Source organism: Elaeis guineensis, chromosome 14, assembly GCF_000442705.2.
Source record: "Elaeis guineensis isolate ETL-2024a chromosome 14, EG11, whole genome shotgun sequence".
Taxonomy (NCBI): Eukaryota; Viridiplantae; Streptophyta; class Magnoliopsida; order Arecales; family Arecaceae; genus Elaeis; species Elaeis guineensis.
Genome location: NC_026006.2, coordinates 45,979,197 through 46,051,285, shown reverse-complemented (window position 1 = coordinate 46,051,285; position 72,089 = coordinate 45,979,197). Strand labels below are relative to the sequence as shown.

Here is a 72,089-nt window from a genome sequence, read left to right as displayed (position 1 = left end):
TCTAACTTGAGATTTTTTTGAAATTCTTTTTGTAAATATTTAAATAGTAAAAAATGTTATCAAATAAAAAATATGTAATTAGTGTTATATTACAGGTAATTCGAAATAATTAGTATTTTGTTATACCTGCAGAAATGAGTAAGAAGAAAGATCCAGAGCGTGACATCGGTTGGGATCATGGCGAGATGCTCTCGGCTCGACATCATTGGAGATGCAAATGGTGCAACACAGAGTTCAAGGGAGGAGGGGTGACTAGGTTGAAGCAGCATCTGGCTGGTGGTTATCCTGATGTGTCTGTGTCAAAAATATCCGCAAGAGGTCCGACAATTGATGAAAAAGTATTTTGCTGATTCGAAAGCAGCGAAGGAAAGGACAAAGTAGAAAAAGACCGAAGTAGACCGTCGAGCTGCAGAGCCATCTTCCTATCACTCTAAAGAGTCAGAGGAGGCTTCTGCTCCAGATGATGAGGAGGCACAGATTGAGGCTGCCATTCAGACGAGCTTGACGGATCAGTACCAGCAGGAGGAGATGGCCCGGTACAGAGCGATTCGGACCATCATGCTACGAATCAGGATCTATATCAGCGACTGGTAGGGGAGAATTCGAGTTAGGGAGGACTACCTCAGTTAGAGAGTGATGGTAGAGGGAGCAGACGCAGCATGTCTTCTTTGTTGGGAGCTTTTGACAGTAGGAGGTCCTCCAGAGATATTCTAGTAGGAGCCAGCATTCAGGATTTGGATCCACATGCTTTGCCCAGCAAGGATTCAAAGTAGCAGAGAATTGACAGTATGCTGAAAAAAGATAAGAAGAAGGATATGTGGCGAGCTATTGGATCATAGTTTAATTTCAGTCATATTCCAGCAAATGCAGCAGCCATTCCTTACTACCGATCTGCTATTTCAGCCATAGAGGCTGCCGGCCAGAATGTAGATCCTTCAGGACCTAAGGACATCTATGGTCAGCTTCTTGACAGCATTAAAGATGATCTGCAGAGATGGATTGCTTCTTACAAAAATAAATGGCTTACAGTCTAACAGTGATGTGTGATGGTTGGACAGGTCCTACTAGGCGGAGCATCATTAATTTTTTGACATACAGATGGAAAAATATTTTTTCACAAATCAATCGATACTTCAGATAAGATGCACGATGCCACATATATCTTTGGTCTGATGGAGGAGGTGATTGATTCAGTGGGTGAATAGCATGTCCTGCAGGTCATCACAGATAACGGACCACAATATAAGGCTGTCGGAGAGTTGCTGATGGAGTAGCGACCGCAGATATACTGGACCCTATGTGCTGCACATTGCATTGATCTTATATTGATGGATATCGAAAAGATTCGCAGGGTGCAGTAGGTAGTGGAGATTGTCCAGACCATTACTAGATTCATCTACAACCACACATGGGTTCTTTCATTGATGCGGACGTATATTGGGGGAGAGATCTTACGATCGGGTATCACACGGTTTGCTACCAACTACATAGCACTTGATAGTCTTCTTCAGAAGAAAACAGTCCTACGTCAGATGTTTGTCAGTGCCGAGTGGCAGGAGAGGATATGCGAGGGCCGGCACTGATGGAAGTCATATGGAGAACTTGGTGACGAGTCAGTCATTTTGGCAGCGGGCTGAAAAGATAGTGAAGGCTATCAAGCCTTTATATGAGGTGCTTCGCACCGTGGACAGCGAGAGATACCCCCAGATGGGCTTCTTATATTACATGATGGAGAGGGCAAAGAACAGATCAGTGAGAATGATCCCAAGCATGCTCAAGAATTCATTAACATTATTGAGCGCCGTTGGGACTATCAGATGGGCAGAGATTTGCATCTAGCTGGTAAGTTTGGATTCAAGAATGTTTTAAAATATTTTTTCGAAGTATGAAAATAAATTTGTGCTTAATCAGTCTTGAAATTTATCTACAGCTTATTACTTGAATCCGAGATTTCAGTATACTATTCCAGAGATAGATATGGATAGCGAGCTTCTTGCTGCTCTTCGCAATGTCATATATAAGATGGTGTCCGATTCAGAAATTGCGTCGTTATGTCTGCAAGAGGTATGCTAGTTTAAAACAGATGTAATTATTCAACTGAATTCGATTTGATATATTTATAAATAATAAATATATTGTTTCAGACGAAACAGTTTAGAGAGGGATCAGACAGTTTTGGAGTCCCATCAGCTGTCGTAAGCAAAAAGCAGATGAATCCAGGTAAATTACATATCAATAATGAGCAATGTAGATTGATATGTAATTTTACTTCATAATATCATCAAATTTGATATGTAATTTTGCTTTTGTAGCTGAATGGTGGATTCATTTTGGAACGTCAGCAGAAAATTTGAGACATATGGCTGTTCGTATTCTTTTTCAGACGGTCTCTGCTAGTGGCTGTGAACGTAATTGATCCACTTTCGCCTTTATCCACAGGAAACAGAGAAATCGTCTGATACAAAAATGTCTTGACGATCTTGTATATGTTCACTACAATCTGAGGTTGAGGCTAAAATGTATTCAGGAAGAAGTTCAGTTGAAGTACACTGATCCGACGTTGGATGATTATGCCGACGAGGATGACGATCCAATCATCGAATGGCTTGCAGGTCAGCAGCAGGAGCCAGAGCTTGATGAGCCAGGATCCTCTCCACGACCAGCCAGTGTGGTGGCGAGGGAGATCAGGGTGGATCCAGGGCAATGGACAGAAAAAACTATTCCACATAGGGTTCCAGTTGATCAGCCAGTCTGAGGGGACACAAAGGACTCATTCATCACATTACTCGCTATCCGATACATCTTCCCAGAGATTCGAGCGACAGATGTATAGACGATCCTCCCGACAGCTAGCAAGAAGGCATCCATCCTCCCAATCACAGAAAACTCAGTCACAGAGGGGCATAAAGGGGGAAAGGAAAAGTCAGTTTACGTGCACCACTCTCGAGAGTACAGGAGCTATCTGGTTCAGATACGGACACCAGGGAGAGTGATGATGATACCGGTAGTAGTAGCCATGGATCTGATGATCAGGGAGGAACTGGAGGACAGGAGACTATCGTTTATGAGACAGCCACAGGGTGATATTCGATTCACCGGTGAGTCTCAGTTTACGCATGTCACACAGGATAGGGATCATGGTGGACGAGTCGGTAGAGATCGTGGGGAGCCGATTTCATATAAACGACGGGCTCCTAGAGCTCGTCCAGCACATAATGCAGCTGCGGACGATCTTGCACGTGGAGTAGGGTCCATGGATGTATCTGGATCATCCTCGCATTATGGATCCTATTATCCACAGTCACCTTATGATCCATATGCATATGGTGCATCCGAGGCATCATCTTCTAGTGGTTACTATCCTATGCAGCCTGGAGCATCTTACGGATCAGATTTTGCTACTGGCATATTTGGATGGGCTCCTCCACAGTCGTACCATCTCGAGGACACTTCTCAGAGTCAGAATTTTAGCGAGAGATCTGAGATGTCTTGCAATTCAGAGAGGATGCCTTATGGGATGATGAATATTCGAGAGTACGGTGCAGTTTGGCTAGAGGGTTGGACTGATGTTCCTTCAGACTGTTAATGATCCAGACATCTATGAGCGTCACAGACAGGGTTCGCCGTACGGCCCGATACGAGGCGTACCGAGCCGGACTGGTACTTTACTGATCCGATTCGGACTTTTTTTCGAAAAACTCCCCGAACCGCATCGAACCACTCGGTTCGGTCCGGCTCGTTTCCATACTGCCCAAAATCGGACGATATGGATCGGTTCGGTATGGTTCGGTGTGAACCGAACTGTGTCGACATGTCCATATGAATAAAGTGGGGAGGGGAGTGGGATCGGAGATTTTTTAAATCATTGAGCCTGTTTAGAGTTCTCTGAGAAGTCTCAGAGAACTCCCGAGGATCCGAAGCTTATGAAGGTCTCAACGAAACCGTTGAGACCTTCGAAAAATTAGAAAAAAAAAATTTCGTCAAATTGTAGGAGTGGTTCGAGGAGAGGCTGATCTTTGGTCGGAGGTAAGATAATGTGTTATTTTCTTAGTAAATATTTTTTTTTATTTTTATTGTTAAAAATAGGATAAAAATGAGAAAGAATGAAAATAAGAGAAAATCATGCCAAAATCTTATGATTTTGGGATGATTTAATTATATGTGATAGATCTTTGGAAGATCTATACGATGACACCAAAATTATTAATTTTCGTTAATTATATATTTTTTAAATATTTTTAAATATTTATTTATTTAAAAATTAAAAAAAATTAAATTTTAGGAAAAAAATCAGAGTTTGGAAATCATGTTTAGAATGATTCAAGCTACTTAAATCTAATTTCAAATTTCAACCTAATCAGTATTTGGGAGTTCTCTGAGACTTCTTAGAGAACTCTATACAGGCTCAATAATTTAAAAGGTCTCCGACCCCATCCCCCTCCCCCCTTCCCCCTCCTCACTTTATGCATATGGGTATGTCGGCACGGTTCGGTTTACGCCGAACCAGACCGAACCGATCCATATCGTCCGGTTTTGGGCAGTATGGAAACGAACCAGACCAAATCGAGCGGTTCGGTGCGATTCGGAGAGTTTTTCGAAAAAAAGATCCGAACCGAACCGATAAAGTATCGGTCCGGCTCGGTACGCCTCGTACCGGGCGATTCGGCCCGGTACGGCTAACCTTGTCTGTGACGCTCGTAGATGTCTGGATCACTAACATAGTTTGAAGGGACATCAGTCCAACCCTCTAGCCAAGCTGCATCGTACTCTCGAATATTCATCATCTCATAAGGCATCCTCTCTGGATTGTAAGACATCTCAGACCTCTCGCTAAAATTTTGACTCTGAGAAGTATCCTCAAGATGGTACGATTGTGGAGGAGCCCATCCAAATATGCCAGTAGCAAAATCTGATCCGTAAGATGCTCCAGGCTGCATAGGATAGTAACCACTAGAAGATGCCTCGGATGCACCATATGCATATGGATCATAAGGTGACTGTGGATAATAGGATCCATAATGCGAGGATGATCCAGATACATCCATGGATCCTACTCCACGTGCAAGATCGTCCGCAGCTGCATCATGTGCTGGACGAGCTCTAGTCCGTCGTCTATATGAAATAGGCTCCCCACGTCTCTACTGACTCGTCCACCATGATCTCTATCCTGTGTGACTTGCGTAAATTGACTCACCGGTGAATCGAATATCATCCTGTGGCTGTCTCATAAACGATGGTTTTCTGTCCTCCAGTTTCTCCCTGATCATCAGATCCATGGCTTCTACTACCAGTATCATCATCACTCTCCCTGGTGTCCGTATCTGAACCAGATAGCTCCTGTACTCTCGAGAGTGGTGCACGTACAACTATCTTTTTCTTTCCCCCCTTGTGCCTCTCTGTGATTGAGTTTCCTGTGATTGGGAGGATGGATGTCTTCTTGCTGGCTGTCGGGAGGATCATCTATACATCTGTCGCTCGAATCTCTGGAAAGATATATCGGATAGCGAGTCATGTGATGAATGAGTCCCTTGTGTCCTCTTAGACTGTGGCTGATCAGCTGGAACCCTATGTGGAATATTTTTTTCTGCCCATTGCCCTGGATCCACCCTGATCTCCCTCGCCACCACACTGGCTAATCGTGGAGGGGATCCTGGCTCATCAAGCTCTGGCTCTTGCTGCTGACCTGCAAGCCATCCGATGATCGGATCGTCATCCTCGTCGGCATAATCATCCAGCATCGGATCAGTGTACTTTAACTGAACTTCCTCCTAAATACATTTTAGCCTCAACCTCAGATTGTAGTGAACGTATACAAGATCGTCGAGGCATTTTTGTGTCAGACGATTTTTCTGTTTGCTGTGGATAAAGGCGAAAGTGGACCAATTACGCCCACAGCCACTAGCAGAGACCGTCTGAGAAAGAATACGAACAGTTATATGTCTCAATTTTTTGCTGACATTCCAAAATGAATCCACCATTCAGCTACAAAAGCAAAATTACATATCAAATTTGATGATATTATTAAGCAAAATTACATATCAATCTACATTGCTCATTATTGATATGTAATTTACCTGGATTCATCTATTTTTTGCTTATGACAGCTGATGGGACTCCAAAACTGTCTGATCCCTCTCTAAACTGTTTCATCTGAAATAAAATATATTTATTATTTATAAATATATCAGATCGAATTTAGTTGAATAATTATATCTGTTTTAATCTAGCATACCTCTTGCAGACACAACGACGCGATTTTTGGATCGGGCACCATCTTATATATGACATTGCGAAGCGCAGCAAGAAGTTCGCTATCCATATCTATCTCCGGAATAGTATACTGAAATCTCGGATTCAAGTAATAAGCTGCAGATAAATTTCAAGACTGATTAAGCATAATTTTATTTTCATGCTTCGAAAAAATATTTTAAAATATTCTTGATTCCAAACTTACCAGCTAGATGCAAATCTCTGTCCATCCGATAGTCCCAACGGCGCTCAATAATGTTAATGAATTCTTGAGCATGCTTGGGATCATTCTCACTGATCTGTTTCTTTGCCCTCTCCATCATGTAATATAGGAAGCCCATCTGGGGTATCTCTCGCTGTCCACGGCATGAAGCACCTCATATAAAGGCTTGATAGCCTTCACTATCTTTTCAGCCCGCTGCCAAAATGACTGACTCGTCACCAAGTTCTCCACATGACTTCCATCAGTGCCGGCCCTCGCATATCTGCTCTCCTGCTGCTCGACACTGACAAACATCTGACGTAGGGCTGTTTTCTTCTGAAGAAGACTATCAAGTGCTATGTAGTTGGTAGCAAATCGTGTGATACCCGATCGTAAGATCTCTCCCCCAGTATACGTCCGCATCAATGAAAGAACCCATGTGTGGTTGTAGATGAATCTAGTAATGGTCTGGGCAATCTCCACTACCTGCTGCACCCTACGAACTTTCCGATATCCATCAATATAAGATCAATGCAATGTGCAGCACATGGGGTCCAGTATATCTGCGGTCGCTGCTTCATCAGCAACTCCCCGGCAGTCTTATATTGTGGTCTGTTATCTGTGATAACCTGCACGACATGCTGCTCACCCACTGAATCAATCACCTCCTCTATCAGACCAAGGATATATGTGGCATCGTGCATCTTATCTGAAGCATCGATTGATTTGTGAAATAATATTTTTCCATCACAGTATGTCAAAAAATTAATGATGCTCCGCCTAGTAGGACCTGTCCAACCATCACACATCACTGTTAGACCGTATGTAGGCCATTTATTTTTGTAAGAAGCAATCCATCTCTGCAGATCCTCCTTATTGCTGTCAAGAAGCTGACCATAGATGTCCTTAGGTCCTGGAAGATCTACACCTTGGCCGGCAGCCTCTATGGCTGAAATAGCAGATCGGTAGTAAGGACTGGCTGCTGCATTTGCTGGAATATGGCTGAAATGAAATCATGATCCAATAGCTCGTCACATATCTTTCTTCTTATCTTTTTTCAGCATACTGTCAATTCTCTGCTGCTTTGAATCCTCGTTGGGCAAAGCATGTGGATCCAAATTTTGAATGCTGGCTTCTGCTGGAATATCTCTAGAGGACCTCTTCCTACTGTCAAAAGCTCCCAATAAAGAAGACATGCTGCGTCTGCTCCCTCTACCACCAGGCTCTCTGACTGAGGTAGTTTTCAACTCGAATTCTCCCCTACCAGTCGCTGATCCAGATCTTGATTTGTAGCATGATGGTCCGAATCGCTCTCTGTACTGGGTCATCTCCTCCTGCTGGTACTGATCCGCCAAGCTCGCCTGAATGACAGCCTCAATCTGTGCCTTATCATCTGGAGCAGAAGCCTCCTCTGACTTTCTAGAGTGATAAGGTGGCTCTGCAGCTCGACGGTCTACTTCGGTCTTTTTCTGCTTTGTCCTTTCTTTCACTGCTTTCGAATCAGTAAAGTGCTTTTTCATCAATTATCGGACCTCTTGCGGATATTTCCGATATATGGACACATCAGGATAACCACCAGTCAGATGCTGCTTCAACCTAGTCACCCCTCCTTTGAACTTTGTGTTGCACCATTCGCATCTCCAATGATGCCGAGTCGAGAGCATCTCGCCATGATCCCAACTGATGTCACGCTCTGAATCTTTTTTCTTACTCATTTCTGCAGGTATAACAAAATACTAATTATTTCGAATTACCTGTAATATAACACTAATTACATATATTTTTTATTTGATAATATTTTTTACTATTTAAATATTTACAAAAAGAATTTCAAAAAAATCTCAAGTTAGATTCAAATATTTCAATTGTTTTGAATCATTCTAAACATTATTCTCAATTTCAAAACTAACACTAATTTTTTTTTAATTTTTTAATAATTTTTATATAAATAAATATATACTATAAAATAGCTGATTAATTAAAGTGAACGAACGTCATGCTCTAAATTTTTTTCTTATAAATATATGCAAGTACAACAAAACACGATAGTTTAACGATAATTATATATAATTTTAAAATAATTTTAATAATTATTTTAAAACTTATAAATTCAAAATAAATATGTTATATGCTTCAAATATTAACTAAAATATAACACTATTTTTATATATTTTTTATTTTATAATTAAATTTTTTAATCTAAATAATTAAAAAAATAATTTTTTAATTTCAGATATTTGAAAAAAAATTTGAAATTAGATTTAAGTAGCTTGAATCATTCTAAACATGATTTCCAAACTCTGATTTTTTTTCCTAAAATTTAATTTTTTTAATTTTTAAATAAAAAATATTTAAAAATATTTAAAAAATATATAATTAACGAAAATTAACAATTTTGATGTCATCGTGTAGATCTTCCAAAGATCTATCACATATAATTAAATCATCCCAAAATCACAAGATTTTGGCATGATTTTATCTTATTTTCATTCTTTCTCGTTCTTATCCTATTTTTAACAAAAAAAAAAAAAAAATATTTACTAAGAAAATAACACATTATCTTACCTCCGGCCAAAGATCAGCCTCTCCTCGAACCACTCCTATAATTTGACGGAGTTTTTTTTTTTTTTCTAATTTTTCGGAGGTCTCAATGGTTTCGTTGAGACCTTCATAAGCTTCGGGTCCTCAGGAGTTCTCTGAGACTTCTCAGAGAACTCTAAACAGGCTCAATGATTTAAAAGGTCTCCGACCCCACCCCCCTCCCCCCTCCCCCCTCCCCACTTTATGCATATGGGCATGTTGGCACGGTTCAGTTCACGTCGAATCGGATCGAACCGATCCATACCATCCGGTTTTGGACGGTATGGAAAGGAACCGGACCGAACCGAGCGGTTCGGTGCGGTTCGGGGAGTTTTTTGAAAAAAAGGTCCGAACCGGACTGGTAAAGTACCGGTCCGGCTCGATACGCCTCGTACCGGGCGGTTCGGCCCGGTACGGCGAACCCTGGTACCCTTTAAAAGGATGTCAACTTGATCTTCTGTGGTCACTAACTTGCATAATTTCATTTCTAGCAGTTGTAGTAGCACGAGCATCTTGGGATTGTTTTAATTTTTCTAATATGTGGATGAAAATTCTATGGATGACATGTATATATGTTGCTGTATGCAACAAATTGCTCTTTAAGATGCATAAGTTGTATGACTGAAAAAAGATGCATGCTGTTCAGACACATGGTTGGTATATTGTCTTGTTTCATAATGGGAAAATGCTTATGTAATTTGTGACATCAGAATTTCATCTTTTGGGATTTAGAATTTAGAGGGTGGACCTTGGCACAGTGATAAGGAAACAGCCTCTCCATGCTCCACTGTGACCCAAATGTCACGGGTTTGAAATAAGGAAACAGCCTTTCTGCATGTGGGGGTAAGGCTGTGTACATCTGGCCCTCCCCAAATCCCATAGTGTTGGGACCGTTGTGCATTAGGTTGCACATTTTTTGGAATTTAGCATTTAAAACAGTTCTGAATTCCACTAAGGTTGTGGTCAAGCTTCATGTTACAGAAGCTAAATAATGTATGAATGAAAAAGTAGCTTCAGATCTATTTATCCTGTATCCTGTACTTAAATTAAAAAGGCATATTTACAATTTTCAGTTTTATAAGTAAACTACTTGGTTGCTAATAACTGTGTACACCCCTTACAAGTCCGATCTCTCTCTCTCTCTCTCTCTCTCTCTCCCCCCCCCCTTCTCCTCTCGCTAAAGGGTGTTGTGATCCTGTGTTGTCTTTTTTAAACTATTTTTAGGTGCTAACATAAAAATAATCCTGGTGCTTATGTTCATCTTTAAATATGGTTTGCCAATGTTGCTGAACTGGAAAAAGAAATTAATGCCAATAGTTATTTTAATCATAGGTACTTTTTGCATGAAAAATTTTAATTCCCTTTCTTAGAACATTAATATAATGACTTTCTTGCAAATGATTGGAGTTTTGTGTGTGTTTTATCTGTGTAGAATGAGGGGTTTATATTTTATGTCTAGGTTTATTAGGAGTTTTGTTTGAAAAACATTGCTGTGGATGTGAAAGAGTTCTAACGGATTCCAAACTAGTTGCATGTGCCTAAGTTAGAAGTGTATGTTCATATTTAAGTTAACAATTCTCAGTGTATTTGTGTTTTAGGAGATCCATCACTACCACCAGTGCCACCATTACCCCTTTAACTGCTGCTACAAATCTACCACCACCACCACCACCACCACCACCTCTACGGCTGAACCACCAATGCAACAGCCGATGCTGCTGCTACTACCGCTAGTCACGATCACCACCATCTTGACTGCCAGTACCACCAGTCATGAGTCATGACAAGTTGACAACCACTTTTCCCACCATCAATACCCCTATTTCACCGACACTGTCGAAGCTACTTTTGTCACAACTCTAACCCCTACAATATGCACCCACGACCACCACCACCAACACAGCTGCCAATACCATGACAACCTCATGTGTTGTTACTGCTGCCATCACCGCATTCACTACCTGCCATCATTGCCACCTTCATCACCGCCACTACCTTTCCCACGATCAGTGCCATTGCCATCACTGCTAGTCTTTGGTGCCACAACAGCCCTTTCTGGTGCTAGTAGCACCGCCTCCAAATGTGTTTCATGGCATATTTGACATTGCTTAAGAAAGCACTTTTACAGCTTATGCAAATACACTGGTGGAGCAGAAAAGGAGAACAAAAAGTTTTTGTGTTATTTTCTAATGCTTAATAAATTGTGTGCCACATTAAAGCAAAAATCAAAACGTCACTTGTCAGAGACACATGAAAAGCTAAATTTTGGGCTTATGTTTATATGGAGCATCTACCTTTTTTCTTTTTTTCAAGTGAAAGTAATGAATTTGTCTCTATTTAAGAGCGGACATATTGGATGTAGAAATGGATCAGGTAGCCTGTATTATAATTGGATCCAATCCAAATCCAGAACATTATTGTATGAGTCATGTGCTGATTCTTGATTTAAACCAAATTTATAAAAAGTTAGATTCATTCAAGAATCCCAAAGTTAGATCTATAACTGTTGAGTCAGATAGACTTAAGAATTGTTTCCATGTTATTTGTAAACACGAAACAGATATTTCTCTTCAAAGCACTTCTTCTGAAGTGTTTCATGAAGAATCCTTTTGAAAAGCAAAAGCAATGCTGCACATGCCTTTATATTTTTTTTCTGATTTAAGAAAAAAGCGGCTGTGGTTATGGAACATGTTTCTGCTTTCAAAAGATTAGAAACAAAGTTAAAAGAATTATAAACATGTATAAGAAACAAAAACAGAAGATTTGCGGAAATGCCAAACGCAAGATTGGCAAATTTGTGTCATTATAAGTCAACCATAATGGTAACTATAGATATTTCTTTTGCAGTATAATACCATCTGCTAGAATCTTCATCTGTCATTTTGATTTTTAATCACCATTCTTCTATATAATGAGGTTATATTATAATATTATAAGTGAGCTATTATTTTCTTTCTTAGTCTTATCATCCTATATGTGTTGCTTATTTGTGACCTTATTTCCAGGGACAGAGGACAGACCTGGATGCAGCAGTAAGTTCACGAGCAATCACCGACTCTGCTTCAGTCATCTCTAATATGAAATGTGCTCTACAGCTTATTAGTGAAAGGGTCATGCATTCAACTGAGTGGAAACGATTAATGGGTCAAATACTGCATGCACTGCTTTCAGAAAAAGGTACAGATCCCAGTGTGCTCTTATGCATACTTGATGCAATAAAGGTTTGGATTGAGGATGACTATAGGCATGCTTCATCTGGTGCTTCAAGTGCTGCTCTTACTCAGAAGGAGATAGTATCCTATATGCAGAAGCTGTCTTTAGTTGAGAGGAAGAACTTCTCCCCTGCAGCACTAGAAGAATGGGATGAGAAATTTTTACAACTTCTTTATGGGCTCTGTGCGGATTCAAGCAAGTAAGCAATAACTGACATTTACTGATGTGAGTCTTTTCAGGATGATTTTCTTTTGTCTGACAATTTTGATGGTTGGCAGATATCCTCTACCGCTTCGTCAAGAAGTGTTCCAAAAGGTAGAAAGGCAATTCATGCTTGGATTAAGAGCAAAAGATCCAGAAGTTAGACAACGGTTTTTCTTGCTTTATCATGAGTCCCTTGGGAAAACGCTGTACACAAGACTCCAATTCATCATCCAAATTCAAGACTGGGAAGCTGTAGGCGATGTTTTCTGGCTGAAACAGGGCCTTGACCTTCTATTGGCTGTCTTAGTGGAGAATGAACCAATCATGCTTGCCCCAAATTCTGCACGCGTACCACCACTAATGGCATCAGGGTCCTTTCCGGACCATCCTGTACTACAGCAGCAGGTATCTGATGCACCAGATTGTTGTGATGGTGTTTCCATCACATTTGATGCCCTTGTGGCTAGACATGCCCAATTTTTGACTGAGATGAGCAAACTTCAGGTCAGTTTGCTTTCATGGCGGCATGAAATTTTTATCCTTTTATTCAGCATTTTTAGGGTATAATTTTGCACTTTATCATTTCTATCTTGCAGGTGCAAGATCTTGTGATTCCCCTAAGGGAACTAGCCTATGCGGATGCTAATGTGGCATATCATATGTGGGTGTTAGTCTTCCCAATCGTCTGGGTTACTTTACATAAAGAAGAACAAGTTGCACTTGCCAAGCCAATGATATCTCTTTTGTCAAAGGATTACCACAAAAAACAGCAGGGTAGCAGACCTAATGTTGTCCAAGCACTTCTTGAAGGGCTTCATTTGAGCCACCCTCAACCTCGGATGCCAAGTGAGCTCATTAAATATATTGGGAAGACTTACAATGCTTGGCACATTTCACTAGCTCTGCTAGAGAGTCATGTCATGTTGCTTATGAATGAAGCAAAATGTTCTGAATCACTAGCTGAGCTCTATCGACTTCTCAATGAAGAAGACATGAGGTGTGGATTGTGGAAGAGAAGGTCAATTACTGCAGAAACAAGAGCTGGACTATCACTTGTTCAGCATGGTTACTGGCAGCGTGCTCAAAGCCTCTTTTATCAAGCGATGATCAAGGCAACACAGGGTACTTATAACAACACAGTTCCAAAGGCTGAAATGTGTCTTTGGGAAGAACAGTGGCTTCATTGTGCTAGCCAGTTAAGTCAGTGGGATGTCCTGGCAGATTTTGGCAAGAGTGTAGAGAATTATGAAATTCTTCTTGACTGTCTTTGGAAGGTTCCTGATTGGTCTTATTTGAAGGACAATGTAATTCCAAAGGCTCAGGTAGAGGACACACCAAAGTTGCGTTTGGTGCAAGCGTTCTCCGCTCTTCATGATAGGAATGCTAATGGTGTTGGGGAAGCTGAAAACAATGTGGCCAAAGGTGTTGAACTTGCATTAGAACATTGGTGGCAACTGCCTGAGATGTCCGTCCAGTCTCGAACACCACTTTTACAGCAGTTCCAACAAGTAGTCGAGGTACAAGAATCTGCAAGAATACTTGTGGACATTGCAAATGGAAACAAGCAACCTTCAGGGAATTCAGGTACCAATGGTCATAACATGTTTGCAGAACTCAAGGATATCCTTGAGACGTGGAGACTACGGACTCCAAATGAATGGGATAATATGTCTGTCTGGTATGATCTACTCCAGTGGAGGAATGAGATGTACAATGTTGTGATAGACGCATTTAAGGACTTTGCTCAAACCAACCCCCAACTTCATCATCTTGGCTATCGAGACAAAGCTTGGAATGTGAATAAGCTTGCTCACATAGCCCGTAAGCAAGGCCTTTACGATGTTTGTGTAACAATACTTGACAAGATGTATGGCCATTCTACCATGGAAGTGCAGGTGATAGTTTTATATAAGAATTCTTATTTTTCTTTTGCATTTTTCAGCTTCTCAAAGATTTGATGTGAGAACGAACTTGTTGACCATCTACTTGCAGGAAGCATTCGTGAAGATAAGAGAACAAGCAAAAGCTTATCTGGAAATGAAAGGAGAACTGACCAGTGGCCTTAATCTGACAAACAACACTAATCTTGAATATTTTCCTGTAAAACATAAAGCAGAAATATTTCGTCTCAAAGGTGACTTCTTACTTAAGATGAATGACTGTGAGAATGCCAATCTTCAATATTCGAATGCCATAAACCTTTTCAAACATTTGCCCAAGGGATGGATAAGTTGGGGAAACTATTGTGATATGGTAATTGTCACATTCTTTCCTTTAAGCATTAATCATCTGCACATATTGGAAGAAAATCATCTTAATGTTTATGGGCTTTTTTGCAGATTTATAAAGAAACACATGAGGATCTATGGTTAGAATATGCTGTGAGCTGCTTCTTTCAAGGGATCAAGTATGGTGTTTCGAACTCCAGGAGCCATCTAGCTCGAGTTCTTTATCATCTTAGCTTTGATACGCCAAATGAAACTGTGGGAAGAACATTGGTGAAATATCTGGACCAGTTGCCTCATTGGGTTTGGCTTCCTTGGATACCACAGCTACTGCTCTCCCTGCAAAGAAGAGAAGCACCACACTGCAAGCTAGTTTTATTGAAAATTGCCCAAGTATATCCACAGGTATATAACATTTCAAGGATATCATGGTCAGGTAGAAGTAGCATTTGTTATGTCTATTAATTTTCTTTCATGCACCTAAAACATTGGAAAATATTGTGCAGGCTTTGTATTACTGGCTTCGTACGTATCTAATGGAACGCCGTGATGTTGCTAATAAATCTGAACTTGGTAGAAATATAGCATTGGCTCAGCAGCGCATGCAACAAGCTGTTTCAGGGAATACTGCTGGTTCCTATAATTTGTCTGATGGAAATGCAAGAGGCCCCAGTCATGTTGGAAGTACATCAGAAAGTCAGGTCCATCAAGGCTCCCAGTCAGGTGGTGTTGGTGGTTCCCACGATGGGACAAATTCTCAAGGACAGGAACCTGAAAGGTCCTCAACAATTGAAGGGGGTGTAAGTACTGGACATGACCAACCTCCACAAAGTTCAACTGTCACAGAAGGCGGCCAGATTGGATTAAGGCGTAATGCTGGGCTTGGTTGGCTAGCATCTGCTGCTAGTGCATTTGATGCTGCAAAGGAGATAATGGAGGCTCTTAGGAACAAACATCCTAATTTGGCTAGTGAACTTGAGGTAAGAAATAACATAGCAAGTGTCTTGTCTTGTTTCCTTTTGATTTTGTTTCAGTCATTAGCCTAACATTCCTTGCACCTCCTGGTTTTGTCTGAGCGGGTAGTTTCAAATCTTTGGGAATGCCAATAGAATAATGTTTTATCCTCTTATCAACATGTCTAGCTTCAAAATAATTTTTAGTAGTTTGCTCTAAGGATTCAGATCCTAGTGAGACGTTTCGTAGGACACTGGGGCGGGGTACCATTCCATGTGTCGGGATAGGGCCGTCCTGTTAGCATCCCAGTGTCTTGATTGGGATGCCTTGGGACATCCTTTGTCCTAAGTGTCGTGACGGGGTGGGATGGTGGCGCATAACATTCCATGGAAAAATTGGGACAGTCTCGTCCCATGGGATTTAAAACTTTGGTTTGTTCTTTTTGCCATTAAAAGTCCGTATGGCATCAACCTTCTATTATTTTAAATTTGGGCATGGGACTGATATTTACCATGTTATGCTGCCAGTGATTTTTGGTTGCTGTGACTATTTTAGCTAGCAATGTTTTTGTAAAATACCTTATAGGTGACTATTTTCATAATGTTGGATGTATTATTTCAGAAAGCAAGATAATAAATGAAGACATTACCAGAAAAAAATTAAAAGAGGTGACTGGAAAGAAAAATGTACTTCTAACAATGGGCTCTTTCACTTTCCGAGGAAGGTAGGATGTACAAAATTCTTTCAAATCTTTGCAGGGCATAACTTGAATGTGTTTGCTCATATGCGGGTCACATCACAAGATTCGGTAGTTTCATAAAAATGAGATGCCTTTGCATCAGTTTTGCTTGGTTCAGAGATGTTGAAGATAAAGAAGGATGATTGAGGGGTAAATAACTTCAACAACATAAGTGGTACAAGGAAATGCCTCTCATCTGTGAAACCATTGAAAATGTGCTTACATAGCGATACTGACAATTTTGTCTTGTTTATTGCCAACATTATTTAGGAATATCAATGTCCATTCAGATTTTCATTCTTTTTCTTTTCCATCTTATCTTCACACAACTGTTTTTAGCAAAGAAGCATCATCATTCAACCCCATATTTCCAGAACTCTTGCTACTTGTAGCAGGAGTTTGTTTCATGCAGAAGTGGCCCGGGATCAACACTTGGAGGGCTTTACTGATAACTTATAATTCTTGTTAGTGTAGTCCAGAAGTATGACGTTTCACGTTATACCCAAATTTATCCTGTCTGTTTTAAATGGAGAAAGCACATCAAGAGTGTTTTGAAGTGCAAAACGTACTGGTTTTAAATGTAAGAAATGCAGTCATTTGTTGGCTGATTAGAACATGTTCCAAAAAATGGCTTTTAGTAACTGGATGAGAAGTATAGCTAACAAATTGTCATGATTTTGATATGCGGTTATTCACTGAGCCAGGCAGGTTTGGAGGACTACTTGTCAATACTTGTTTTTCTTTCCTAATAATTCATGGCCTTCTGATTTTTTTTTTTCTCCAGGTTTTACTATCTGAAATTGGATCAAGATTTGTTACTCTTCCTGAAGAGCGACTTTTGGCTGTGGTTAATGCATTGCTGCATCGTTGCTACAAATATCCAACAGCCACTACAGGCGAGGTTCCCCCATCTTTGAAAAAGGAACTCTCGGGTGTTTGCAGAGCTTGCTTTTCAGCAGATGCTGTAAACAAGCATGTTGATTTTGTACGAGAATATAAACATGACTTTGAGCGTGCTCTTGACCCAGAGAGCACAGCAACTTTTCCAGCCACTCTCGCTGAATTGACAGAACGGTTGAAGCACTGGAAAAATGTTCTCCAGAGCAATGTCGAAGATAGATTTCCTGCTGTCTTAAAACTTGAAGAAGAGAGTAAAGTGTTGCGTGATTTTCATGTTGTTGATGTGGAAGTTCCAGGGCAGTATTTCACTGACCAGGTTGGTTTGAACTTGCTATAATCAGCACTAATATTCAGCTTTTTGTTGGTCATTCTTGTTGTGAGTTGAAAATTTAAAATACTATCTGTTTGTGTTTTAAAGGTGCATTAATTCAAGTTGCAATTTGTTTCTCCAGGAAGTGGCACCCGATCATACAATAAAGTTGGACAGAGTTGGATCCGATATTCCAATTGTGCGGAGGCATGGTAGCAGTTTCCGGCGTCTGACCCTCATAGGTTCGGATGGTTCCCAACGCCATTTCATTGTCCAAACGTCATTGACTCCGAATGCTAGGAGTGATGAACGTATGCTTCAACTCTTCCGTGTACTCAACAAAATGTTTGATAAGCACAAGGAATCAAGGAGGCGCCATCTATCTATCCATACTCCGATAATAATACCTGTTTGGTCACAGGTGCCTTTCCACTTCATGTTTATTATCACAGTCAACATTCCATCTCTTTTTTTCTATATATTCTTTTTTTTTTAGGAATTATGTTATAAAAGTGACTGTAATTTTTCAGGTACGAATGGTGGAGGATGACTTGATGTATAGCACATTTCTTGAGGTCTATGAGATCAATTGTGCACGGCACAATCGAGAAGCCGATATGCCCATCACCCTTTTCAAGGAACAACTCAATCAAGCCATCTCAGGACAGGTCTCACCTGAAGCTGTACTGGAACTGCGTCTGCAGGCATATAATGAAATAACCAAAAACGTGGTTAATGACAACATTTTCTCCCAGTACATGTACAAGACTCTCCCAAGTGGGAACCATCTCTGGACTTTCAAGAAACAATTTGCCATCCATCTTGCACTTTCCTGTTTCATGTCATACATGTTGCAGATTGGGGGCAGGTCCCCAAATAAGATTCTTTTTGCTAAGAACACAGGGAAGATATTCCAAACTGATTTTCATCCAGGTATTTTTTTTTTTTTTGAATAAAAAAATCATGCAAATGATTGGTACTTGTACACCTCTCTCTAAAGGCTTATTGCTTTAATTTTTCATGCAGCTTATGATGCCAATGGAATGATTGAGTTTAATGAACCAGTTCCCTTTAGGCTGACTCGGAACATGCAAGCTTTCTTCTCCCATTTTGGTGTGGAAGGTCTTATTGTATCTGCCATGTGTGCTGCTGCACAGTCTATAATTTCACCCAAAGTGAGTTTTTATGTCCACTTGAATAATTGTTGGATAGCAATGAAAGTTGGAAATTAATGCAATCTGGTCCATTAAGTAAAATTAGTATCATGGTACAGAAACTAAACACAGAGCATGGATTATTTTCCCCAATTTTAACTTTCCCAACCATTTTTTATTCCTCTCATTAACTTTCCCCATATTTTTTTTTTATTCCTCTCAATAACTTTATTTAAAGGGATTGCACTCTCCCCAGAATTCAGTAGCTACATGCAACTTTCCTGTAACTAGAGATCACTCAGATGTCAATGGTGCATTCATCTAAGTGATAAATGAAATGTCGGTCCAGTTAGGAAGTGGTAAGTGATACAGAAATTCTACTTCAATACTAGCTAATGCTGCCTGCTTTTTTTTTGGTTTCAAAATTGATTATTGACTATTATTTTTTTTTTCCCCCTACCGGCATATTCTTGTTCTAGTATTTCATCTAGTGACTTGGAACTAGGACAATCCAAAGTTTGTAGGGGAGACTTAAGTTATTTTTTTCATGAAAATAAAATACTCAAGATTGACTCACCTAATGGAAAAGAATAAAAGCACGAAAGTTAAAAATCATAGTTAAATGGTAAGTTCTGGAATGTTGGGTTATGTATGTCATTTTCCATATCAGACATGTTAATTGGTTAATGGTTCTTTTGTCTATTAAATTGCCCTGCCACAATATGTCTCAAGTGCGTGTATTTGTTTTTTCCAGCAAAGCCAGCACATATGGCATCATCTAGCCATGTTCTTTCGAGATGAGCTGCTATCTTGGTCGTGGAGGAGGCCACTTGGGAATCCTTCAGCACCTGTAGTTGGTGGGGTCAATCCTATGGACTTTCAGCAGAAGGTGACAACTAATGTCGATCATGTCATAGGACGTATTAGAGGAATAGCTCCACAGAATTTCTCAGAAGAGGTAAGCATTTTTATGCCCTAAATTGCTACATTTATTACATTTCAGAGTATTTACAATTGCACAGTAGGAACTGGATTGCCACATAGGCGCCCTATGAAAAGATCAAATATCAGGAATTCTAATCTATGCAAGAGAACAAAGATTCTAGCTAATCAATCCTAACTGGCAAGAGGAAGTCGAAATTGAATGTTGATGGACTTAGTCCCCCAATGGCTGAAATGGTTCAGGGTTTAGGATTTCTTGGAAGAGGGTGCCATCATGCCATAGGTTGTACTGTAGGGATAGCCCCAGTGTTTCTCAGAAGAGGTAAGCATTTTGATTACATTTGAGAATATTTGTAATTGCTTCGTAGGAACTGGATTACCTTATAGGTGCCTTCTGAAATCATTAAATATACAAAAATTCTACATCAAAAGGTAAAATATAAGGGTTCTAATTTATACAACATGGAATAGAGATTCCAGCTAATCAATCCGAAGTTTCCTGCAAGTGGCAGTGGATTGGAGTTCGAACGCTGATGGACCTAGTCCCCTAATACCTGCTAGTAGAGTATGGTTTTCTTAGATGAAATTTGAAGACCTTGATTTTGATTCTGTGAACGGTTCATTGAGTTATATTGTTGTCTGCACACACTCTGCAGCATTTGAACTGTATCTGTACAAGGTTCTTATGCATCATGACATTGGGATTCACTTTTGCTAATTAATTAAAAAAAAATCCTTATAGCTCAACGGGTTTTCTGGTTTTGTTGATTCCATAAAAATCTTGTGTTGTGATCGAGTTTGGCTGAATGAAGCAGCTTGTGAATGTGCCACCATGATCAGCTTTTATTCCTTCCACTTTCAGCAACGACTGATATGATTCATTTTTCAGGAGGAGAACACCACTGACCCCCCGCAGTCAGTACAACGAGGTGTGACGGATCTGGTTGAAGCAGCCTTGGCCCCCAGGAGCTTGTGCATGATGGATCCAACATGGCACCCCTGGTTCTAGCTGTACGGAGTTCTTGAAAGAAAGAAATCTTGGCAGTGCCGTTGATCGGCAGGAGAGCAATGCTTTTCTGTATTGTACGTGAAATGAGTAGGCTAGTGAGTTATATTATCCAGGTTAATTTAAAATATGGTTGTGTTGCTGTCCCTTGCCATGTCTTCCGTTTCCTTGTAATGTTCGTAATTGCACATCATCTGTAAAATCAACATGATGAATATATATATATAATTATATAATAACAACTAAACAACACCTTACCCACCTCAAAATTGTCTACATCCTCCTCCAAAATAAATAGATGAATAGTGTAAATTAGATTCTCTGCTCTTGTTCTTTTTGTTTGTTAATAAGCTTCCATCGCTGCCTTGGGGCACTGGGAGCAGATGGCAGGGTCTTGTGCTTGCCGGCCCTGAGTGGGCCGGGGGCATCGGCTGGTGGGGATCGCCGCCTCGGCGGGCTGATCTCCACTTCAGTCAAATAGTTGTGCTGTGAAAACAGCAGCAGCATTCCTGGCCCCCCGCCACCCCCAGCAAATCAATTTTTATTCAATACGAGTGCCCATCGCTGGTTATGACACAAATCCACCACTGGGTCCCCATCTCCGGCTTCCTGCGCGCCTGCAAAGCGAGGAGGTCTACAGGATTTAGAATTGCCAATGTTTTCTCTGGAATGGAAAAATACAGAAACTGATGGTAAGTACAGAAGAAATAGGCTGCTAATGCAGCCGATGGCGGCAACGTGTTGTTCCATCATGCTGCTTGCTCTTCTTCTGGACGACGATGGGGGGGGGGGGGGAATGGGGGCTGGGGATTTTTGTTGGCTTTTTGGTGGAATAGGGTGAGAGAGTGGAAGGTGGGGAAGATCTGCTTGTTTATTATGATTTTGGCTGGGAGAAAGAAGGCGAGTACTTTTATCACTCATTTAAAAAATAAATCAGTCATTTAAAAAATAAATCAGATGTACGTTTGGTTCGTGATCAGAATCAAAATGAAATAATTTTTTATATATTTGATTTGTGATCGAAATTAAAATTAAAAATGAAATAGAAAGGGAGAATAGGATTTGGAGAGATTGGGGCATTTACATTCTTTTCCAGAAGAATGGCATGAGATTCTGCCGGAATGGAAGTCACATCAGTGCCCTCGTCTAGAACACCTATGTAATATCACATGGGGATGTGCTCATATGGTTTGGTCCACTCTATTCTTTATGCATGAGTGACATGCACATGAACGAGGTGTCGAAATCAAAACATGAGGTAACGGGAATGGGATGGGATTCAAAGGGTTGATGTGCATCATCAGATATAAGAGTATCATCACCATTGTTTTTCTTTTTATTTACGAAAATTTTGATCATTGCCACAGTGAAGACAAAGTTTTTACTATTTTTGGTTTTTGGTTTCTTTCCTGACACGGGAGCTTTAAGAGAAGTTGAGTCACTTGAGGGTATGTTTGATCGCAAAGAAATATATGAAAAAATTTGAAAAAAAAAAAAAAGCATTTTCTATAATGAGAAAGCTATCCCAAAAATTAGTTATAAACGTTGCCAGTTATTAGTTGCCTCGTGAAAGAAACAAATGGAGAATTAGATTATCAAGAAAAATAATATTTTAAATATTTTTTTTTGTATGCAAACATATAACTTCCGTTGGTATTGATATGTCAACATATAACCTCCACTGTTATTGATATATCAATATATAACTCCATTGGTAGGATATTGATATACCAGTGCATAATCTTCAGTGCGTCTCTACTGGCAGGATATCGATACACCAATGCATAAATTTTACTAGCGGGGTATTGATATACCAGCATACAATCTCTCTTGATAAGGTATCGATATAGCAACGCATAATCATCACTAGTAGGGTATCAATATATCCGTGCACAACTCTCACTAAAGTATCAATGTACCAGTGCATAACCCTGACTAAAATGTATTAGTACATAATCCCCACTTATAAGATTTTGATACATAGGTTGTGAGTTAAAATGTATCTCGATTCAAATCTCTTTTTTCATAAATCAATTTCATATTTCAATTGAACCACGTGGAATCAAAATCAATTGATCATAATTCTATAACAAGATCAATACATTCAATAATGCATCAACAATATCCTATATAAGATAAATTCGATAAATAAATATCATGCTTCATATTTTTAAATCACAAATAATATGACTCAAAATTCAATGATGTAGATACTATATATTTTGTTGATAAATCTAGAAAATGGTCACATTACTTACACTTCAATAAATCTAAATAATTTCTAAAAATTCTTTCAAAATTTTTAGTTAATAGGTCATATTACTGCTTGACATTTTCTTGTTAAGATGACTATACCTGTCACGCCCCCGATCCGAGATTGTGAATCGAGGGTCATGGCAATCACCGCATACTCATACAAAACTCTTCCCATAAGCATGCAAGGCATCTTATTATATTATCCTAAAACAACAGCGGAATAATTAGTCAATAATTTAAATCCAAAATATAACGACCTAAATTTTTTCTTTAATGTCTCAATAAATTCAACAATGATTCATAGTCCTTACATCAAATTTAATAAGACTTTCAACCGAAAATAAAAGTATAAAAATTCTGCTGCTGATCACTCTTCCATTCATATCTTGTATCATCTTAATTCCTCAACATCTATAAAAATAGTAAAATAAGAGGTAATGAGCCAGACAGCCCAGTAAGCAATGATCACTTCTCAATAGATTTCATCAGGCATTTAAGTAAATAATCATTTATAGAAAATAAACATATAGAGTTCATCAATTCGAAATCAATTTCAATTATGCAACATAATTCATGCCAAATTCATTTCTTTTTCGAAAATTCATGTTTCTTTCGAGATTTCAATTTCTTTCGTTCTTAAATTCTTTTCGTCAACTATGAGCTATGATCACATTTTTCCTGTGGCAGGATCATAACACCGCGTATCTTCTTGCGGTGAGCTGCGAATCATCTGGCAGCAAAGTCCTTCAGAACCGCTGGTCTCTCTGGCGATTTGTCGCTGGTCTCGCTGGCAACGTAAACCCTCAGGACAAATCAATTGTCAATGTATATGCCCCAATTGGTAGGGTCCTTTACATAGTCAGGTTGTCAATTTATAATGTTTCTTATATCATAATTCTTCATAAATCATATTTCATATTCTAATTTCGATAATAAAACATATGATCATGTAGTATCGAAATCAATCAATATAATGCATCATGGAATCAATATGTTCAATCATGCTTCATCATAACATTTCAAATAAGATATTTTCATAACAAAATACCATTCATCCAATTCATGCATCGTTTCACAGATCATGTCAGAAAAATATATTATAATTTGTCGATAAATCTAGAAAAAATGAAACATTACTTACCTCGAATGCATTCCAATAAATCTACATAATTATATAAATTTTCTTTCAAAAAATTTTGTTCGTAGATCATATCGCGATATCCCATGATCAAACATCCACAATCCTATACAGAATCAATTTCAATAATTAGAAAGAATACGAATACCATATTTCAACGGTTTAGATTGGGTCCGATCATCTAATTTCATCTAATCAAAATCTAATTAGGACCTAAACGATCCAAAGTTTGACTATCAGATCAAATCGGATTCGAAGTGATAGGACCGAGGTTTCTTCATCGATTTCATAAAATCAAGTGGAGAGAGAAAATCAGAGGAGAGAGAATTCATGAGGTACAATTCGAATTGATCAGGTGACACATCCAACATTACGATTGGTCCAATAGTTTGATTGGTGAAATCAACATGATTAAATCAAGTCATGGCTAGATCGGGATCATGGATGATCAAATCTAAAGATTCATGGTCTGATCAAGGTGGGTGCCAGTATGCTGTTTGACAATCATGGATCAGGGTTCTTCATTAGAATCAGATCAGGACTATTAAATAAAATTTCTTCATTCACTAACCTTTTTAGAGAGAGAATCAATCAAGAGAGAGAATATTTTAGAGAGAGAAAATTCTAGAGAGAGAAAAATCATCTTGAATTCTTCAGACAATATGATTCAACAAATCCGATCGATCAGCTCAAATCATGCTAAAATTATCATATGGATAATTCAATAAAATCATGGAAAATAGAATCTTAAAAATACTTGATCTAATCAAAGTGGGTGTTGGTGTACCGTCCGATGATCACAGATCAAAAATTTATCATTATGATCATTTAAATTCATCATCATTCTTCTCAAAATTTTAAAAATCTTAAGAGAGAGAAATAACCTAGAAGGAAGATTTCAGAGAGAGAAAGTCTAATTCTAGAGAGAGAAAATACTAGTTCAGGCTGAAGAAAGAGAGGGAAGAGGGAGAAACTCTCTTTCTCATATTTTATTATTTATATCAATATTTATTAATTAATTTATTTTATTTTTTTTCTTTTTTTCTTTCTTTTTTTTTCTTTTTCTTCACGAAAGAGAGAGGAGAGAAAATCCTATTTATTATTATTATTTATTATTATTTTAATTTTCTTCTTCTTTTATTTTTTTTTCCTTTTCCTTTTCTTTTTTTTTCTTTTCTTTTCCTTCAACTTTTCTTTTTCTTTTCTTTTTCTTTTCCTTCTTCTTCTTCTTTTTCTTTTCTTCTTCTCGGGCTTGCTTTGACCGAAACAGGGGATCTTAAATCCCCTCATTGGAGTTCCGACCGGCGGCGCAGCCGGCGTGGGGCAGCTGTCGGCAGGAGGGGGGCCAAACCGATGGTCGGCGGTGACCACCGACGTCGGAAATCAAAGAAAAATGGACAAAAATAGAGGTTCTTCCGCAACAAAATCCGACGACTCCAGTCACCGACGAGCGTGCACACCGGCACGGGAAGGAAAAGGGAGAAGAGAGGAAGGGGAGGAGGCTTACCTCCGACGCCGACGAGGCTTTTCCGACGAGCAATTGGACGGGCACAGAGACGGGTCTCCGCGGTGATTTTTCGATGATTGCCGCCGACTGGATCTCAGGTCTTTGGTGGAAGGGAGAGAGGAGGGATCTCCTCCTTAAATAGAGCCAGAGGGGGCTCTTTTCTGACTCCGATTGGGAGCTGGTGAGAGGAGGAAGAAGACTCCCTTTGGGAGTTCTTCTCCTTTATTTTTCTTTTTCTTTTTTTTTTCATTTGGGCTTTGTGGGCTGAGTTTGTTACATGGGCCGGGCTGGACTATCACATTCTTCCCCTCTAAAAAAAATTTTGTCCTCGAAATTTTTCTTCCTTGAGCCTTCATATTTCTTTACATGAATCTCATCCACAAATATTTCAATATTCTAATTCTTGATATAAAATTCATTCTTAAATCATTTCATAAGAAAAAAGTCAATACATCAATATCGATCTGAAACGGAACCATTCATTTTTTTTTATCTATCAAGACCAACATCTCAAAGATTTTTAATATTTCAAGATTTTGAAATTATGATCTCATTTCTTATAAAAATCATGTTCAATATCTCACGACTCGAATTAAAATTAAATCAATCTCTTGTAAGTAGAAGAAAATTAATGTCTCTATTCTTGCATAAGAACTTCATTCATCATCATCATTCATTTTTTTTTAAATATTATCCACTCTTAATTTCAACCCATCATAAGATAGGAAAAACATACTTATGTGAATCATATGATGACATCCCAATCAATCAAAATTCAAAAATATTTTCTCTTATTCATACTTTCAAAGGTTGAAGATTTATCATTTCAATCTCATTTTCGAACTTTTGATATTTTAATTCTCGATATAACTTCATCATTAAGTCATTTCATAAAGATCAATATCACCATTGTTGATTAAATCAATATCACTATTTCTAGTCATCGAAATTTTCTTACTCAAACCCTCAAACTCTTAAATATTCTAATTCTTGAAGCAAATTTTATCATTAAGTCATTCCATAATAAAAATCAATAACTCAAAAATTGATCTAAATCAAAACTATATTTTTCTTATAATCAAAATCAATATCTCTATTCTAAGTAAGTATATCAATTTTTTTTATCTAAACATTAACAACTCTTAATTAATCGATTCATTATCAAATTAAATTATAAATAACTTCAATCCATCTTTTGTAGAATAATCATCAATATTAATAGATAACCTCAATCTTTTCTATTCAGTCAGAGAAATAATAATGATCAAAAGAGTCCAAACTTCAAATTTTATTATATCCTGGAGATAAATATTTGAGTATAATAATCTAAGATCGAAATTATTATTCGATAAACAATCTCAAATTCTTCCTAATAAATAGAGAATTATAAAATTTAATTCTAGGATAACAAAAATTTATATCTAAATATTCTAAATCTAAAATCAAAAATCAAGGGTCCACTCATCCTAAAATTAGGATGCTAAAAATTTTTGTAGCATAGTAGGTGGAAGCACTACTTTTAAAAATCACATTAGGATATCTAAAATAATTCAAAATTTTAAAATATTATTCTTTCTAATATCAATAAATTTCTTGTATCAAACCATATCATCTATCATAATTCTTTAACTCAAAGGGTCAACATTCCTGACTTACTCAAAGTAATCCAGATTACCATACTTCTGCTGCGCACTCTGATCTAATAATCAAAATTTCTTAGCTTCACCAAAAAAAATTTTGATTAAATTATTTCTTTATCTTATTAATAAAAAAGATCTAAAATTTTAAATTTCAATTGAAGTCAAAGATTAACTTTCGATTCTCATTCATACTTTTACTGGTATACAATAATCTTGATTAACCCTTGAGTCCAATATCATATTTAAATCATCATATAGATTTACTATAATCAATATGAATCAAATCTTAATTCTCATATAAATTCAATTCGATAATTTTCAAACCAAAAATCCTTATAAGTCAAATTAATGAAGAAAAAATCCTTCGATGCTCCATCAAATTTGGATATAATCAGAATATATAAGAATTTCAAATCATTATTTTTTTTTCTAAAATTTCTATCATCAGGATCTTCAATATCTATCAAATATCTTTTCATAACAATCATACAAGCTTCAAAAAAATCAAATCTCCATTTAATAGTAGATTCAATTAGGGACCTCGTTAACAAAAGCAAAGGAACTCCATATCAATTCCTAAATCCAAAATTTCTAAATTATAAATTCACATGGATCCCTTAATCTGAAATAAATATAAATCAGATCTTTTATCTTAATCTAAAGATATCAATTTTTTTATTAACAACCTCAACAATAATATCAAAAAATCTCTTGATCAACTTAGATACGAAATCTTTAAATTGAAATTTCATACACATCATGTAGTCTCTAAGAGACATAATAAGATCTATTATCTAGATCTAAAGATGATGATTAAAGATTCCAGTACGATGAATATTCTACAACCTCATAATCGATTTTATCAATAAGAAATATGTTTCTTTGTAATATTCTCAAATATGCATTCATCATAATATGTCACTTTATATCTGATCCACATACCAAGTTCAATTTCGATAAATATTCCAATCAAGCATCATAAAAGATTTTTCTTAGTCCATCCTGGAATAATATTTTATCATCAAATCTTTATCTTGCCAATAATAGTCAACTTCTCAACTAAAAGTAATATCATAGTATTATTCTCATATCGAATTTGAACTTACGATTCACTTGAATAATCAATGATCAAATTAATAACCATAATACACAATAAAATTTTATGTCAATCTTTTTGTGATTACTTTCGATCAAGATCTAACTAATCATATCATGAACTATAGATTATCCATCATATCCCAAACTTCATATGTCATAATCTCTTGCGATCTTTTTATACATAATCTCAATGTTTAATCAAAATTTATAAATATTTCTCCCACTACAATCATCAAAGATCTACACTATAATGTCCCTAGTGTCTATCTACTTACACCAATTCTATATCTGATTCTATGTTTCATAATTTACCCACTTATGCTCTGATACCATATTAATTATCATGCCCTCGATCCGAGATTATGAATCGAGGGTCATGGCAACCGCCGCATACTCATAGAAAACTCTTCCCATAAGCATGCAAGGCATCTTATCATATTATCCTAAAACAACAGCGAAATAATTAGTCAATAATTTAAATCTAAAATATAACGATCTAAATTTTTTCTTTAATGTCTCAATAAATTCAACAATAATTCATAGTCCTTACATCAAATTCAATAAGACTTTCAACCGAAAATAAAAGTATAAAGATTCTGCTGCTAATCACTCTTCCATTCATATCTTGTATCATCTTAATTCCTCAACATCTGTAAAAACAGTAAAATAGGAGGTAATGAGCTAGACAGCCCAGTAAGCAATGATCACTTCTCAACAGATTTCATTAGGCATTTAAGTAAATAATCATTTATAAAAAATAAGCATATAGAGTTCATCAATTCGAAATCAATTTTCATTATGCAACATAATTCATGCCAAATTCATTTTTTTTCGAAAATTCAAGTTTCTTTCGAGATTTCAATTTCTTTTATTCTTAAATTCTTTTCGTCAACCATGAGCTATGACCATATTTTTTCTGTGGCAGGATCATAACACCGCGTATCTTCTTGCGGTGAGCTGTGAATCATCTGGCAGCAAAGTCCTTCGGAACTGCTGGTCTCTCTGGCGGTTTGTCACTGGTCTCGCTGGCGACATAAACCTTCAGGACAAATCAATTGCCAATGTATATGCCCCCATTAGCAGGGTCCTTTACATAGTCAGGTTATCAATTCATAATATTTCTTATATCATAATTCTTCATAAATCATATTTCATATTCTAATTTCAATAATAAAACATATAATCATGTAGTATCGAAATCAATCAATATAATACATCATGGAATTAATATGTTCAATCATGCTTCATCATAACATTTCAAATAAGATATTTTCATAACAAAATACCATTCATCCAATTCATGCATCGTTTCACAGATCATGTCAGAAAAATATATTATAATTTATCGATAAATCTAAAAAAAGTGAAACATTACTTACCTCGAATGCATTCCAATAAATCCACATAATTCTATAAATTTTTTTCTAAAAAATTTTGTTTGTAGATCATATCGCGATATCCCATGATCAAACATCCACAATCCTATACAGAATCAATTTCAATAATTAAAAAGAATACGAATACCATATTTCAATAGTTTAGATTGGGTCCGGTCATCTAATTTCATCTAATCAAAATCTAATTAGGATCTAAACGATCCAAAGTTTGACTATCAGATCAAATCGGATTCGAAGTGATAGGATCAAGATTTCTTCATCGATTTCATAAAATCAAGTGGAGAGAGAAAATCAGAGGAGAGAGAATTTATGAGGTACAATTCGAATTGATCAGGTGACACAATCCAACATTACGATTGGTCCAATATTTCGATTGGTAAAATCAACATGATCAAATCAAGTCATGGTTAGATCGAGATCATGGATGATCAAATCTAAAGATTCATGGTCTGATCAAGGTTGGTGCCAGTACGTTGTTTGACAATCATGGATCAGGGTTCTTCATTAGAATCAGATCAGGACTATTAAAAAAAATTTCTTCATTCACTAACCTTTTTAGAGAGAGAATCAATCAAGAGAGAGAATATTTTAGAGAGAGAAAATTTTAGAGAGAGAAAACTCATCTTGAATTTTTCAGACAATATGATTCAACAAATCCGATCGATCAGCTCAAATCATGGTAAAATTATCATGTGGATAATTCAATAAAATTATGAAAAATAGAATCTTAAAAATATCTAATCTGATCAAAGTAGGTGTCGGCGTACCGTCCGACGATCACAGATCAAAAATTCATCATTATGATCATTTAAATTTATCATCATTCTTCTCAAAATTCTAGAAATCTTAGGAGAGAGAAATAACCTAGAAGGAAGATTTCAGAGAGAGAAAGTAGAGAGAGAAAGTCCAATTCTAGAGAGAGAAACTACTAGTTCAGGCTGAAGAAAGAGAGGAAAGAGAGAGAAACTCTTTTTTTCATATTTTATTATTTATATCATTATTTATTAATTAATTTATTTTATTTTTCTTTCTTCTTTTCTTTTTTTTTCTTTTTCTTCACGAAAGAGAGAGGAGAGAAAATCCTATTTATTATTATTATATTATTATTATTTTATTTTTCTTTTCTTTTTCTTTTTTTTTCTTTTCTTTTCCTTCTTCTTTTCTTTTTCTTTTCTTTTTCTTTTCCTTCTTCTTCTTTTTCTTTTCTTCTTCCCGAGCTTGCTTTGACCGAAACAGGAGATCTTAAATCCCCTCATTGGAGTTCTGACCGGCGGCGCAGCCGGTGTGGGGCGGCCGTCGGCAGGAGGGGGGCCAAACCGGTGGTCGGCGGTGCCCACCGGCGTCGGAAATCAAAGAAAAATGGGCAAAAATAGAGGTTCTTACGCAACAAAATCCGACGACTCTGGTCGTCGACGAGTGTGCACACCGGCACGGGAAGGAAAAGGGAGAAGAGAGGAAGGGGAGGAGGCTTACCTCCGACGCCGGCGAGGCTATTCCGGCAAGCAATTGGACGGGCACAGGGACGGGTCTCCACAATGATTTTCCGACGATTGCCGCCGACTGGATCTCAGGTCTTTGGTGGAAGGAAGAGAGGAGGGATCTTCTTCTTAAATAGAGCCAGAGGGGGCTCTTTTCTGACTCCGATTGGGAGCCGGCGAGAGGAGGAAGAAGACTCCCTTAGGGAGTTCTTTTCCTCTGTTTTTCTTTTTTTTTTTTTCATTTGGGCTTTGTGGGCTGAGTTTGTTGCATGGGCCGGGCCGGGCTATCACAATACCCCTGTATAAGATCCAATCCAATAATTAGATTCAATCAAGAAAGACATGATTGACGGATAATCGCATCCAATAATCTTGATTGGTTCGATTAAAATTAGACTAAGACAGATGGTTCAATATAGGTCAAAGATGATCAAATCTATTGGTATCTGACAAGAGTCGGTTTGATTAAGATAATTTCATCAAATTATGACTGAACTAGTATACGATGGATGATTCAATAAAAATTATGGATGATCAAATTTAGTAGTATCCGATCTAACTAAGGTAGGTGCTAGCATATTGCTTAGTAACCATGGTTCAGGATCCCTTCATCAGTGTCGATCAAACTTATTGAAAAAATGATCATTTACTGGATCAAACAATGGAGAGAGAAATAATTTAGAGAGAGAAACTAGAAAGAAAAGTAGAAAAAGCAAGCAAACAAAGAGAGGAGGGAGAGAATCTCTCTCCTATTCTTTTTTTTTCTTTTCTTTTCTTTTCTTCTTTTTTTTCCTTTTTTTCTCTGTCCATTTTCTTGGTGAAATGGACTTATATTCTTCTTCTTCCCTAGAGAGAGGATGGCTCATGGCCAGCATAGTTGTAGTTGGAGCCATGGTGATGCAGCTGGAGGTCATCCAATCGGCAACTGACGGCAATAGCCGATGCCGGAAAATCATGAAACCTAATGAAAAACAAGGAAAATAACGGGGCTCAGCCTTCTAAAAGAAGTTTGGCAATGGTCAGCCGAAATCATGACTTAACAGCCAAGGAATAGGAAGAAAGATTGCTAACCTGTTATCTAGCTTTCCGGCAATGCTTGGGATGTAGTGGTGGTAGGAAATGTTGGGTTGCAAGCTTCGATATTATTGACGCAATTCCTATCCAATGTCGGATCTTCGGAAGGGCTCTTAAATAGAGCGGAAACCCCAGCCTTTCTAATCCCTCTCGGTGTTGATCTTCTCTCCAATGAGTTCGGGAGTAAGAAGACTCAGTTTAGGAGTCTTCTTCATCATATATATATATATATATATATTGAGCCATGCTTTAAAAGTCATGTTCTCTCTTTTGGGCCACCTTTTGGTGGCTGGGCTAGTCAAGTGGACTAGGTCTAGTTTGGTAGCTATAGCCTATTTTGGATTGAGGTATTACATGCTTTGGTAATAAGATAAAATTTTGGATTATGGATCCTAGCAATGGACATATGAAAATGTGGGTTTTTCAATACATGGAAAGAGCCTTTATCTCTTATACTAGAAGTTCAACATGGCAATACCTAGCCTGAAGATCTCTCACACTCACATAAACACAAGTTACATAATATCTAAACTGTGACATTAATTAGTCGTGAGGAGGAAAAAAAAAAAACTAATGAACAACCATAAACTCCTGTTTCTCAAATCCCATGTGGCCATTCTAGGCATCAATTTTTTTAATGCTGCAAGACCAAGGTACAAAACTTGAATTTCAGATTTTCATGATACACCGGCCAAGACCGAGAAAAATCTTGACTAACAATATTCAATCAAGCCAGATATTCGAGCATAATCGGAGCATTCGGTGGCTAAGGAGTGAAACTTCACCAGCCCAATGAAAAATTTCTTCATCTGACCAAGCCAAATGCTCCATTTGAATAATTCTAGCCATGAGACAAAAGACTTCCTCTAGCTGATGACACAAAGGTTGTCACCAAAATGGGGCCATTCTTTGTCGTGGTACTGATCCACACAGGGGATAAAAAGTTAACAACCTTTTAGAGCTTTTTCTTTGTTGGGTTCTGCCCATGTAGGGCCCAATATTTAATGGGTCACGCAAGGGTTTGAGAGCGCTCTCTTTTTTGCTCTCTCGTTCTCTGTCTCCATACACGCACGCGACCCGGACGCCACCGCCTGAGAGAAAAATTTTTTTTTTTGACTATGATCTTTTATCTCCAATCGGAACGGTGATTCAACTCCGATTGGCCCAAAAATTTGCAAACATATTTCCTGCATATGGTTCTCCACATCCAACGGTTTGATTGTTGTCGGATACTTATTAACCTAAATTTTTATTTGACTTTAGATTATGAGATTTTCAGAGTTGCTGTTTGTTGTGGATTTGATGATCTATGGTCTATGTGATCTCTGGAGTTTTCAGAAGAACTGTGTATTTTACTGATTATAGTAGAAATTTTTTTCTTTGGCTTGGCCCGTGGTTTTTTCCGTTTCTGGGTTTTTCACGTAAAACATTTGGTGTTCTTTTGCGTGATTTGATTTGTCTTTATTATTGGTGCTGGTTATTATTGGTATCAGAGCCAGGTCGGCTACAGTGATATTGTGTGATTAGATAGAGGACAATGGCACAGGCACCATGTTGAAATTAACCCAGTCGAACTATTCAATCTGGAAGCCAAGGATGGAGGATTATTTATACTGCAAAAATTTGCATGAGCCCATCGAAGGAGACAGTGCGAAACCAGAAGGTAAGTCAGAGAGAGAGTGGCAGGTTATGCACAGGAAAGCTGTTGGATTGATCAGGCAGTGGATTGACAACAGTATATTCCATTATTTTGCCACAGAGACCAATGCTAACTCACTCTGGACAAAATTAGAGGAGTTGTATGAGAGAAAGAGCCCACAAAATAAGATATTTTTTATGAGAAAGCTAGTCAACTTGAAGTACAAGGAAAGCCGTTCAGTGACTGAACATCTCAGTGAGTTTCTTGACTTGATGAATCAATTGACTAATGTTAAAATAGCTTTTGATGATGAAGTACAGGCATTGCTTCTACTGAGTTCTCTACCTGACAGCTAGGAGACACTTGTTATATCACTTAGCAATTCTGCCCCTAAAGGTATTTTGACATTGAATATGATGAAAGATAGCATATACAATGAAGAAACAAGGCGCAGAGAGCAAGAATCTCTAACCAATCTGAGGCACTTGTTATAGAGAGGCGAGGAAGAAGCGACAGTAAAGCTCCTCAGCACCGTAACAAAAACAGAGGGAGATCACAAGGAAGGAAGAACATCAAGTGCTACCATTGTGGCAAGATAGGACACTACAAGAATGAATGCAGAAAACTCAAAAGAGAGAATTCAAGAGAAAGAGATGAAGAAAAAGATGACAAAGAGATGGGTACAGTAGCAGCAACTTCAGAAGGTGATGTGTTCGTTATCTGTGATGATGGATATATCAACCTTATTTGTCAGGACTCTACTTGGATAGTTGATTCAGCTACTTCATATCATGTCACATCACGACATGATTTTTTCACATCCTATGTGAAAGGTGACTATGGCCAAGTGAGAATGAGAAATAATAGTGTTTCTAAAATTATAGGCATAGGAGATGTATTGCTAGAGACCAGCATAGGAGGCAAGCTACTGCTGAAGAATGTTAGACATGTGCCAAACATTCGCCTCAACTTGATTTCCACAGGTTGTCTTGATGAAGAAGGTTACTGTAATACCTTTAGTGAAGGGAGATGGAAGCTCACTGATAAAAGCCAGAGGCAAGAAGTTGGACACTCTCTATAGGACAGAAGTTAGGATATGTAGAGAAGAAATGAATGTTCTTGAAGATTCCTCCACTGAGCTGTGGCACAAGAGGCTTGGTCATATGAGCAAGAAAGGCCTAGAACTTCTTGCAAAGAAGAAACTCCTGCCAGATTTGAAAGGTACTGATCTAACACCATGTACTCATTGTTTTGTTGGTAAACAACATAGACATGCATTTCATAGATCATATCCTCATAGATGTCAGAGTATTCTTGATTTGGTTCATACTGATGTCTGTTCTATGAATACTAAAAGTCTTGGTGGTGCTACTTATTTTGTTACATTTATTGATGACCACTCTAGAAAGGTTTGGGCATATCCTTTGAGATCTAAATATCAGGTGATAGATGTATTTAAGCATTTTCATGCAAGTGTTGAAAGAGAGACTGAAAAATAGTTGAAGCATATTCGTGCTGATAATGGTGGCGAATACAGAGGTCCTTTTGAGAAGTATTGCAAAGATCTTGGTATTAAGCTTGAGAAGATTGTTCCAAAGATGCCTCAGCACAACAGGGTGGCAGAAAGGATGAACAGAATAATTGAGGAAAGGATACGATGTATGCTTTCACATGCTAAGCTGCCTAACTCATTTCGGGGTGAGGCAATGAGGACTGCAGTTGATTTAATTAATCTTTCTCCTTCAGCTCCATTGGATGGTGACATACCAGATAGAGTGTGGACGAAGAAAGATATTTCCTATAGACTCTTGAAAGTGTTTGGCTGCCAGGCATTTGTTCATGTTTCTAAAAATAAGAGATCCAAGCTTGATAGCAAGACAAGACAGTGTATTTTCTTAGGTTATAGACATGAAGAATTTGGCTACAGACTGTGGGATCCAGTTAATAAGAAGGTGATCAGAAGCAGAGATGTTGTGTTCATAGAAGATCAAACTATTGAGGATATTGAACAGACCAAGAAAAGATAGTCGTTCAGAGATGATCTCAGTGACACAGATATAGTTCCTTCACCTGCAGTTAACAGAGAGGAGATACAGAGAGATCACGACGAGCCAGTAGATGCTGAGATTCTTGTTGATATTACGCCTACACCTGATGAGTCTTCTACAACTGATGAAGCAGTCCCTGAGCAGTTTGGTGAGCAGGAACTTACAAAGCTAGCACTTTTAAGGAGATCTAGTGGGGAGAGACAGGTTTCTACTAGATATTCTACTCATGAGTATGTGTTGTTGACTGATGGGGGAGAACCAGAGAGCTATTGGAAAGCTACTTTAAGTCAGCAAAGTGAAGAGTGAATGAAAGCCATGTAAGAGAAGATGCAAAGTTTGTATGACAATCACACCTTTGAGCTGGTGGAACTACCTAAGGGTAAGAAAGCACTCAAGAACAAATGGATGTTCAAACTAAAGAATGAAAAGAACAGCTCACAACTAAGGTATAAGGCCAGATTAGTTGTGAAGGGCTTTGGTCAGAAGCAGGGTGTTGATTTTGAGGAGATCTTCTCATCTGTAGTGAAGATATCATCTATCAGAGTTATGCTTGGATTAGCTGCTACCTTGAATCTAGAGATTGAACAGCTTGATATGAAGACATCCTTTCTCCATGAAAATCTGGAGGAAGAGGTATACATGGAGCAACCAGAAAGGTTCAAGGTCAAAGGCAAGGAGCATCTTGTATGCAGATTGAAGAAGAGCTTGTATGGTCTAAAGCAAGCACCTCGACAGTGGTATAGAAAGTTTGAGTCATTTATGACAGATCATGGCTATACAAGAACCCTTTCTGATCATTGTGTTTTTGTTAAGAGGTTTGATGATGATGGTTTTACCATACTTCTGCTTTATGTTGATGACATGTTGATTGTAGGCCATGACAAAAAAAAATTGACAAGCTGAAAAGGGAGATGAGTAAGTCTTTTGCAATGAAAGACTTAGGACCAACCAGGCATATTCTTGGTATGAGAATTTTTCGTGACAGAAAATAAAAGAAGTTATGGCTCTCACAGGAGAAATATATCGAGAAGATTCTTGACAGGTTTAATATGAGCAAGGCGAAACCAGTGAGCTCTCCACTCACAGGTCACTTTGAGTTAAGCTCTCAGCAGTGTCCTATTAGTAGAGAAGAGAGAAAAAAGATGGAAAAAGTGCCTTATACATCTGCAGTTGGCAGTTTAATGTATGCTATGGTTTGCATCAGGCCTGATATTGCTCATGCAGTTGGTGTGGTCAGTAGATTCTTCTCTAATCCAGGTAAACAGCATTGGAAAGCAGTGAAGTGGATATTCAGATATCTTAAAGGAACATCTGGTATTTGTTTATGCTTTGAAACTGATAAACCAGTGTTATATAGTTATAGTGATGCAGATTAGGTTGGAGATGTTGACTCCAGAAAGTCTATTTCAGGATACCTGATTATTTTTGCAGGGGGAGCTGTGTCATGGCAATCTAGATTGTAGAAATGTATTGCTTTGTCGACCACAGAAACAAAATATATTGCTGTGACTAAAGCCTGTAAGGAAGTACTCTGGATGAGAAAATTCTTATGAGAACTGGGACTGAAGCAAAAAGAATTCACAGTTTACAGTGACAGTTATAGTTGCATCCACCTCAGTAAGAATCCAACTTTTCACTTTCGTTCCAAACATATTGATATCCGCTATAATTGGATTCGTGATATTTTGAAAAACAAGTTGTTATCTCTTGAGAAAATCCATACTGATAGAAATGGATCAGATATGTTGACCAAAATATTGCCAAGAGATAAGATAGAGGTGTGTAGACATATGGCAGGTTTGGTGAAGCCCTTACATTGGTCAGAAGGGGGAGATTTATTGGGTTTTGCCTATGTGGGGCCCAATATTTAATGGGCCACATGAGGGTTTGAGAGCACCCTCTCTTTTGCTCTCTTGTTCTCTCTCTCGATCGCTGATACACACGCACGCGACCCAAACGCCGCCGCCCGAGAGAAAATTTTTTTTTTTTGGCTGTGATCTTTTGTCTCCAATCGGAATGATGATTCAACTCCGATGGACCCAAAAATTTGCAGACATGTTTCCTGCATATGGTTCTCCACATCCAACGGTTTGATTGTTGTTGGATACTCTCTAACCTAGATTTTTTATTTGACTTTGGATTGTAAGATTTTTGAGGTTGCTGTTTGTTGTAGATTTGATGATCTGTGGTCTATGTGATCTCTGAAGTTTTCAGAAGAACTGTGTATCTCACTGATTATAGTAGAAGTTTTTCTCTCTGGCTTGGCCCGTGGTTTTTTCCGTTTCTGAATTTTCCACATAAAACTTTTGATGTTCTTTTGTGTGTTTGATTTGTCTTTATTATTAGTGCTGGTTATTATTGGTTGCTCGTATTTTTTCTTAACATTCTTCTTTATGGGGATCATCAAGGTAAGAACCATTTACCATTTCGTTGTATCTTTTCACATTTTTCTATCAATCACCTCAAATTTGCTTTCGCCAGACGATTGGCAGGGCTCTAACACTCTAGTGTTCGCCTTTCCATGGGCTCATAAGATAGCTGTAGAGCCCACAAAAGCTCTTGCTTAAAGGAAAGAAAGATATAAAATAAAGAAGGAATCCTCTTGATGAGGCTTTCAGTTCCCACACCATTAGTCTCCAAAGCGGACAGGGAAAGGTTTGATAGTTGAAGGAATTCCTCTCTTTTGGGGTTGTGGCAAACATCAAATTATCTCGATCATCTGAAGGCCAATGATTGCAGTGGTCCCAGCTATTTCTCGCATCAAAATTTTGTGCATCTTCATGTCCTTGATGAGCAAATAGATCAATTGGTGCTTTGGCTGCAACCTAGTTGCATCGGTGGGCCTAATTGGATCTGCAATCTAGTGGTGTTTTTATCGAATGGATAACAAGTATTAATGGTATTTCTCCAACTATAAAGCTTTTTTTTTTTTTTTGGGTATAATGTGTGTTAATTCTGGTGCATCAAATTTGTTACAACAATTTGTAAAATTAATGCCCATCAAGATTGGCCATCTCAGTATCAGATCTTATACCAGTACCATCTATTACATCTGATATAAAAGCTATTTATAGAACTAAAGACTTGTATACTGCTGTGCTGAACTATATTTTTTGGACTATTTTGCATCAACCTTGATTCTCTATGAATTGAACCATCGGATAAACCCTAACCGTGCCAATTAGGCCAGACTTGGTCCCTATATGGTGAGGTCATCCAAGTATGGATTATGTGCAGAAAACAGCAATTCATGCATTGAACCTTATCCACAAACAGTTGTATTATTTGTCTAATGGCATGACTCGAACATGCCATGTGAACATGCATCCAACATCACTAGTGGAATTCAATGGCTTGGCAGCTATACATTACATATGTTGAACATAAGTTCAAACAGGGGACAATGGATACCACAACATGCCATGTAAGCTCTCGCCATTGTTGATTGTGTCTAATTGTCTATAGCCACTTCTGACCTATGCTTTATATAGCCTGGCCTCATCCTTTGGACCTGCTGTGTGATTTTTTCCCCCCAAGTAAGACTGCCGTATGAACTTGGATCCTTACCTAATCCAATCATCATTCAGTTTCATTAATTATATGTCACCTTTTTTTTTCTTTTTATTTTTCTTTTTTTTATAAAACAATTAAAGAAAGGAAAGATCACACCATTTCTAATATGAGTATAACCTACAAAATCAGAAAATAAAATGTCATGAAATAGAGAAGGAACAATGCATGATGAATGCTTTGCTACATAGGAAGCCATCCAATCTGCTGCATGTCAATTCCTCGTGTTTCTTATCCTTCTCACGTAGGCAATACACGTGGCTACCAAATATCCAGGTGTAATGTCTGGGTTACGTAAAGCTTGATATATTGATGAGTCAACATCTGCTTTATGAGACAGGAACATGGAATCATTCTTTTTTTTCATAAGAAACATGGAATCGTTCTTTGAAAATCGATAGATTACTACAAAACTAGCAGCTATCAATGTTTGCTTGTTCCAGAAGAACTGAGCAGCTGAGCTTCTTTAGAAATGTCATGATTTATTTCACTAGATGAGGTTCGGATAACATGAATTCATCTGAACATGTGTGATCTTTTTCGTTCAAAAATTCAATGGTGCATGTTCTTTTCCAGTTTGATGCCTTTTACCAGGTTGTTTATACTTTAGCTTGCACCATCCTTTTCACAGTAGCGTGTTGCTCTGTGCCAAGTTCAAAGTTTCATTTTCTTAGAGGAAAAAAAAAAAAAAATACTGAACTTGGCCTGTTCAAGTTAATGGAATGGAAGAAAATTGATAGAAATCGAAAGATGAAACAATTTTTTAAACACTTTTGCAATCTCTACTTAAACTAGCATAACGGGCACGTGCAATACATGTCATGAAAATTTTCATACGTGCATATTTATACTTACCAGAGCAATCAAAATTGATCTTTCATATCAAAGAGCTTGCAATCAATTGATCTGCAATATAATAAAAATTATTAATATAAAAAGATATGTGAGATTCATCAATTTAATAAAACTTTGAATCCCTTGAAATTGAAATGGATAATGTGTCATGCAAAGACCTCTTATTTATCAGTTCAAAAATTCACACAACAACGCAAATATATATATGTATATATAAAACATTGTACTTAGCATAGCAACAAAAATTTGAGCTTTTGTAACAAAGGACATGTGGTCAATTGATCTACAATGTAATAAAAAATTACAACAACGCAAATAGCTAATTTAATAAACATAAATAAATAAAGTTGTATAAAAATAAGCTTTTAAATTACCAAAGCACAGTGAAAGAGTACAATTTCAATTCTCTAATAGTCTCTCTATATTTATAGGAGAAAATATCGCTTGTATCTTCGGTAGCTTAATAAGAGAAAGTCCAAGATGGAATTAAGGAAAATAATCCAAATAATTTCAATTAATTTTATAATACAATCAATTTTAGAATTTTCACTGCATGTGCGATTTTGAACAATATTTCATGAACAGTTAGAGAAATCCAACAGGTTGAGTATTTTAAATATGACATAAAGAGAGGAATAATATTTTTGTAATCGAAAAATGATAGACATAATTTAATACAGTATAGATTTTAGATTATGTCTATCAATATATTTATCTAAAATCTATACTGTATTAAATTATGTCTATCATTTTTCGATTACAAAAATATTATTCCTCTCTTTATGTCATATTTAAAATACTCAACCTGTTGGATTTCTCTAAGTGTTCATGAAATATTGTTCAAAATCGCACATGCAGTGAAAATTCTAAAATTGATTGTATTAGAAAATTAATTGAAGTTCTTTGGATTATTTTCCTTAATTCCATCTTGGACTTTTTCTTATTAAGCTACCGAAGATACAAGCGATATTTTCTCCTATAAATATAGAGAGACTATTAGAGAATTGAAATTGTACTCTTTCACTGTGCTTTGGTAATTTAAAAGCTTATTTTTATACAACTTTATTTATTTATGTTTATTAAATTAGCTATTTGCGTTGTTGTAATTTTTTATTACATTGTAGATCAATTGACCACATGTCCTTTGTTACAAAATTACAAAAGCTCAAATTTTTGTTGCTATGCTAAGTACAAAGTTATATATATATATATATATATATATATATATATATATATATATATATATATATATATATATATATATATATATATATATATATATATATATATATATATATATATATATATATATATATATATGTTTATTTATGTATTTATGTATTTATGTATCATCTATGAATGATTTATAGTTTTGCTTAAGATACGAATCCTATTCGTCACATGATCACCAACATGAATATATAAATATTATATTTCTTTATTATATATATGTATCAGGTATTGATGATTTTGGTTGCTTGGAATGTGATGCCAATTATTTTGACATTTGGCGAGGAATATAGTATAAAATTATATTTTATTTAGCAAGAAAAACAAAATAACTTGATGGTTGAGATAGAGATATTTGGATTAATCTCGTAATATGAATAGCTATCACTAGCTTAGGTAAGACAATTATGGATAGCTACCATATGCCAATGCATAGCTATTATAGATAGTCACTATGGGCTAATGCATGGCATCAGAATAGCTGTCATGAACTTACATATGAATGTTATGGATAGCCACCATAGGATTATGTGTAGATATTTTATGTATCCACTGCAGGCTAACATGCAAGTATTATAGATTGCTAGTTATAAGCAGAGGTGTGACTATAGTTAGTCCAAAATCAGAAAGTTAATTGTTGTTAGATTTGGATCTCATATTAATGAGAAAGGACGGTAAGCTACTTGAAACCACTAACAAATAAAAGATTTATTTGATAATATATGATATCTCATATTAGAACAAACAGTTATTTGAGGATGTATAATATATATACATGTACATTGATATCTTTGGGCAGTGCTAGAAAGTTTGCATGTGATTTTACGATGTTTATATTTATTTCAATAATTATTATTTACTATTTTCTATCTTTATATTATTTATATTGTTGTATGTGTAGAGAGGGGATTTTTTGTTTCGATTCAGGAGGGTGAATTTCCTCACCTTGTTCAACTTGAATTTCTCAAAAAAAATATGAAAAAAATTAAAAATTTAGCAAAAGTAGAATCTAGACCATCTTCTATCGCATTGATGAATGTAAATTGAGATTCGTGGCATCTACTTATACTAGTAAGATCTACTTTTATATAATTCAGATCAAATTCTTCTTTTAGTTCAAATAGAACTCAACTTTTCCAAATCAACATATTAGTGCAAATAAATACGAAAAGACTAAAATCCTACATGAGTTAAATCTTGATTTTTATATTAACTTTATCTTCAGTTGCTTTATCTGATCTTTTTCAGATTGGAAGTTATTCTCAGTCAAATCTTTTTTCAGAAAGAAAATTTTTTATTTTACCGATCTATTTCTGAGCCTAAATAATGAAACTTGGATCCGATCTTAATCAGACATCCTATAGTCAAGATATAACTTTTGAAAGTTTGGTACATAATTTAGCTTTCAAATATGAAGAATTTCTATCCAATTCTACTTGCAATGGATAAAGTGGTCCATATCGAACCTGATAATCCTCTTGGATTACTCTTATTGACTAGTAGCTCATGCCACTCATTCATTTTTCTTTCGGAGTTACAAAATGTTTAGCAATCGGCCATGAGATCATTGGTAAGTAGATGCATAATTAGAAATGAAAGTCAAATAACCAAAATTTATAATTGGACAACTTTTGTTACTTGTTAATAATGGAATTATTTTGTTTAGAGATAAGGATAATAAATGTTGAAACTGTGATCGAAGTGTAGGCCTTGAATATTCCCTTATCTTAGGAAATGAACGACCATACCATGCACATTCCCAGCGAGAATGCCAAAATGGGGCGTGATAAGATAACTCAATTTTTGATATTTGTCATTGATCATTGTCTTTTAACGATTCCTACATATCAAGTTGCAGGAAACTCCTCCAACCTAATCTAAAACATTTTGTTTTTTGTTTTTTTTTGGATAAGATCCATAAAACATTTTTCAGTGGTGACTGTGATAAGTTTTTATTGGCTCTGTAATACTGCTTCACTGAAATGAATGTTTTGAATTGAAAAAAAAAAAAAAAAATGTCACCCTTTTTTTTTTTTGCCTCTTTTCCTTTTCTTTTTTTGTAGCTACAGGTTCACAGTCAAATAAAGAAGGAAAGAGAAGAAGACAGGAAACCTCAAATGAATGTTAGCCTCGATCCAGAAGTGTCGCAAGCTTGTCCCCCGGGAAAGTCTCCTTCCACATACACCAGTCACCACCTGTAGCTCTCGCAAAAAAAAGGTGTGTCGCTGACCTTAATTACAATAGTTTTTGCAACTAAAATTGCAGAGCACCATGCAGTCCGAGCTTTAATATCGAATTCTAAGTTGGTTGGATAGTTGGCGTTCCAACTTCACACGTCAAGCAGAGCGTGAAAGAGAAAAAATGGAAAGCCAGCCCATCTCCATCCAATTCCCCAAGCCATCTTTGGTGTCTTTTCTTGCAGTAAAATCTTCAGTAAATCCCACCTACTGTTATTTCCTGGTCAGATTTCCATGTTCATGAGCGTTTTCCCCTGCCACTCTTTCTCATTTCAGAGTTAGTGAGACCAAAACACGAATAGATTATAGGATTTTTCTTTCTCTTTTATAAACGGGCATATCTGTATACCAGCAGTCTCAATTCCTCACCCCTTCCACCAATCCTCTCTGTCTCTCTTTCTCTCTCTCACGAGTCTTTGATCAGAAAGCCAGGTGATGATCCTTCAATTTTGGAATTGGTGATTGGTCTGTTGCGGTTATTCTATTTGCTGGCTCTTAGAGAGGAAGAGAAGCTCAGTTTTGGGAGCTGATGAAAATAGACAGGATGGCTATGAGGATGCTGTGCATGGTTGTTGCTCTGCTTGGTTTTCTTGGGTTGATGGGCTCTGTAAAAATGGCATATGCTAAGCCTTGGCAGATTCTTTTGGATACTGACGTCAACACCGATGATTTATTTGCTCTTTTCTATCTGTTGAAGCAGAATCGATCGGAGTTTAATCTCAAGGTTTGATTTCTGCAGCTTAGTGCTACTGGATTTTTGATGGCGTATTCTTGGTTGGATTCTTTGACTTTGTTTCTTTTCTTCTTGTGATGTTTGCTGGTTCTAAGATTGTACTTCAAGCTTTTCTCTTTCTTGTATTGTATTGTATTGGGGATGTTTAGCTGAACGTTGTAGAATCCTGTAAGGATCTAATGATTTGTGCTTGGTAGGTCTTCTCATTTCGATTCTCATTTGACACTTCAGAATATGAGTCAGATTTTGACACTTCAGAATGTGAGTGAGATTTCATGTTATGGGAATAAACTTTAATGGATGACTCATATGAAGGTGAAGCCATGCAATTTTAATAAGAGTACATTGCAAGCACTCTCGGATGAGCTGGGAACCAAGTTCGTTGGATGTCCTTCTCTAACGGCCCTCACCCATCAGAGGCAGTTATGGGGTATCAAAATGAATGTTGTCTCCTACTCTCTTACAATTAGGTGAGAAAGGGAATTTATCCCTTATTATAGCAACGACATTCATATCCTATCACCATATCAGAGACCCTTATCTAAATGCAGATTCCAATTTAAACATAGATAATAAAATAAATTCTTGCGACGTGTTAGCTTGGGCCACATCTGGATAGGTTCTAAATAGATCAGATCGAACAATAGGATCAACTTTTCTGTTTAGAAGATGATTTCTCCATATAGTTGGTTAATTTTTGGTAGTGTGATCATATTTTTCAGTCTTCTAAATTCATGTTCTAGTGACATGCTAGATAAGATTTATTTGCTGCTTTGTTTGTAGTTAAGGTGTTCTGCTTAGCTCTGATATTTTCCTTTATTTCGATGATGAGGTTCGAGAATCTTGCTTGCTGAAATCCTACTATTGCTCTGCCATATTTCAGTTTTAATCAAGTTGCTCTTTGCAAAGTATTTTAAAATAGTGTAGGTTACGCCTGAGATTGTTATGATGCATACTCCATTGCAGGACCATGATCCAATAGGATTGCTAGATGGACCATGATCCAGAACACTGATGCTTCAGTTATTTCTTGGGTTCCTATCTGTTACTTCATTGAGTTCTAATTTCTTGATATTTTCTTCAAGTCTTTGCTGAGTTGATCTTAGCAAGATATATGCTTGTATCTGGACAAATGACAATGGTGCTAGAGAAAGTGGGCTAAGGTTTAAATCATAAGTCATCACCTTTACCTTCTGAGCACGCTTTTCCCACTTTGTTAATTGGTTCTTATATCATGTCCCAGAGTGATACTTCTTGTTTGTAGCTTTAATGCTATTCCCAGCTTTGTCCTGTTTTTTTTGCAATGTGGTGCAATGATCGTTCTTTACTACCAGCTTTAAATATATATATTTTTTCAAGGCATTTTAATTGCACGAATGAGACAAGATACATATTTCAGTGTTTAGAATCTTTAATTCTTAGTATGCTTCTTGAACAATTTGTCCCTCATCACTCTCAGGCCAATATTATGTAACCAATGCTCAAACATAAATGTGATATCATGGAAGCTATTAAAATATCATGCCTGCTTGTTATCTATATAAATATAACAGAAATCATTATCAGAAGGATAATAAGATTTACAAAATGGAAGATGCATCAACCTGTTAATTATCCTATAATAGTTGCATAAACAATAATAACAAGACAACCTCTCAAGCAAGATTTTACATGCGACCGTCTTATTCTGTTCCAACACTTGGGACAGGGATGTCGTAAGACATGCTGACTGAGATGGTAGGATGATGGTGGGACAGTCACGTTCCTACACTTGAGATGGTAACTTGTCCCGGCATCCTACAGGATGTTTCATCAATATTCAAAAACATGCTCCAAAGGTCTAGCATTAAGGGGGATCGATGGCCTGGCACCATCCAAAGAAGTGGAAAATGTGTCATTAAGCCATTCCTAGATAGTTAGGACGAGAATTTAGAATTATCCTTATCGAGGTAATTTTTATGTCTGAAACACATTAAATGAGATTATGATAATTTTTTTATTAAATAATATAGATTAGTTTCACACAGAGGGAAGAAAAAAAATAAAAGACAAAAATGGCTTATTTGGATAGCAAATGATAAATATGCTGATATAATTTAAAAGCATTCAAGTAGCATAAGTTGTCAAAGATCCTGTGTTGAATAAACTAACATTTTATTGTTGGACAAACTTTATTAATGGCATGTTTCTAATTCTTGTGATGAAAGAATTTATGGTTGAGATTGACCTCGAAGATGTTAGGATTTGACATCTCGAGATTTAGCCCACATTGAGCCAACAGCGAGGTTCGCGGCGAAAAACGGAGTCCAACGAGACCAAGATCACCTGAAACGGAGCTCGGATGGAGGAGATACGAGCTTTTGAAGTCGGCACGAGAATCGAGGCGACGGAGGACCGCCGGCAACCGGAGGCGGGCAGCAGCGGCGCGGCCGCAGGCGGCGGCGCGTGGGACGCGCGACCCAGGCGGGCGCGCGGCCCCGGTGGGCGCAGGCGCGGCCCAGGCCCGCGCGCGCGGGCCGGCCCAGGCCCTGCCGGCCCTGCTGGCCCTTTGCCCCGGTCCACCGTGGACCGGGCGGTTCACGGTGGGGCTTGTGGACCGCGTGGGTGTTTCCCACGCATTTCTCGCGGTCCACGGTACTATTCCGTGGATCGGAGCGCGATCCGACGGTCCAGGTGGCTCTCGGTCTTGATCCGACGGTTTGAGACGTGATTTGGGTTGATTAAGGAGTCCTAATCATGATCTAAGTAGTGATTAAGGTCTATAAAAGCTCCTGTGACGAACAGAGAGGCAGAGGGTTAGGTTTTTCACATCGTACGGAGCCGTACGAATCCGATTGAAGAGAAAGAGGCGAGAGCACTGAGAGAGAAGGAGCAGGAGGCTCCTGGACAGCGGTCGCCAGGCTCTTCAGGGGTTCAGGGGGGTCTCCAAGAGAGAGAGCTTTTGTGAGGGGAACTTCAGGTGAGAGAGAATTGGGTGTACAAGGGTTGAGGGTGAGGTCTCCTCTTGTAAAATTTCTTTTTCATAGTGAAGTTTGCATGCCCTGTGGAGGCGAGTCCTTTTGTGGCTGATCCACGTATTTTGATTGTTTTTTCTTTTGTTTTGTTTCTTCTTTCTTCCCGCTGCATCGCGTGGTTTTGAAAAGATCTTAGGAGGTGGTGTCCTGGCCAGACATCCACCCAACAAGTGGTATCAGAGCAAGGCGGTACAAGGACGCAGATTGCAGTGGTGGTGAGCAAGACTGAAGATGGAGAAAACAGGAACAATCAAAATGGAGATCAACAAGTTCGATGGTAAGAGCAATTTTTCCTTGTGGCAGGCAAGGGTGAAGAACGTGCTCATCCAACAGGGGTTGATCGATGCTCTCTTGTGTGATGAGAAGCCGACCACCATGGAGGTGCGGGATTGGAAACGGCTACAGATGCAGACGGTGAGTACCATCCGCATGTACCTGGCGGATGAGGTGGTGATCCATGTGCTGAACGAGACTTCCCCGACGGTGCTGTGGTCGAAGCTCGAGAAGTTGTACATGGCGAAGTCTCTCACCAACACTCTTTTCCTCTGGAGGCAGTTTTACCAATTGCGGATGACTGAGGGACAGAGCGTGCAGGAGCATCTGAGCCACTTCCAGAAGATCCTCACCGACCTTCTCAGCGTTGGCGAGAACATTGAGGAGAAGACCAGGGCGCTGGTTTTGCTGGCGTCGCTTCCCCCTTCGTACGAGTCCTTGGTGATTGCTCTTCTAGTGGGGAAGAGCACTATCAAGATGGACGAGGTCACCGCGGCGATACTCCAGAACGAGGTTCTCAGGAGAGAGAACCCAGCTTCGAGCTCAGGTGTCGATAGCTCAGCTTTGGTGGCTTCTGGAGGTGTAGGAGGCGATAAACGGAGCGACAGGAGATCGCAACGAGGGCGGTCTAAGTCCAGGAGGGACTTGAGCAAAACCAGGTGTTACCTGTGTGAAGAGTTGGGGCATCTAGCCAGAGATTACCCTCAACTGAAAAATCGGACGGTGGCTGCTGTAGCGACGGCCGGCAGTGATTTAGATGGAGATGTCTTTGAGATATCTGACGAGGTATCTACTTCTTCCCAGCAGTGGATATTAGATTCTGCATGCCTCTATCATGTGTGTTGCAGAAAGGAGCAGCTTGACTCCCTGGAGAACAGTGAGGGCACTGTATATCTGCCGGATGGATCGAGCTGTGCGATCAGAGTCATTGGGACGGTCAGCTGGAGGACACATGATGGTGCAGTGAGGAAATTGGGGGAGGTCCGATACATACCCGATTTCAGGCGGAATCTTATCTCACTTAGCAGACTGGATTCGAGAGGCTACAGGACGGTAGCTGGTGGAGGAATCCTGAGGGTGCTACGCGGCGATAGGATTTTGCTGGAGGGAAAGAAGGGGAGCAGAGGACATTATTACCTGGCAGGGAGCCCAGTGCGAGGTGGAGCATCAGGAGCCAGGTGGAGCCCAGAGCGAGGTGAAGCTCCAAGAGGTGGATCGGGCACGAGACAGGAGACTCGGGAGGACGAGAGGCGACGTCGCAAGGTGAGATTCCTATTGCCGCAGGATGATGCCCCGAGCAGGTCTCAGGTCAGAAGGAGCACAGCATACGACGGAGATGGGATCGAGCAGCCTGGCTCGACTCCTATGTTTGCCCATCCATGATCAGCAGGCGATTGCCCCAGGGCATAGGGGCGAGGAGATCCAGAAGCTCTCGGAGTTTGGAGGAGGCCGAATATCGAGTCGAGGTGGAGATTGTTAGGATTTGACGCCTCAAGATTCAGCCCACATTGAGCCCACAGTGAGATTCGCGGCGAAAAACGGAGTCCAACGAGACCAAGATCACCTGAAATGGAGCTCGGATGGAGCAGATACGAGCTTTTGAAGTCGGCACGAGAATCGAGACGACGGAGGACCGCCGGCGACCGGTGGCGGGCAGCAGCGGCCGCAGGCGGCGGCGCGTGGGACGCGCGACCCAGGCCCGCGCGGGACGCGCGGCCCAGCGGGGCGCGTGGCCCAGGCCCGCGCACGCGGGCCGACCCAGGCCCTGCCGGCCCTGCTGGCCCTTTGCCCCGGTCCATCGTGGACCGAGCGGTCTACCGTGGATCGGGCGGTCCACGACGGGGCCTGTGGACCGCGTGGACGTTTCCCATGTGTTTCTCATGGTCTACGGCACTATTCCATGGACCGGAGCGCGATCCGACGGCCTAGGTGGCTCCCGGTCTTGATCCGACGGTTTGGGACGTGATTTGGGTTGATTAAGGAGTCCTAATCATGATCTAAGTAGTGATTAAGGTCTATAAAAGCTCCTGTGACGAACAGAGAGGCAGAGGGTTAGGTTTTTCGCATCGTACGGAGCCGTACGAACCCGATTGAAGAGAAAGAGACGAGAGCGCTGAGAGAGAAGGAGCAGGAGGCTCCTGGACAGCGGTCGCCAGGCTCTTCAGGGGTTCAGGGGGGTCTCCAAGAGAGAGAGAGCTTTTGTGAGGGGAACTTCAGGTGAGAGAGAATTGGGTGTACAAGGGTTGAGGGTGAGGTCTCCTCTTGTAAAATTTCTTTTTCATAGTGAAGTTTGCATGCCCCGTGGAGGCGAGCCCTTTTGTGGCTGATCCACGTATTTTGATTGTTTTTTCTTTTGTTTTGTTTCTTCTTTCTTCCTGTTGCATCGCGTGGTACTGAAAGGATCTTGGAAGGTGGTGTCCTGGCCAGACATCCATCCAACAGAAGATTTTGTCCGATCTACGTTATGACTCAATAATAAAATTACTTTTTCATGACTTTGAATATAGCATATGGCTGTCTCTTTCCAGTGCTCCAATATTGGACCTTGATGCTTAAGGTATCTCTTATTTTCTTATACAGGAAATCCCTGCGCATATTACTTTAACCATCCTCTATGCGTTTTGTGATAGCCATTACTTACATATGCTAATATTTTTTCAACACTTGAGCTGAAGTTCTGCTTGATTTTAAAGATTTTAGTGTAATCTCATGGAAAGAGTTGTGAACCAGAATTGGCTTTGGCTTTCATTTCAAGTCAGGTATCTGGAGACATCCATATTTCTTAGATCTGTTTTCTTATGCTTGAGTAGAAAACTCGGTGCTACTTGACCCAAGATCTAAATAATGTAGTGCAATTTAATCTCTCTCTCCTTCTCTTTCTCTCTGGGATTTGCTCCTATATCTGCGAGTGCCATCGACTTTTGCTTCTTTTTTTTTTTTTTTAATAAGGTTTTCCTCCAAAGTGTTAATCTTTAACTCTACTGGAAGATTCTGTGATGCCATACTTCCTTTCGGAATAAAGGAGAGCAGTCCAACAAGTGTACTCTGTTCCAACATGCCTTCTGATACTATTTGTTACATATTACTTTTTACTGCAGGCTATTACTATTAGTGCAAATTCATGGACTGATGCCGGTCATGCTGTTAATCAAATATATGATATTCTTTACATGATGAACCGAGATGACATCCCTGTTGGAGTTGGTGGTGATGGTGGAATATTAGATGATGGTACCATACTACCAAATGTTGGTGGTTATCTCCCAATAATCGAACAGGTATGAAGGAACTTGCAATCTTTTGCCTTGACATCCTTGAGATTTCGATAAGTGGACCAAGATGCCTGTGCTTATATGGTTTCTAAGTACTCACATTTCTAATACTCATACAATGTATTCTGTGAACTCTTTGCATGGAATAAACCAAGTTTGAAAAATGTTTCTTATTCAGAACTCTGGATTAATTTTAATATGCAAGTCAATATCTAGGGCATGTCAACAGCTGGAGATTGCCGTTATAGACAAGCTATTCCAGTCGGAGCTGGTGGACGACGAGATACCGACACTAATTATGGCCTCCGCCGAAGTTTCCTTCCACAGGTATAATTCTGGCTGATATATACTGCCAATTATTTTTCACTTCTGTCACTTTATTAACCATTGATATGTAGAATATCCAACATTAGTTAATTCTTTAAAAGAATTATTGCATGGGCCTTGTTTGCAAGCTTGCATGCTTTGTTATCCGGTATAATTGATGCGTAAACAGAACTAGAATGGGTGTTTTGTTTGTGCTTGTTCTCTTTATCTTTACATCTTTAGCTAGTTGTTGTAAGCTATGGTGTCTAACAAAAATCTGACTTTGATAAGGCTAGTTCGATTTGTCAGGGAGTGTTTTGTAAGCTATCTTCAAGGAGTTCAAATATTTGAGACCTTTTGATATTGAGTTGAGCCCAAAAGCTTTGTTGGTACAATATGATTTATGGTCGATGCAGCATAATATGGATGCACAGGTCCTTAGTAAGTCCACACTTTCTGGTATTTGGTTGGGAAGACAAGTGTAGAAAATATAGTGTATTTAATGAACATTATATTTGTAGATTTTATCATAATGATATGATTGTTCTTCTACTTTTTTGTGTATTTAAGGTTTATTCGGATATTTCTACTCGATTAGATTGAAAATTAGTCTATTTAGCTGCTATTTTATAAGGGCTTATCCAAATCATAGCTCAAAATTTCACCTTTAGGCTGGAGGAAAAAAAATATCTTTATAGTTTTTTTTTTTTTTTTTTTTCTACAAGATTTGGATTGGAAGGTATTTAGTTGATAGAGCCATGCTTAAATGGGAGACATAATCCATGAATCCTATAAAATTTTCAGTTTATTTTTGTATGAAAATTCAAACAAGCTCTGGAGAGGGAAAGAAAAGGTAATGAGGGGTTAACTTCCCCCTCTTGTACGCTATAAACCTATTCTACCAAGATGGTGGAACAGAAATGACCTTCCACTGCCGACTTATTCCGTGTCACGGTATCGACCTGTTCCCTTTTTTTTTTAAAAAAAAAAAGAAAAAATAAAATTGTTTGGCGGGATACCTTCCACTTCGCTCCATCCAAAATGGACGGGTTCACCTTGAGTCAAGCGAATCTACCGTTGGATCATCCACTGCTTGCTTTCAGATTTGCGCAGGTGGATGATGACAAGAGTCCAGATCGCTTTGCCTCGCTGAGGATGATCCAACGGTGGATTCGCTCGAAGGAAGGTAAATCCTTCTTTCGTGCCCAAGATACAACCGCGATCCCTACCCAAACGGACCTTTATCCACGATCCTCCTTTCGCAAACGCTAAGTTTCTCATGGATTGGCGATATGGCAAGAGCGATAACCACACTGAAGAGAGAACATAAAATCACAAAATGGAGACAAGAATTATGTGATTTGCCGCGAAATTCCCAGCCAAAATCCATGGGAGGGCAGTGCGAGGCAGAAGAGGAGCTTAGAACTTACCGAGGGGGAGATGCCATCTCAAAACTGATGCATAATGATTTAGCAAGCATGTTTTCGGATCGCTTTCTTTGGGAAATACAGGATCCACTGAAGACTATGAACTTGTATCATTCGCAAAGCAACCTCCAAGATCTCCATGAGAACCCTACGAGATGAGAAGCCTCCTTTTCTCCAATTTTTTTTTTTTTTCCTTTTTCCTAATTCTCTGGTTTTATTTTACTCCCCATTAAGTTGAGGCTACAACGCATAACACCTCAAACTAGATGTTTCATCAGATGTTTGAGAAAAAGATGGGAGTTACCTATTAATTCCTCTCATGAATGTTTCTTCAGATGCAGTTATTTGCCCTGTTGTGGTAGATCCAGGTGAGATCCTGATGCCAACATTCACACATCCTCATGCTATAGTTCCACATAACCTCTTCCAATGGGTCAAATATGACACCTCCATGTAGATGTCTCCTTAGATGGGGTTACTTAACCTGTTGTTATATATCCTGGTTATTTCATGATCCTCATGCCATGGTTCCATACCCACTATCAAATTTCTTGGACTCATGGACAAAACATCTTCTTGCTCCAATCATGGGATAGAATTGTGGCATGTTCATCTTGGCCTCCTTGAGATTTATTCTAATGATGACAATAGGATTGTGAGGGAGTAGTAACTGTTTGTTGACATAGCTCATTGAATTTGAATGTTTGGATTTAAAATGGAGATGCAGTACCCAAATTAAATGCATTTTAGAGTAGAAAAGATGGCAAAGTACCAAGTGATATGTCAATTACTGGTCAAAAACTTCTAGCAAATCACACATAAGTTGTGTAGTTAAAAAAAGGAAAAATAGTGCATAAAGCAGAGTCTATGCTTTTGCAGAATGATTTGGCAGCTAATCTTGTGGAAGGCAGTTTTACTCGCAGCTGGTGCAGGACAAAGTAGTTAATTTTGTCATTATTCACTTTCAGAACAACAGACTAATTCATGTAGGGAGCCTCCTTTAAAAATTCTGAACATACTGCAATGTTAATTGGAAGAAGAAGAATATTATGACTACAACAGTTTTGCTAGATATCAGGAAAATTTTTGAGTGGTTGATGGATTTTGGCAATGCTTTAGGAAAGCACAAATGTAACAGATGACACAAGGATTTAATTAGTAATGAAGATCGAAGTTGGTTGGGCCTTAGTGCCTAGCAACTATCCTTAGCTTTCAAACTGGACATGGTGGGTGACTTGGTATCTTGTTCGTCAAGGAAACAAGTTGAAATGAAGAATTAAATGTATAGGATGCGGTGAAAAGCATAAGAAAGCAATAATTCAATTTGTGCAACATACAAGTTTGTGGTGAGAGGACTGGAGACTGTCTATCCAAAGATAGGGTAACAGCTCCCAGTATGTTAACAATTATTTCCTTGGTGTGCATTTATATTCTACGATCAATTGTTTGGCTTTCTAGCCTTTTCAGGCTTTTGTATATTGCATTGTGAATTTGGGCAATTTCAAGTTTTGAAATTATTCATGTTATGTTGAAGAATCGATAGATTTCCTTTTTTCTTTGCTGTGGTCAACTGTTCTCTGTGTTTTAATGCATTCAAATTTCAGGTTCCAGCATCAAATTCTTTCAGCTGCTACTTCTAGAATTTTTTATAGGAGATGACAATGAATTCTGTTGCATATTATTTCAGTCTTTTATGGTATCTGTTTGAAGCTTTTTCATTAAAAACAGGGTGACAGGAGATATATTCCCCTACATCAACCTACAGCACAACAAGTGATGATCGATACAATATCTGCAGGGCCCACTACTGTATTCCTTATTGGATCACACACAAACTTTGCTCTCTTTCTGATGACAAATCCGCATTTGAAAAAATATATCCAGCACATTTATATTATGGGTGGTGGTGTAAGGTCAAAAGACCGTTGCCCCAACAATTCCAGCACTTCCTGCATTCCTCAGCAGTGTGCTGATTGTGGTAACTTGGTTGATGCCTATGCTAGCAATCCATATGCAGAGTTCAATATTTTCGAAGATCCTTTTGCTGCATATCAGGTATATTAACAGCAATGCAATATGAGTCTCTGGACAAGCACATAAATAATTGAACACCATATTGACAAAGAGTTAATTGCATTTGCAAAGTTTTCCTTTTCCAAGTTTTGTCTACCTGCTTCCTTTTGGTGCATATACATATTTCAACATCCTAAGTTTTTGCTTTTTCACTCAAGGTAGGTACATGTGCTAAGGTGGCTGCTGCAATTTCTTGCTTCCATTTGCCAGTACTATACATTTTTTTTTTGTTGATGACAAAACAGTCAGATTGATTGTCATAACTGCATGTCAATGAATGCTCATCTAGTTATGCAATTAATCAAAATATTTGACCAGACAAGAAGCTCATGCTTTTGTATAATTTTTTGGCAAGAACCATGCATATGTAGAATGTTTTAACTGATTTTGTGAAAAATTTGTAATGCACATGGGTGCTTTGATGAATACAAATGAAGATTGTATATGAGCCATTCGGAGAACATAATTAATGCTTGGAAAATTTTTGGTTGTGGTGGCCCTACTAATCTACTCGGTTCTGCTTTATACCCTTTTCTATTATGTTTAAAATTTGAATGACATGGGGTATTGTGTAAGATTTCATTATTTGAACAAAAAGCAGTTTATGTCATCTAAGGTATTGGAAGCAGAACAGATAATGGTGCTAATGTTTCATTAAGATACATCACAACTCTCTCTCTCTCTCTCTCTCTCTCTGTGGAAAAAGGTGCATCACAATTTATGAAGAGACGGAGCTGTATTGACAATAAAAGTGAACTTCTAAATACTAAAGAGGTACATGTAAGTGGGATAATAGATTGTGCATGATTAGTAAAATGTAGTACCTTGTTAGAGGTACATGTGCTTAAGGATTACATATTCCACTCAATTAACATGCCAAGGAGTTCTGAAACTTGTAAAAAATTAACTATTAGCTTCTAATGAGGAGTTGTGGAGAAAGGCCAACTAGCCAACATAGCAGAGGAAACCATAGCCTCCACAGACACACACGTGTGCGTGCGTACACAAAAAAAAAAAAAAAAGTTCAAGAACATGTGCAATGCTTATACTTTTAAGTTGATTTGTCTTGAATAGTTGTCTTGCTGTTATTTTCATTTCAAGGTTTTGGGAGATGAATTGATATGCACCTCTTATTCTTTTATTAAAAAAGAAATGTGCATATGCTGCAAAGTAAGAGGAGCACTTCCTAGCTTTAAAGGGAGGAGTGTGGTGCTTGATTTTGATATTACCAAGACACTTATCAAACCCATCATTTGTTCAGACTCTAAAATAATTATTGAAAAGAGAGTTGGCAAAAGCATTGTAGATTCTGGATGTTAAAGAAGCAAGGAGAAGAAGAGACAACACTTCAGAAGGCTAAGAACATCATTATTGAAAACCTTGAGTTTCACTTAGACAAAATTCAGTATGAAATTAGGGTTGTGATAAATCATTACGGAGGGAAACAGAACAAACAAGGCAACTAGGATAACAGAACATCTGTTTCCAGAGCCAAAAGTGTGGTTCAAATTCCTTTTTTCTCTAGAATTATGACATGTGCAATCTAGGAAGCATGCCAATGCCAGAACAGGTGCTGTGGCAGTATCCGATATGTATGGATATGGATATGGCCATATGGGTGTGACACAGCCATAATACATGCAGATGCTGGAAAAAAAATGTTCTGATTGTTTTATATCTAAAACCGATGTTCAGATACTTCTGGGATACATCCAGATACTTGCGAGGTACTCTAGGAATACTTCCAGAATACAGTTTCCGTCACCCACCCGAGTGAACACACCTCAAATGTATTGCAAATTGGAGATCAATTTTCAAACAGTTATCTTCATGATTTTGCTGTAAACTCTCTTCCCATTAAATCCTATCTATGTTACAGCTCGCTAACTTCAGGAAGTCTGACATCACATAGCTAAATTTATCTTGGCAAATGTTCTGAATATAATAAAATAGGAGATTTAAGAGTTTTGATGTTTGATACCAACATATAAAATACTACTTTGATCTTGATATGTGCTTAGTTAACTTTATATGCTATGCAAGGTTTTAAGTCCCAGTAGGAGGGGGGCCATCCTGGCCGTCCCATCCCATTCTTGTGAGAAAATGAGACTAGGACAAGGTTAGGACTCCAAGACCAATCCATACGGGGAGAGAAGAAGAAAGAGAAAAGGAATAAAGGAGGGAAAGATGAAGAAAAGAAAATGGTGAAAGCAAAGAAGGAGAAGGAAAGAAAGTAAGAGAGAAGAAAAAGAAAGGAAGGAGAAAGAAGAAAAAAGGAAAAAAGAAATAAAGGGACAAGAAGAAAAAAGGAAAAAGGAAATGCAAGAAAGGAAAGTAGAAGAAAAAGAAAGAAGAAAAAGAAAAAAAGAAAGCAAGGACCGCTACCGGGATGCATGATCGGGACCGCTGTTGGGATGAAGCAGGGCAGCGGGGCATCCTGTTCCATAGAGAAACTGGAACACTCTTATCCTATGGGGTTTAAAATCTCGATGCTATGTATTGTGAGATTATTATTTTCAGATGATCTCACCACTTAGTAGCATATATTGACCAAGATCTGTTAGCAGCTAATGGAAATATTTCAAACTTCTTCATGACTCATGTTCCTTAAGTAACAGAAGAGACTTGGTATTCTTGCTAAAATTTTGTGTCAGTGTTCGGTGCACATTTGATGCTGCTTGTCTATAGGAATTCTTCCATGTGTTATTGTCATGGTCCATATTGGTGCATATCCTATGTTTCTTGTGTCATCTTTATTTTTATGATACTTTCCACCCGTTGATAAGGGGGGTACAATGCCCTTGTCATTCCCTCAAACTCTCCACTAGTTGATAAGTATAGCATATGGAGGCTGGTGAGCTTGCTGACAGTTGGAAACTTGGAATGCTTTCCAAATAACAGCAGAATTATCTTAATCATGACAGTGGTTTTAGAGTACTAATGAATGAAAACGAATACAATATATGCTGCAAATAGTTTATAAAAAATTTCTTATTTGGAAATTTGTTAGTTTTGTAATGGAGATATGAAGGAGGTAAGCCATATTGATATAACTTTGCAAGATGCTGCCTTGGGCAGATGTTCCTACGTTGCATTTACAAGGTAAAATGAAAACAGCAGGTTTTATGTCATAGCAGACTTGCTTCTTAAGTTCAAGAAAGAATTTATACTTTTTACAACAAGGAAGTTCAAAAAAAAAAATGCAATAATCTGGAAATAAAACATCGAATTTGAAAAATGTCATGGAACACTTTTCATTTTCTTCCTATCTTCCACTTACATCATACATTGTTATTTCATAGAAGCATATGCAGGTCTTTGATTTGTTCTGTTGTTGCAGGTGTTCCATTCTGGCATTCCAATTACCCTTGTCCCACTTGATGCAACCAACACCATCCCCATAAATGAGCAGTTCTTTATGGCATTCGAACAACAACAGGATACATATGAGGCACAATACTGTTTTCAGTCTTTAAAGAGTATACATGACACTCACTCAGATAATCAATTTTACATGGTAAGTTCATATTACTTGAGCTTTATAATTGGTTTGACTTCATTAAAACATAACTAGCAAGAAGTATGCGATATCTTGAATGGAGTTCCTTAGCATGCCTGCTATGGTATTTACTGATTGACAAGTCTTGCTATCCTGGTCTTTGTGCAGAACTTTTATATGTGGGACTCGTTTACTGCTGGTGTAGCTGTATCAATCATGCGCAATGCTGACAACTTTAATGGTGAAAATGAATTTGCTGAGATGGAATATCTAAATCTAACTGTAGTAACTTCAAATAAACCATATGGTATATATGATGGCTCAAACCCCTTTTTTGATGGGCGTGCAATTCCAAAGTTCAGTTTACAGAAAGATGGAGTACATAGTGGTCATGTTCAGACTGGACTTCAAGATCCATTTTGCTTTGTGCCTGGAAGTAATAAAGGGAAATGCAAGGTGTTTAAAATATTAATAGGAGCTTGATTAAATCTTATATTTTGTGTATGTTTAATACAATGAAGAGAATTGGGTTGCATCAATGCATTTATTCTGAGTCAACACCATGTGTACCAGATAGAAACTAGGAAAGCATGCAATGCTAAAGCATGGAAAGTCATTCTTTGAACATGTTGTTGATTAGATTGCATATAATGCCAGATTCCATACATCATACTATTATATATTTGTAGTATCATATATTTCATCTATTTATACTAGAAAATCTAGTAACCATTTGTTAGTAGTATTTCTTTTCTTTTCTCTTCAGAGAGAGAGAGAGAGAGTGATTCATGCTAATTTATGATCTGAAATAATGCAATCAGGATGGATACACCAAGGAAGTAACTGTCTCAGAAGGTGTCCGTGTTCTTGTTGCAAAGAAAGCAAAACCTAATCAAGATGTTCAAAGTCCACTAAACCGAGAATTTTTTAAATGTTTTCTAGATGTAAGTGTTTCCGAACATCTGTTATCCATATTACATGTAGCATTATGTTAATGAGCATCTTATTTGTTGGTTGACAATTAGTCAATGGACATGACCATTCTTCATGTTAAATGCATGGTATGGTCTTTTGTATTGTCAATATAAACTTGATTAATATAATTATTTTCAGTGTCACAGTCCTACAACATCTGGCATAATCTTTGTATCCAAACCACTGAAACAAACTAGTGATGAAATGTGCATTTAACAGTTGAAAAACACATCTTTATCTTCACACTAACAAGGAAAGCTTAGTCATCACAAGGACGTAGGCTATCTCCGGATTGCTTTCACTTGCCACGACAAATGATTATTACTCCATGATCAAGTTTCCACTAAATGCAAAATTACAATCAATAATTTTCAGGACTGAATGATCTTTCTTTACCCATCAGCAGCCTTCCTTAGCATCAAATAAAATGAAGGATAATTATATTCATACTGAGGTTTCATACTTGAACTAAACCAGCATAAAATATTAGGAAGCAAATGTGTAAATAAAGAGATGAAGAGCAGCATAATCAAGTCATTAGATCAATTTATGCTCTAATACCATGTTGCACCCAATAAGTTTACTTTTGGACCAACTCTCAATAAGTTAGAATTTGAACAACAATAATTTAACATGTGCTCCCATCCCACCATGGACCTGCATGTAACGAGAAGGGCCTATTGCAGGGTTCGCCGTACCGGGCCGAACCGCTCGGTACGAGGAGTACCGAGCCGGACCGGTAGTTTACTGGTCCGGTTCGGATCTTTTTTTCGAAAAATTTTCCGAACCGCCCCGAATCGCTCGGTTCTATCCGGTTCGCATCCATACCGCCCAAAACCGGACGGTATGGATCGGTTCGGTCCGATTCGGTGTGAATCGAACCGTACCGACATGCCCACATGAATAAAGTGGGGAAGGGGGAGGGGGGGAGGGAGGTGGGGTCAGAGACTTAAATCATTAAGTGGCTTAAGAGTTCTCTGAGAACTTTTCAGAGAACTCCCGAGGATCCGAAGTTTATGAAGGTCTCAACGAAACCGTTGAGACCTCCGAAAAATTAGAAAAAAAAGAAAAAACTCCGTCAAATTGTAGGAGTGGTTCGAGGAGAGGCTGATCTTTGGCCGGAGGTAAGATAATATGTTATTTTCTTAGTAAATATTTTTTTTTATTTTTATTGTTAAAAATAGGATAAGAATGAGAAAGAATGAAAATGAGAGAAAATCATGCCAAAATCTTGTGATTTTGGTATGATTTAATTATATGTGATAGATTTTTGAAAGATCTACACGATGACATCAAAATTATTAATTTTTATTAATTATATATTTTTTAAATATTTTTAAATATTTATTTATTTAAAAATTAAAAAAAATAAATTTTAGAGAAAAAAATCAGAGTTTGGGAATCATGTTTAGAATGATTCAAGCTACTTAAATCTAATTTCAATTTTTTTTCAAATATTTGAAATAAAAAAATTATTTTTTTAATTATTTAAATTAAAAAATTTAATTATAAAATAAAAAATATATAAAAATAGTGTTATATTTTAGTTAATTTAAAAATATTATTTGAAGTATATAACATATTTATTTTAAATTTATAAGTTTTAAAATAATTATTAAAATTATTTTAAAATTATATATAATTATTTTAATTATCGTTAAACTATCGTGTTTTGTTGTACTTGCATATATTTATAAGAAAAAAATTTAGAGCATGACGTTCGTTCACTTTAATTAATCAGCTATTTTATAGTATATATTTATTTATATAAAAATTATTAAAAAATTAAAAAAAAATAAAAAATCAGTGTTAGTTTTGAAATTGAGAATAATGTTTAGAATGATTCAAAACAATTGAAATATTTGAATCTAACTCGAGATTTTTTTGAAATTATTTTTGTAAATATTTAAATAGTAAAAAATATTATCAAATAAAAAATATATGTAATTAGTGTTATATTACAGGTAATTTGAAATAATTAGTATTTTGTTATACTTGCAGAAATGAGTAAGAAAAAAGATCTAGAGCGTGACATCGGTTGGGATCATGGCGAGATGCTCTCGGCTCGGCATCATTGGAGATGCAAATGGTGCAACACAGAGTTCAAGGGAAGAGGGGTGACTAAGTTGAAGCAGCATCTGGCTGGTGGTTATTCTGATGTGTCCATGTGTCGGAAATGTTCGCAAGAGGTCCGATAATTGATGAAAAAGTACTTTGCTGATTCGAAAGCAGCGAAGAAAAAGGCAAAGCAGAAAAAGACCGAAGTAAACCGTCGAGCTGCAGAGCCACCTTCTTATCACTCTAGAGAGTCAGAGGAGGTTTCTGCTCCAGATGATGAAGAGGCACAGATTGAGGCTGCCATTCAGGCGAGCTTAGCGGATCAGTACTAGCAGAAAGAGATGGCCCGGTACAGAGAGCGATTCGGACCATCATACTACGAATCAGGATCTGGATCAGCGACTGGTAGGGGAGAATTCGAGTTAAGGAGGACTACCTCAGTCAGAGAGACTAGTGGTAGAGGGAGCAGACGCAGCATGTCTTCTTTGTTGGGAGCTTTTGGCAGTAGGAGGAGATCCTCCAGAGATATTCCAGCAGGAGCCAGCATTCAAGATTTGGATCCACATGCTTTGCCCAGTAAGGATTCAAAGCAGCAGAGAATTGACAGTATGCTGAAAAAAAATAAGAAGAAGGATATGTGGCGAGCTATTGGATCATGGTTTCATTTCAGTCATATTCCAGCAAATGCAGCAGCCAATCCTTACTACCGATTTGCTATTTCAGTCATAGAGGCTGCCGGCCAGAGTGTAGATCCTCCAGGACCTAAGGACATCTATGATCAGCTCCTTGACAGCAATAAAGAGGATTTGCAGAGATGGATTGCTTCTTACAAAAATAAATGGCTTACATACGGTCTGACAGTGATGTGTGATGGTTGGACAGGTCCTACTAGGCAGAGCATCATTAATTTTTTGACATACTATGATGGAAAAATATTTTTTCACAAATCAATCGATGCTTCAGATAAGATGCATAATGCCACATATATCCTTGGTCTGATGGAGGAGGTGATTGATTCAGTGGGTGAGCAGCATGTCGTGCAGGTCATCACAGATAACGGACCACAATATAAGGTTGTCGGAGAGTTGCTGATGGAGCAGCGACCGCAGATATACTGGACCCCATGTGCTGCACATTGCATTGATCTTATATTGATGGATATCGGAAAGATTCGCAGGGTGCAGCAGGTAGTGGAGATTACCTAAACCATTACTAGATTCATCTACAACCACACATGGGTTCTTTCATTGATGCGGACGTATACTGGGGGGGAGATCTTACGATCGGGTATCACACGGTTTGCTACCAACTACATAGCACTTGATAGTCTTCTTTAGAAGAAAATAGCCCTACGTCAGATGTTTGTCAGTGCCGAGTGGCAGGAGAGCAGATATGCGAGGGTCGGCACTGATGGAAGTCATGTGGAGAACTTGATGACGAGTCAGTCATTTTGACAGCGGGCTGAGAAGATAGTGAAGGCTATCAAGCCTTTATATGAGGTGCTACGCACCGTGAACAGCGAGAGATACCTCCAGATGGACTTCCTATATTACATGATGGAGAGGGCAAAGAAACAGATCGGTGAGAATGATCCCAAGCATGCTCAAGAATTTATTAACATTATTAAGCGCCGTTGGGACTATCAGATGGGCAGAGATTTGCATCTAGCTGGTAAGTTTAGATTCAAGAATGTTTTAAAATATTTTTTCGAAGCATGAAAATAAAATTGTGCTTAATCAGTCTTGAAATTTATCTGCAGCTTATTACTTAAATCCGAGATTTCAGTATACTATTCCGGGGATAGATATGGATAGCGAGCTTTTTGTTGCTCTTCGTAATATCATATATAAGATGGTGCCCGATCTAGAAATCGCGTCGTTGTGTCTGCAAGAGGTATGCTAGTTTAAAACAGATGTAATTATTCAACTGACTTCGATCTGATATATTTATAAATAATAAATATATTTTATTTCAGACGAAACAGTTTAGAAAGGGATCAGACAGTTTTGGAGTCCCATCAGCTGTCGTAAGCAAAAAGCTGATGAATCCAGGTAAATTACATATCAATAATGAGCAATGTAGGTTGATATGTAATTTTGTTTAATAATATCATCAAATTTGATATGTAATTTTGCTTTTGTAGCTGAATGGTGGATTCATTTTGGAATGTCAGCAGAAAATTTGAGACATATGACTATCCGTATTCTTTCTCAGACGGTCTCTGCTAGTGGCTGTGAGCATAATTGGTCCACTTTCGCTCTTATCCACAGCAAATAGAGAAATTGTCTGACACAAAAACACCTCGACGATCTTGTATATGTTCACTACAATTTGAGGTTGAGGCTAAAATGTATTTAGGAGGAAGTTCAGTTGAAGTACACTGATCCAACGCTGGATGATTATGCTGACGAAGATGACGATCCGATCATCGGATGGCTTGCAGGTCAGCAGCAGGAGCCAGAGCTTGATGAGCCAGGATCCCCTCCACGACCAGTCAGTGTGGTGGCGAGGGAGATCAAGGTGGATCCAGGGCAATGGGCAGAAAAAAATATTCCACATAGGGTTCCAGCTGATCAGCCACAGTCTGAGGACGAGGGACTCATTCATCACATGACTTGCTATCCGATATATCTTCTCAGAGATTCGAGCGAGAGATATGTAGACGATCCTCCCGACAACCAGTAAGAAGACATCCATCCTCCTAATCACAGAAAACTCAGTCACAGAGGGGCACAAGGGGGAAAAAGAAAAGATAGTTGTACGTGCACCACTCTCGAGAGTACAGAAGCTATCTGGTTCAGATACGGACACCAGGGAGAGTGATGATGATACTGGTAGTAGTAGCCATGGATCTGATGATCAGGGAGGAACTGGAGGATAGGAGACCACCGTTTATGAGACACAACCACAGGGTGATATTCGATTCACTGGTGAGTCTCAGTTTACGCATATCACACAGGATAGGGATCATGGTGGACGAGTCGGTAGAGATCGTGGGGAGCCGATTTCATATAGACGACGGACTCCTAGAGGTCGTCCAGCACATGATGCAACTACGGACGATCTTGCACGTGGAGTAGGGTCCATGGATGTATCTGGATCATCCTCGCATTATGGATCCTATTATCCACAGCCACCTTATGATCCATATGCATATGGTGCATCCGAAGCATCATCTTCCAGTGGTTACTACCCTATACAGCCTGGAGTATCTTACGGATCAGATTTTGCTACTGGCATATTTGGATGAGCTCCTCCACAACCGTACCATCATCTCGAGGATACTTCTCAGAGTCAGAATTTTAACGAGAGGTCTGAGATGTCTTACAATTCAGAGAGGATGCCTTATGGGATGATGAATATTCGAGAGTACGGTGCAGCTTGGCTAGAGGGTTGGACTGATGTCCCTTCAGACTATATTGATGATCCAAATATCTACGAGCGTCACAGACACTCGACAAGAAATTAAATGCAGAGTACATCTTAAAGTTCGTATATCAGTTATTGCGTTTTGTACTTAAATATTTAGATACATTTTAATGCGTATTTTATATATTTTTTCTTTAGTTTTAAGATGACATAGTTGAAATATAATGTAAATAAATATATGTTTGAAATTTTGGATCAAGAGTCTTTGTACCGCAATCTAATTCCAAATTGAACCCAAATATGTCAATAATATGCAATATAATGCCATATTGAGGTTGCATTTATCGATTATTAACTTTAAAAATCTAAAAAAAAATTTAAAATCAAAAAAAATTGTATACCGGTACCGAACTGGTACGCCGGGCGTACCGTGTGTCGGTACGGTATCGATATCGGTACCGTACCGTATCGGTCAGGCACCGACACGTCGTCCGGTACCAGTACAGCAAACCTTGGCCTATTGACTGGTCCTTTAATTTCTGGCCCTTCTCCCATCTGTCGCCACTCTAGAATGACAACCATGGCCTGTATGCTTGAGAGAGACTGGCCATTAGCATAACTTTGCAAGGTAGATCAGGTGTTAAAAGTTCGGTCAACAGGGACTTTTTGTTAGAGTTCATTCCATGGAAGGACCAACCATTAACTTTCTTTTTGAATAAAGCGCCTTTAGAGATTCCTTCATGTTGGAATGAAGGGGAAGAAAAATTAAATTGGAAATCTTCTTTGTGATGGGTTCCAGGTGTGTAGCACTGCTATATTTTTTAAGGCTTTCTTCATACATACCAATCGTGTATGCAAGGGGGATGTGTGTTTTCTCCAGAAACACGTGTCTCTCCATCAGGCACATCCCAACAAAGATATGTTAGAAATATGCCAACCAATGGAACACCACAATGGTTGGCCATTTTTTGATTTAAAATGAAATATTATTTATTTTATTTTGAAAATATCCAACACTTTGAAAATCAGAGATTTGGTCAAACTGTTGTGCTCTCTCTAAAGAGTCTCCAGTGCCTGTGGAAGTGGCCTATAAAAACCTTGCCTTTTTTGGATAACCCTTGCTTTTATGGGTCAGTCCTCTTAATCTTCTTTCTTTCTTGTTTACTTTGAAGAATCACGCACTTAAAGCTTTACATGTCAACAAAGCAAAGTTTGCTTATATTGAAAGAAGTGTTAGGCTTTGGGTGAAGGTAGGTGTGGCTAAACCTGGTGAAGTGGATGTGCATGGTGCAAAAGGAAAATGTAGCCGCATAAGGGGTTGGATGATGAGCTGCTTATAGCTAGTATGAGCAAGGAGGAATTGAGGCAACTTGGAAAAAAGTGTGGTCATCTAATTTTGGAGGAAAATGTCACAATCCACCAGAGAACCTTCAAACTTCGGAGAGGACCCTTGGTAGAGTGGAAGTTTGTAAACAAAAGATGGTGATGGTGAACTTAGTCTAGCCAGGGGTTATGGAGTTTTCATTCTCAGTTGGGTTTGTTTGGAACTCCTACAAGGAAGTTGAATTTTCTTGTTAGTCAATAGTTAGTAATTATGTTGCTTTATTGTTTTTTGGTATGTTTTTCTGTGCCTTGTTCAGGAGAGATGAGGTTTCGACTTCTCAGTAGAGTTTTGCAAAATAAGCCTCTTGTCATTGAGACATAGTAGGCTCAAGTGGGGCCTTGTCCTCTGCAGCATAATTTTTGAAGTCATTGATTAGGTCAGTTTTGTTGTGGTCATTGCAGCAGAAATGGAAACCAAGCTAAAAGAGATCGCTACAACACTGTAGGGAGTTTGCTAGTAGAGATTTTCATGGTTTGTTGTTTTCTCAAATTAGTAGAGATGTGGATAATAGAATAGTTCCAGGGGCAGCCTAGAAGTGAAAAAGAGACAGAAGGTGTATTCAAGAAGTTGGATCTTATTCACTGAAGACATAGTTTAAGAGAGGTGGGAGTGGGAGTATAGGTAGAAGCTTGGTTGTAATCTCAGTTTCTTTTATATTGTTTTCTTTTGTAATACTCTTATTTATGCCTTGGGTTAGGCACCTTGTGCCTAAAGTTTTCCTCAAGAAAGAATATTTGTTTGCATCAAAATAAAGAAAAGATGTGAAGGAGAAGAAGAAAAGAGGCGGGGTTGGGGGGTGGGTATGAGAGAGAGAGAGAGAGAGAGAGAGAGAGAGGGTAATATGAGGGAACTAGTAGTGTTTCCATGACAAGCATCTCAGTCCCAGTCACATTCTTTATTAGGTTGATGTCCCATTTACAAGGAAGCCTCTGTGCTTGGGAACTGATTAATGACTCTGATGCATAATGCTTGGGAACTGATTAATGACTCTGATATTCAGTAACATGAAAAATAAAAGTGACAGCATCATTTTGCATCACTGATATTCTGATCTTCAACAAAGATGGCAAGGGAACTATTGTTTGATAAATCGCATCTACCTAAATGTAGGAATATCTGAAAGCTACATTATGACATTGCCCTTTGTGACAGTTGATGGTACCATTTTCTTGTTCAACATTACCTCTATCCTTAACATTACATTGTCATGTACCGTGTTTTTCTCTTGTTGTTCAATCATCAATGCACCATGAACTTGACATTTTCAAATCCCTTCTAGACCAGACTTGTATCTTTCAGCCATTACTGAAAAAAAATATATATATATATATAAATATATATATATATATATATATATATATATATATATATATATATATATATATTAATGCTTGTGTATTATATGTTCATTTATCCAGTTTCTTCTTTAAGTAAGAAATATTTTATATTACAGCATCCTTTTCTTTTTTTTTTTTAACTGGTTCATCAGTTGCAGTTCCGGTAAAATAACATTGTCATAAAAATAATTGCTGTCATTTTGAGATGCAGGTTCTAAATCTTCCTCAGCAATCTGGGCGTTTTAACATTAGCAGACAGTTTCCATATTACAGGGAGACACTCTACATGCCAGATTTTACAAATCGAAGTTTGGGAAAGCCTGTTGTGTTTGACATGGACATGAGTGCAGGGGACTTTCTTGCCCTTACATATCTCCTAAAAGTACCCGTTGAAATAATAGACCTCAAGGTAGTCATATGCACCTAATGCAGTTGACGCCAGAGGCATATAGTCCCAGAAAATGGGATGTTCATTTTATGCTGCTTTAGAACTTAATTTTTTCTTGCTTTTGTTGTGAAACACTGCAGCGAATCTGATCCCCTACACCAATACTTTTTTGAATAAAATATTTTTCTAAGTTTTGGTATTTCCTTGCTCAGTAATCTTATCCTTTCTTTCCGCAGGGGATACTAGTCAGTGGCAATGGTTGGGCAAATGCTGCAACAGTCGATGTCATCTATGATGTGTTACATATGATGGGCCGTGATGACATTCTAGTTGGCCTAGGTAACATAAATGCACTTGGCACACCGAGTCTTGGCTGCAAGTATGTCAATGCTATCCCACTGGGTAGCGGTGGATTGCTCGACTCTGATACACTTTATGGACTTGCTCGTACGCTACCAAGAAGCCCTAGGAGGTACTTCATCTTCAGCTCCTGTAATTCTTTGGATTCATATGGAAATTAATTTTATTTAATATGACTCCTGGAGTCACATGCATTTGTTTGCATTTGCTACCTATTTGCCAACTTGCTTCTTTCGCACAGTAGTGCATGGTAGATCAGTGATTTAGATACTGTTTCCATAGTTGTTCACATAGAAATAATTCTGAAGCACATAGTTCAGTTCTGACCATATAGTCTTTAGAACTTTCTCAGGAAGGTGTATGAGAGGTGCAAATTTATTCACAAATTTAAAATGATTTTGCTTAAATTTTCCTTGCTTGTTAGTTATATAAATAATATACTATTCAATTTTTCTTGTGCTGTTTCCTATTTACCATGTCAGCTACCAGCCACACCAAAAGTTTACGGATGCATATATATCATGTAATTATTTACTTTTGTTTGTGATTTACATAATTGCATAAATAGGGCATCTTCTAATCCCTTAAGTGATAGTTTCAGAAAGCATTTTTGTGTGTTGTCTCCACTGTTCATATGCTGAAAGAACAATGCCATGTACTCATTCAGTTTCTACATATTATAACATGCATCTTCACATCCAATAATTTGAGCATTGTGGCAGGAGAACGTCAAAATTCTAAGCCAACTGCACATGATATGTGATCTAGCATTGAAATGTTATATAAAGTCTGATATGAGAATGGTGATTTGCAATACTTCTTTAATGGTCTTCTCATCCTTCCATTGGAGTATAGTGCCTAGACCACTTGCCTAGATCTTTGCCTAAGCTGGTAGATGGTACAGAATTTTATTTCGATGTGGAGTGGAGAAGAAGGTGAATAGCTACTATATGAAAGGACCTGAGGAAGTTTGTGTAAAAAATTTACCACATGCTGTTAAATTCTGGAATTCTTGTCTTTTAGTTGATGCAGATATGATATAGTGAATTTTTGTATGATAACATAAAATAAAGATTCACTACATTAAAGAACTAATGGTAAACCTAACATGCTTGTCTGAAGAGGTTTGGAGGTTACTGTCAGAGTGTGAATCAGGTGTGATATTGTAGCTAGAATCCAGCCCATATGATCAAGGCACTGCTCCTGTAGAACTTAGGCCATGATACCTAATCTAGGATGTTTTGTACGCAATGTACTGCTGATCATTGTCTTTTATTCATTCTGATATGAAAACTACAGATATGGATCACATAAACAACAATGGTGATCATATACACATTGTGATATTCATGTATGTAAATATAGTCACTAATTTTTGCAAACTAGGATTTAACTAACCTGCGCAGATGCAAAATTAATGAATGTTAGGGAGCAGTGGGCTGAGTTTTCCTAATCTGTTTTTGTTCCTCCCATAATTACACTTAAATATGTTTGCAATTTTGTTTCCAACATAAAAAATACTTGTATGCATGGAATATGGTAATCTCATGCTGAACTTCTTATCTGCATCTAGGTATACAGCTGATAAATCTGTGAAGTTTGGAGCTCCAAGGAATACTGATCACCCTGAACTTAGACAGCCACTAGCTATGGAAGTTTGGCAGTCCATTACAAGGGCACTTAATCCAAATGATAAGATAATGGTACTGACAAATGGACCTCTTACTAACTTAGCCAACATTATTCTTTCAGATAAAAATGCAAGTTCAGTTATACAGGTTAGTTACATTTTTTGTTCTCAATGTTTAATAGTATGACCTAAAACTAGCCCAAGGTGACATATCTGACATATTGATGACCTCTCTGTGTAAATCTATGTAATCTATGATTAAATCATTTTAGATTTCTTTTTCTCTGCAAAAGACTCAAGCATGACCAGATTTTGAATTACATCATTATTTTTTCACTTCATATGCAGAATGTTTATGTAGTGGGGGGGCATATCCTTGATGAATGTGATGAGAAAGGAAGCGTCTTCACTGTTCCCTCAAACAAATATGCTGAATTCAACATGTTTCTTGATCCCGTAGCTGCAAAGAAAGTCATTGAGTCAGATCTTCCAATCACATTCATTCCTCTAAGTGCTCAGCGCAAAGTGAGTTCTTTTGAGAGTATACTCAAACATCTAAAGCTTGCAGGCAAGACTCCAGAAGCCCTGTTTGCCTATCATTTGCTGTCATTGATGCAAGAGCTACAGCAACAGCACCAGGCATACCACCATATGGTAATTGAAAATTTATCTACTAGCCCAAACATACATTGGATGCAAGCTTTCCAAACACACAGTGGTATGAAACATGCATAAATGCTTGCCAAATGTTCCAAATTGTTTCAGCATGCTTTTCCATAAAATTACATAGCATCGTCGTTTTCTTTTTTGTTTGTTTTTATACATGTCTGCTTGCTTAATATCTGTTGATTTTGCAAATCTGCAGGACATATTTTTGGGAGAAATCCTTGGTGCGGTTTTCTTGGTTGATGGTCCCAATTTAAACCTGACAATGCAAAAAAAGCCAGTTAGCGTCTTGGCTGGTGATACAAGCAAGGATGGCCAGACGGTCATCAACAAAAAATATGGAAAATTCATTAGTTTATTGAATAACTTTGACAGAGAAGCATATTACAGACATTTGGCAAATTTACTCGGTGATAGGAGACAATCTGCTGTGATTGGTAGCTTTGATGAACAGAAAAAGAAGTGGAGTATACCACCAAATGAGACTTAAGGGGTTCAATATCTTTGAAGATTCTTTCAGTAGAATTACAAAAAAGAAAGGATTATTGATTTCTTATTTATGTTCATAGGTCATTTGGGGATCCCATCCATATTCTTGGTTTCTCCAAGTGAAACCACACAGTCATCTTCAAGTTACTTTCTTTTGAGGAATAAGCGTTTTCTTGTTCCCACTTGTATAGCAAACACTGAAGTCAATAAAAGAAAACTTCACGGTTGGCCTCTTCTCTTGAGAAAATTTACACACATGCTTGAGGTCTTTGGAGTTTTCTTAGCATGCAAAATTTTAATTCTTTCAGTTCCATCCCTAGAACTCGTAAATCTGAAATAATGGAACAGTTGCTGGGATTGTATTCCAGTTACCTCTCCTTCAATGATACACCATCAATTTAGAATGTTGCATGCAAACTGTTGCTTTCAGACAAAGGGAATCATCTGGTACTCCAATCTTGTTTCTGCCCATGTTTATGAGCATCAGGAAGAACTGTGGTATTTGTGGAACATGAGTTACCTTTGAATGTCTGAATTATGAAAGTATGATTGTTTTTATCTCGTGATGTTTTGAATTTAAACCTATATGATCATTACATCTTTCTATTCTCCAAGTATGGTAATAGGCTACGAGTACTATAATAACAATGATGTGAAGGTGAATGTATCATAATGTTTCACAGAAGAGAAGTGTATGCTAAGAGAAGCATATCGATAGCATCAGTGGAGGATGTAGCAATGGAAAAAAATATGGTTTTGACCTTTAGTATAAGTTAGAAGAAGATCTGTGAAGGAATAGGTGTCAAAATAATAAATAGCAGAAAAAAGGATGAAAATAGTTACTGGGGAATCCTAACATCAGGGGATCTTTTGTGCAACTTGAAGAAAAATTTACATCCATAAACCTATTGGCATGCACAGGATTTTGTTGTTTGTGTTGATATATCTAAAGTAGACTATTTTGCATCCCTCTGGCATATTCTTCGTGGTG

The 72,089-nt window shown here is 37.9% G+C and overlaps 2 protein-coding genes and 1 pseudogene across 7 annotated transcripts in view; all 3 read left to right on the top strand.

Annotated features, from left to right (window-relative positions):
• The window catches only part of LOC105057860 (uncharacterized), a 77,807-nt gene extending 56,860 nt beyond the window's left edge, over nucleotides 1-20,947 (top strand). For both annotated transcript variants that reach the window (XM_010940579.4, XM_010940578.3), the window contains exons 25-36: nucleotides 12,037-12,443; nucleotides 12,523-12,952; nucleotides 13,045-14,343; nucleotides 14,441-14,701; nucleotides 14,788-15,078; nucleotides 15,180-15,653; nucleotides 17,151-17,582; nucleotides 17,719-17,997; nucleotides 18,107-18,509; nucleotides 18,603-18,751; nucleotides 19,485-19,688; nucleotides 20,562-20,947. In XM_010940579.4, the coding sequence (XP_010938881.1) occupies nucleotides 12,037-12,443; nucleotides 12,523-12,952; nucleotides 13,045-14,343; nucleotides 14,441-14,701; nucleotides 14,788-15,078; nucleotides 15,180-15,653; nucleotides 17,151-17,582; nucleotides 17,719-17,997; nucleotides 18,107-18,509; nucleotides 18,603-18,751; nucleotides 19,485-19,688; nucleotides 20,562-20,681 (4,749 nt within the window). In that variant the 3' untranslated portion in view covers nucleotides 20,682-20,947. The remainder of the gene's footprint in view (nucleotides 1-12,036; nucleotides 12,444-12,522; nucleotides 12,953-13,044; nucleotides 14,344-14,440; nucleotides 14,702-14,787; nucleotides 15,079-15,179; nucleotides 15,654-17,150; nucleotides 17,583-17,718; nucleotides 17,998-18,106; nucleotides 18,510-18,602; nucleotides 18,752-19,484; nucleotides 19,689-20,561) is intronic.
• A 23,370-nt stretch (nucleotides 20,948-44,317) lies between these two features.
• LOC105057859 (nucleoside hydrolase 3) lies at nucleotides 44,318-71,334 on the top strand. Of its 5 annotated transcripts, none has more exons than XM_073248477.1 (12): nucleotides 44,331-44,569; nucleotides 50,964-51,143; nucleotides 51,354-51,464; nucleotides 54,599-54,925; nucleotides 58,284-58,460; nucleotides 58,611-58,898; nucleotides 59,264-59,386; nucleotides 67,777-67,974; nucleotides 68,190-68,425; nucleotides 69,887-70,091; nucleotides 70,292-70,661; nucleotides 70,809-70,994. In XM_073248477.1, exons 1-12 carry the CDS (start codon nucleotides 44,375-44,377, stop codon nucleotides 70,850-70,852), a joined length of 2,454 nt encoding a protein of 817 aa, XP_073104578.1. In that variant the 5' UTR covers nucleotides 44,331-44,374; the 3' UTR covers nucleotides 70,853-70,994. The 5 variants fall into 5 exon arrangements, with proteins under 5 accessions (XP_073104579.1, XP_073104578.1, XP_073104576.1 ...); XM_073248475.1 differs by having other exon boundaries at nucleotides 44,360-44,569; nucleotides 70,292-70,597; nucleotides 70,809-71,334; XM_073248476.1 differs by having other exon boundaries at nucleotides 44,375-44,569; nucleotides 69,887-70,016; nucleotides 70,292-70,597; nucleotides 70,809-71,334.
• On the top strand, nucleotides 61,604-65,125 carry LOC140853587 (uncharacterized; annotated as a pseudogene).
• Nucleotides 71,335-72,089: the final 755 nt, after the last annotated feature.

Excerpts from the sequence above, each read along its gene's own strand:
- LOC105057859 (XM_073248475.1), top strand. The coding sequence starts at position 44,375 with ATGAAAATAGACAGGATGGCTATGAGGATGCTGTGCATGGTTGTTGCT. Across the intron at positions 58,461-58,610 it reads CAGATAATCAATTTTACATG|AACTTTTATATGTGGGACTC; the intron begins GTAAGTTCATAT and ends GTCTTTGTGCAG. Across the intron at positions 59,387-67,776 it reads TTTTTAAATGTTTTCTAGAT|GTTCTAAATCTTCCTCAGCA; the intron begins GTAAGTGTTTCC and ends TTTGAGATGCAG.